Source organism: Aegilops tauschii, chromosome 4, assembly GCF_002575655.3.
Source record: "Aegilops tauschii subsp. strangulata cultivar AL8/78 chromosome 4, Aet v6.0, whole genome shotgun sequence".
Lineage (NCBI taxonomy): Eukaryota > Viridiplantae > Streptophyta > Magnoliopsida > Poales > Poaceae > Aegilops > Aegilops tauschii.
The window spans coordinates 206,587,080-206,659,168 of NC_053038.3; positions in this window are offsets into that span (position 1 = coordinate 206,587,080).

Below are 72,089 nucleotides of genomic sequence, written 5' to 3' on the forward strand. Positions count from 1 at the left end.
GTGGATTGATACCTTGGTTCTTAACTGAGGGAAATACTTATCTCTACTTTGCTGCATCACCCTTTCCTCTTCAAGGGAAAAACCAACGCAAGCTCAAGAAGTAGCAATGTACCTTGTGGATCCATGTGTTTGTTAGTCTAGTGGATGTGTGTTTGGACTTGTTCTTGAGTTTTTCTCTTCTGATTTCTCCCCGTTCTTCCCCGTGTTCTTCGTGTTCTTCGAGGAATCCCCTCCAATTCGTGAAAGATCGGCCATTAGGTTTCCACCCTACATCATCTTGGATCAGAGCTTAGGTTCATCATGAAATTGGAGTCCTCTCCTTTGTTTTCTAGCCTAATTGTGTTTGATTTCGTCCTAATTTGGAAAATCCCCACCAAAATTAGCCCCACAAAGTTTTTGTAATTTGTACGTTTGATGAGATTTTGTTGGTTTTGGTCTATGGATTCGAAGTGTTTCAAGTGGATCTAGATTTTCCCCATATTTCTCGCCATTTTCGTCCACGAAATTCGTCCAATTTTGCCTTTGTAATCATCTATTTCTGCCCCAAATCGAGTTTCGAAGTGCAAAACCCAATCTGGAATCGTCGGGTCGGACATCCGGGCGACCGGGTAGACATCCGGGCCATCGGGCCAGACATCTGGGTCCCCGGCCGGACATCCGGCTCCTGGAGTGCAAAAACGCACGGGTTTCTGGACATACATCCCTGAAAGTCCGGGCTCGCCCCGGACATCCAAGCCCTGTAGGGCTTGTCTCCCGTGTTTCACTAATTTGACCTTAACTTTCACATCCGGAGTCTGATTTTCACATTCTTTATCTCGTTGAGTAGCTATTGAAATCCCACATCCATCTAGATAGATTCCAACACCATTTGACTCCATCAAAAAATTTACATTTTGGCATCTTTTCCTAGGCTCTACACCAGATCACCTGCATTGCCACCATAGCTTTCTGCAACCTAACCCATTTTGATCCATATAGCATTTTGTCGTGGAATAACACGGCCACCTATGGGACCATCGGCCCCTTATGGTTCTATAGGGGGGAAGAGCACATTGCACAAAGAGCGGAGGGCATAGAGCAGCACGACAATGATCACACGAGCAGTTTTTACCCAGGTTCGGGCCGCCGCGAGGCTTAAAACCCTACTCCTACTTTGGTCGCTTGATGAAAGGACCGTGGTGGAGATGCAATACTCTAGCCCGGCAAGGTGGCCTCGGGACGAGAGTAGCTATGCGCGTATGAGTGTACAAGGGTCTGAATCCTTTCTAAGGTCACCACAGCCCTCCTTTTATAGGTCAAGGGGTCACCACAATGGCAAACCAGTCATTACGCACTGATTAGATAGCAAACAGTGTTATCATACCTAACTCTGCAGAAAGGACAAGGTGCATTAAATGCACCGCTTAGTGTCATATCGCTGGTGTAGCCCGACAAGCCCTGCCGTGCCGTCCAGCCACCTTCTCGCGTGCCTGTGTGACACATCCCTCGACGGGTGTCATTTGGAGGTGATTTCCTTCGGGAATGGCTACCACGTTTGATGAGGACATCAATACCATTGTTACACCCACTTCTACATATACTGGACCAATTACTAGAGCCCGCGCACGCCAATTAAATTATCAGGTACTTTAGTTTCTTGGTAATGATTCTAATTTCATCAGAATATAATCCTGCCTAAATTGGATACATTTGTTTGGCATGGATAAGGGGGATGAACACTAGAGCAAAACCAAGCATGGAGATGATGGCATGCGCAAGGGAACAAGAACGGAGTTACAAGTGATAATTTCAGGACTTTGAAGCCACCATAATGAGTGCACGAAGCTTTGGAAGAAATATACAAGATGCCACTTCATAAATTTCGTCCAGAGGCTATTCTAGGTGCTGCGTCACCTTATTATTGGGCCAGGCCCATGTAATTTCGAAATACTTAAGTATAGGCTGTTTTTAGAGTCCGTATGTGGGGAAACAAGAGTTAGGGTTGGTTTCGGACCCCTCCTCCAAGGGCCACGATATTCCCCCTCTTCCTACATATATACAACCCTTAGGGCGTCGTTTAGACTTTGGGTTTTCTTAGATTAAAAGTTCGCCATAGCTGCAACTTCGCGTACTTCGTTTGTGTTCAACGACCAGACCAAGACGTCACAGAACCCCACTTGATCAATAAAGCTTTCCTCTTTTATTCGCAATATCCAGATAGCAATTTTAGTTTCTTGCTTGTTCTTCGTTTGCTTGCAGGAAATAGACCCTCATGGTCAGGTTGATCATGCCCCGGCGTGGTCAATAACCTCTCGGAGTTGGTTGAGCGATTGCCAAGGCGCGACGTCCTCACACATTCGTAGTCGGATCATCAAAGTCTACTCCACCATAAACGATAGCCACCATCTCATCGAAAGACGGGACACCTGCGCCTCTATCAAGTGGTACCAGATTTCCCGGTTGCTCGGTGAGATTTAACAGTTTTTCATCGTTTAGATCGAGTCTGTTCTTCGTACCTACAGTCCACGAAAAAGCCAAAAAAATAGGGTTAGCTCATCATATCCAAACCAATCTGAGCCATTGCATAAGCTTTTCTGTATTTGCTTCGTTGAATTTCTGATTGCATCGTCGTATCAAGTTGCTGGTCTTAGCGTCTAGTTTCCCTTAGAGTTTCGAGTTCTATTCACAATTTGTCACGCCGCCGCCGCATCATCTTCATCGCTGCTGCCATATCCCACCACCGCTACCATATACCACCACCGTTGTCATATCCCACCAACGCTGCCATATACAACACTGCTGCCATATCCTACCACCATTGCCATATACCACCACCACTACCATATCCCACCAACGCTGCCATATACCACCACCACTGCCATATCCTACCACCAATCCGAGTTCTTTCCATATTAGGTTTGTTTTTGAGATCCATCTATTTTACGATTCGTGTTTCCTTGCCTGGGTAGGTTTAAAAAAATGAGTCTGGAGACCCCCAGGCAGTTTTTAGGCCAAAATTTCAGCGATCGAAAATATTTTTTCCTATCCTATTTTTAGGTCCCAGGGAGCGTTTTGAGACACTTGCCATCATAGTGATTTTTTGTCGCACTTTTTCGTCGTCGCTGCTCTGATTTCCAAAAAAATTAGTCAAATTTTTTTGTGCCTATCCTGTCAATTTGACTTGGGAAGAGTTTTGAGACACTCGCAATTATAGTGATTTTTCGCAAAAAAAACGAGGAGCGAAAAAAGAGCGCAAAAAAGGAAAAAAAGAGAGCGAAAAAATTCCCAGAGTGTGCTTTTCCCTTGTTTACGTGCCGCACCGTTATATTGTTAGTGTTCCAGCCTCGCGTCTCTAGTACGGTCTAGCCTAGTGTAACACCCCGGATGTAACTTTCCATATTTGTAACTCCAACTCTTACCATTTTCGGCTATGTGTTATGATATTCCCTACCTGGTCGGGTTTTGTTTTTCGTGTTGCATTTTTTTCATGTCATGCATCTCATATCATGTCATCATGTGCATCTCATTTGCATACGTGTTCGTCTCATGCATCCGAGCATTTTCCCAGTTGTCCGTTTTGCAATCCGACACTCCCACACGCACCGGCGCACCCCTCTTGTTTCTTTTCATGAGCGGGTGTTAAACGTTCTCGGAATGGACCGAGGTTTGCCAAGTGGCCTTGGTATACCACCGGTAGACCACCTGTCAAGTTTCGTTCCATTTGGAGGTCGTTTGATGCTCCAACGGTTAACCGGGTAACCGCAAAGGGCTTTTGTGTGTTGCAGCAAAACTCCCCTCCAAACAGCCCAATAACCCACCTAAGTCCCCTCCATGCTCTCGGTCGTTCGATCACGATCGTGTGGGCGAAAACCGCACTCCATTTGGAGTCTCCTAGCTCCCTATGCCTATATAAACACCTCCCCCTCCGAATTTTTCGGGCAAACCCTAGTCTTCCCCTTCCTCCGCGCGCCGGACACGTCCGCCCGTCGCCGGACGCATCCGCCCGACGCCGGACGCATCCGCCGCCGCACCCGTCCAACCAGAGAGCGCCACGTGGCCTCCCGGCAGCCCGCGCCGCCGCCGCCCCGCGAAGCCCATCGCGAGCCCGCGGGCCCGTTCACCGCCGTCCGCCCCGCGCGCTCCCCGTCGCCCCACGCCGCCTGCACTCCGCCTGGGCGCCGCGCCCCACGCCGCCGTTCCCGCCAGCGCCGCCGCCCGCCGTCCTCGCCCGTCTCCGCTCGCCTCCCTCCGCCGTTCGCCGCCTCCGGCCTCCTCCACTCCATTTCCGGCGAGCAGCCTCCGGCGACCCTCGATCCCCGCGCCAGATCCGATCTGGAGAGGTTGATCCCCCCCCCCCCCCCCCCCGAAATTCTCTGTCCCGAAGTATTTTCACATTATGTGCTCATGTTCATCGCATCATATCTCATTGCATACTGCTTCGTTTTGCGTGCATGATATATCGTAATGTTCATCACGAGATGCTCTTCATTTTGTTCCATTGTTCCATGCTCGTTTGAGTCCATCTTGATGCCCAAATCTCTGGTGCAAGAGTGCTATATGATGTTTACTCCTGTTACTTATCAGAACTTGATGTTTTGTTATTTTTTTGCATTTGATGTGTGCATCTTATGGGCATGAGCTCTACAGGTGTTTTGATCTATGCCATGCCATCCTTACAGAGGTGTATGCCATGTATTTTTGTGGTCTATGTGGTTACTAGCACAAGCATGCAAACTAGGCTTCGTGATGTTTCTGTTTTCAGGGACAGGATTTTGCTGTCTGTTACTGCTGTTATTTTGTTGCCATGTATCCATGTGGCTACAGTGAGATCCATGCTTCTTTTGAGCACGTTCAGTAAGGATGTTTTGTAGATATGGTTGTGCTCTATCCATCCATGCCCCTGTTTGCATTTATGGAGTGCCCTAGCATGTCTCAATCTTGCTCTACTTTTGCTATAAAATATTTCTGGTAGAATGTTAACATGATATTCAATTTTGCCGGTTGTTGTAGTTGATCCATACATGCTATGTATTTTCTCTTGCCATGGATAGCTTCATAAACATGCCATCTTGCTGTAGGTATGCTTGTTTTGTCATGCATTGCTTTGTGATGAGTGCATCAAGCTCACCAAGATGCCTTCATAATGCTGTGAATGCCATGTTCTGTTTTCTGCTAAGTTTGAAACCTGTTAACGAAACTTGCTATGTTTACATGGGTGCCATAATATTTTCTGGTCCTTTTTGGCTCATCGTCAGTAAGGGACTTTTGTTCTATGCATTTATTAGATTCATGCCTTGCCTTGTTTTGCTATGTTAAGTTCCTGTAGCATGTGTTTTTATTGCTCTGAACATTGCTACCTAATGCTGTTTATGCCATGTCCAGTAATTTCACCGTCTGTGAAACTGATATCTTTTGCACTTTTGCCATGCTTGTTTGAACCTGTTATGTTGTGATCTAGCCGTAGCTCAGTGTTCATATTTTGTCAAGCATCTCCTGTAGATTACTTCCATATGCTTTGTTGCTATGTTGGAGTGCTGTAGCATAGTTTCTTGATGCATTCTAAGTGCTATCATGTTGTTAATCGCAGAATCGTGTCATTCTTGTTTTGCTTGCCATTTGCAAACAGTGCATCCATTTCCGGTGATCTTTATATCAATTTCGACCGAAATCATCTCATCTTTCAAGTGGCATACTTGGTTTGCCAAGTTACTACCTTGTTCATCCTTTTTCTTCCGGAGCACGCATATGCATCGCATATCATATCTCGCATATCATGCATGTTTTGCATCATGTTGCTTGTGCATTTCCCGTGATTGATTGTGGTTCCGTTGCTTGTGTTCTTGCTGTGGGTAGAGCCGGGAGACGAGTTCATTAACGAGGAACCTGTTGAGTACGCTTACGAGGATCGAGCTTTCGACAACTCTGAGAACCTTGCAGGCAAGATGACCATACCCTCGAAATCACTTCTATCTTTGCTTGGCTAGTTGTTCGTTCTATTGCTATGCTGCGCTACCTAACACTTGCTATATCATGCCTCCCATATTTGCCATGTCAAGCCTCTAACCATCCTTTCCTAGCAAACCGTTGTTTGGCTGAGTTACCGCTTTTGCTCAGCCCTTCTTATAGCGTTGCTAGTTACAGGTGAAGTTGAAGTTGGTTCCATGTTGGAACATGGATATTTTGGCATATCACAATATATCTTATTTAATTAATGCATCTATATATTGGTAAAGGGTGGAAGGCTCGGCCTTATGCCTGGTGTTTTGTTCCACTCTTGCCGCCCTAGTTTCCGTCATACCGGTATTATGTTCCTTGAGTTTGCGTTCCTTACGCGGTTGGGTGATTTATGGGACCCCCTTGACAGTTCGCCTTGAATAAAACTCCTCCAGCAACGCCCAACCTTGGTTTTACTATTTGCCACCTAAGCCTTTTCCCTTGGGTTTTTGCGAGCCCGAGGGTCATCTTTATTTAACCCTCCCCCGGGCCAGTGCTGCTTCGAGTGTTGGTCCGAACCGAGCAGCCTGCGGGGCCACCTCGGGGAAACTCGAGGCCTGGTTTTACTCGTAGCTTGACTTATCCGGTGTGCCCTGAGAACGAGATATGTGCAGCTCCTATCGGGATTTGTTGGCGCATCGGGCGGCTTTGCTGGTCTTGTTTTACCATTGTCGAAATGTCTTGTAAACCGGGATTCCGAGACTGGTCGGGTCTTCCCGGGAGAAGGTTTATCCTTCGTTGACCGTGTGAGCTTATAATGGGCTAAGTTGGGACACCCCTGCAGGGTATTATCTTTCGAAAGCCGTGCCCGCGGTTATGTGGCAGATGGGAATTTGTTAATGTCCGGTTGTAGAGAACTTGTCACTTGACTTAATTAAAATACATCAACCGTGTGTGTAGCCGTGATGGTCTCTTCTCGGCGGAGTCCGGGAAGTGAACACGGTTGGAGTTATGCATGAACATAAGTAGTTTCAAGATCACTTCTTGATCATTTCTAGCTTCGCGACCGTTGCGTCGCTTCTCTTCTCGCTCTCTTTTGCGTATGTTAGCTACCATATATGCTTAGTGCCTGCTGCAGCTCCACCTCATTAAACCATCCTTTCCTATAAGCTTAAATAGTCTTGATCTCGCGGGTGTGAGATTGCTGAGTCCTCGTGACTCACAGATTCTACCAAAACAGTTGCAGGTGCCAACGATGCCAGTGCAGGTGACGCAACCGAGCTCAAGTGGGAGTTCGACGAGGAACGTGGTCGTTACTATGTTTCTTTTCCTCATGATCAGTAGTGGAGCCCAGTTGGGACGATCGGGGATCTAGCATTTGGGGTTATCTTATTTTCATTTGGATTTGACCGTAGTCGGTCTATGTGTGGATTTTGGTTGATGTATGAATTAATTTATGTATTGTGTGAAGTGGCGATTGTAAGCCAACTCTCGTTATCCCATTCTTGTTCATTACATGGGATTGTGTGAAGATGACCCTTCTTGCGACAATACCTACAATGCGGTTATGCCTCTAAGTCGTGCCTCGACACGTGGGAGATATAGCCGCATCATGGGCGTTACACCTAGGACCACCACATTACCGTCGTTGAGCATTTATTCAACTTTGCATCTCTGAATTGATTATTGCTCACATTTTTGCTACCATATTATAAGCCTTCACAGCTCCACATACATCTACGTCGTGCGTTTGGCTCTCCCTGGTAATCGCTCTACCCAAGCTTTGAGAGTCAATGATTGCCGATCACCACCTGCTGCTTGGTAAGAATTTGAGCTTTGCTTACGGATTTGTGACTTTCCACAACAGCACCGCCACTTCCTAGCAGTCTATAGGATCATATTCTTGTGTTTTTCTCTTGCTGCTAACCATGCCAGGATCACAAGCGGATGAGCTGGACTGGGAGAACGTGACAAACAAGGAGCTCCATGATAAATTCCAGGAAATGTTGGGTCAACAGGTGGAAGACGTGATGGCCAGTTTTGGCAAGGCATTAGCAAGGATTGATGACATTGAGAAGACAATTGACACCAAGTTTGATGCCAAGTTCGCTGAAGTGCTTGCGTGTCTACCTCCACCTCCTGCCTCTGCTACACCATTGCAACAACAACAACCACCTCCACTTCGCGAAATAGCTCTCCGCCAAGCGAGCCGTGTTCCTCTTGAGCCTGGCCCAGCTTCAGGTGCTGCTGCTACTGATGTTGATGCTTCTGTGGCTCCTGCTGCTGCTGCTGCGGAGGATCATTACGCGGGGGATTACGAGGATGAAGTTGATCAAAATCAGAACTACGTGCAACCACCACCACCAGGTCGTCCACATGCATATACTCGCAACGCTAGGGCTGCACCACCACCTCAGGTACGAGAGCCTGGCCATCTCCCTAAACTAAAACTGAATATTCCACCATTTGAGGGTAGACATGTTCCTGATATATATCTTACTTGGGAGTTAGAAACTGAACAACGTTTTACATGTTTACAATATCCCGAGGAGAGACGTGTTGCTGCTGCTCTTTGTGCTTTCACTAGTTTTGCTTGTGTGTGGTGGTTTGAGCATCGTAGATTATATCCTAATAATATTCCAACTACTTGGACTGCTTTGAAAGCTGCTATGTGTACTCGTTGGGTTCCACCATATTATCAACGTGAGTTACTACAAAAGTTGCAGCGTTTAAGACAAGGAAAAAATCGGTAGAAGAATATTATCAGGAATTACAAACTGGCATGATTAGATGTGGTATTGTTGAGGATAATGAAGCTATGCTTGCACGTTTTATAAGTGGATTAAATAGAGAGATTCAGACCATTCTAGAGTATAAGGAGTATAATAATATCACTCGTTTATTCTATCTTGCTTGTAAAGCTGAACGTGAAGTGCAGGATCGACAGGCATTGGCGCGAACTAACTTTTCTGCAGGTCGACCTTCATCATAGACACCGCGTGCATCCTCTATTTCCACACATTCTACTGCATCGGCACCTCCATTAGCTACCACCTCCAGCCGTGATACAAGAAAGCAGGCACAACCACCACTATCTACCAAGAGCACATCTGTCGTGCCTGCATAGAGCTCTTCTTCTTCCATGGCATCAACATGGCACACAAGTGATATTATTTGTCGTCATTGTAAGGGAAGAGGTCATAATGCAAGAGAATGCAAATCTTAGCATGTGATGATTGCTACTGAGGATGGTGGCTATGAGTCCGCTAGTGACTATGATGAGGAGATTTTGGCTCTTATTACACGTGAAGAACACGGTGGAGATAATTCTGAACATGAGACGCAATACATGGCTCCTGAAGATGCTGACGGGTATGAATATTTAGTTGCTCAACGTGTTTTGAGTGTGCAGGTCACACAAGCTGAGCAAAATCAGAGGCATAATTTGTTCCATACAAAGGGAGTTGTGAAGGAACATTCTGTTCGCATCATCATAGATGGAGGGAGATGCAATAACTTGGCTAGCATGGAGATGGTGGAGAAGCTATCTCTCACCACAAGACCACATCCACATCCTTACTATATCCGTGGTTCAATAACAGCGGCAAGGTTAAGGTAACACGTACTGTTCGTGTGCATTTTAGTATCTCTATATATGCTGATTATGTTGATTGCGATGTGGTACCCATGCAAGCATGTTCCTTATTACTTGGTAGACCATGGCAATTTGATAAAAATTCCGTACACCATGGTAGAAACAATCAATATACTCTTGTTCATAAAGATAAACATATTACTTTGCTTACTATGTCTCCTGATTCCATTTTGAAAGATGATATTAATAGAGCTAATAAAGCAAAACAGGAGAAAAATAAGAGTGAAAATCAGATTGTGGCAAAAGAATTTGAGCAACAAATGAAGCCTAATAATAAACCATCTAGTGTTGCTTCGGAAATTAAATTGAAAAGTGCATGTTTACTTGCCACCAAATCTGATATTGATGAGCTAGATTTTAGCAAATCTATCTGCTATGATTTTGTGTGCAAAGAGGCATTATTTTCATTCAAGGATGTGCCTTCCTCTTTGCCTCCGGTTGTTACTAACATTTTGCAGGAGTTCGCTAACGTCTTTCCTCAAGACGTGCCATCGGGATTACCACCTATTCGAGGGATTGAGCATCAGATTGACTTAATTCCTGGTGCATCGCTACCCAACCATGCACCATACCGTACCAATCCAGAGGAGACGAAGGAGATTATGCGTCAAGTCCAGGAGCTGCTCGACAAAGGTTATATACGTGAATCCCTTAGTCCTTGTGTTGTTCCTATTATTCTAGTGCTGAAAAAGGATGGTACATCACGTATGGTGTTTGATTGTAGAGGCATTAATAATATTAGTATTTGTTATCTTCATCCTATTCCTAGGCTAGATGATATGCTTGATGAATTGAGCGGCTCTACAATATTCTCCAAAGTTGATTTGCATAGTGGATACCATCAAATTCGTATGAAATTGAGGGATGAATGGAAAACAGCATTCAAAACTAAGTTTGGATTATATGAGTGGTTTGTCATGCCTATTGGGTTAACTAATGCACCTAGTACTTCATGAGATTAATGAACGAAGTTATACGTTCTTTCATTAGACGATTTGTGGTAGTCTATTTTGATGATATACTGATTTATAGCAGATCTTTGGAGGAATATTTGGAACATTTACGTGATGTTTTTATTGCTTTACGTGATATACGTTTGTTTGGTAACCTTGGGAAGTGCACCGTTTGCACCGACCAAGTATCTTTTCTTTGATATGTTATTACTCCACAGGGAATTGAAGTTGATAAAGCCAACATTGAAGCTATTAAGAGTTGACCGCAGCCCAAAGCGGTCACACAAGTGAGGAGTTTTCTTGGACTCACTGGTTTCTATAGGCATTTTGTGAGAGATTTCAGCACCATTGCTGCACCTCTCAATGAGCTTACAAAGAAGGATGTGCCTTTTGTTTGGGGTGCTGCACAGGAAGAAGCCTTCACGGTATTGAAAGATAAGTTGACACATGCTCCTTTACTCTAGCTTCCTGATTTTAATAAGTCTTTTGAGCTTGAATGTGAGCTAGTGGAATTGGATTAGGAGGTGTGTTATTCCAAGATGGCAAACATGTTGCATACTTTTCTGAAAAACTGAGTGGGCCTAGTCTGAACTATTCTACTTATGATAAAGAATTATATGCTCTTGTTCGGACCTTAGAAACCTGGCAACATTATTTATGGCCCAAAGAATTTGTTATACATTCTGATAACGAATCTTTGAAACACATTAAAAGTCAAGAAAAATTAAACCGTAGACATGCTAAATGGGTTGAATTCATTGAGACTTTCCCTTATGTCATTAAACACAAGAAGGGTAAAGAAAATGTTATTGCTGATGCATTGTCTCATCGTTATACTATGCTTTCACAACTTGACTTTAAAATATTTGGTTTGGAGACCATCAAAGATCAATATGTGCATGATGTTGAATTTAAACATGTATTGCGGAATTGTAAGGAAGGGAGAATGATGCGGAGCATCCCAAGGTCATCCCCATGGACATATCATCATCTCACCAAGTGCCTAGTGGACCCATGACACGAGCACGTGCAAGAGCTCTCGAAACCGAAATGACATATCTCCTCTCACAATTCCACTTCGATGCACATGAGACATGGCTACTACCTCAAACGGAGACATTGTGCATACTCAGGTACCAAGGAGTTAGCCATGGAGAAGCTAAGGAGCAAGGAGGATCGGAAGAGGAAGACGTGCGTGAAGATGGAGAAGAAATCAGCCAAGTCCTAGGCTGGCCGGACGAGGTCTCGGACGATCCGGACAGAGCCCTGATGATCCGGACCCCCGTCCGGACGATCCGACAAATCCACCCGAGAGCACCCGAAGCTGCACCCCAAAGCCGGACCATCCGGACGAGCCCCGGATCATCCGGACCCGAGCCGGACGTCCGGACCCCCCTCTGGACATCCGGGCCGCCGACGCCGCCGCCCGCCTCTTCGCCTCGACCGGACCCCCTCCCGGACCATCCGGGTCCCTGAAGCCCGGATCATCCAGACCACCACCTGCGTGTGCGTGTTGGGCCGAAGCCCATGTACCCCTTCGCCCCCTTTGCCTATATAAACGACCCCTCCATCACTTTTCTAGGGTTAGCATTGGTTTAGCTCATATGTGAGATAGAGCTTTGCTCATCCATACGGATCTACTCCTTGAGAGAGACCGTGGCCCCTCTTTGGAGAAGATCCACGTTGGATTCAAGACCCCCTCTTGGGTGGCCCCATCAAGACCTCCTCACGGAGAAGAACCGGTTACCCTATGTATCATCCTTGTTGGTTTTGGACCGTGTGATCTCTATGTGTACTCGGATCTAGCATATGTGTGACTATATCTTGTTGGTTTGAGAGATCCTCTTGTGATTTCCCACCTTTTCCCCTCATGTTCTTCGTGTTCTTAGTTGGGATCCGCTCCTTTCGTGAAAGATCGGCCATTTAGGGTTCCACCCTACATCATCTTGGTATCACGAGCCACGTTGATCACGATTTCGGAGCCTCCCCTCTTCGTTTTCTAGCTTGATTTTGTTATGTTCTTCCCTAATTCAAAAATTCCCCACAAAAAATAGCCCCCAATTTTTTTGTGATTTGTGAGTTTTGATGAAGTTTTGTTGGTTTTGATCCGTGAATTTGTTGTGTTGCAAGTGGATCCTACCTTTCCCCACCATCTCCACCTCACAATCCATCCAAAATATACGAAATCATTGAATTTGACCCCGAGTTCGAGTTCATCCCGAGCCATCCCCGTGTGCAGTTGACCCGCCCGGATCATCCGTCCTTTGACCCGGATCATCCGGCTCCTAGCCCGGATCATCCGGCTATCTCTGCCGAAACTGCATTTTCTGCAGTTTATAACATCCGCCACCTCCGCCTCCGCATACGAACTTCCACCTACACCACCTAACTTCCACCAACCCCTTCGATACACCAAGCCCTACCACCACAGTTTTTCCGCTACCACTTCCGTCACGATTTTTGACACATTTTTGTCTTTGTGAATTTGAGTTGCGGTTTCCGTGTCCTATTGTGTTTCGACTACCTAGGTACGGTTTGACATCGACATCACCATCGCTCATTTTCGCAATGGACTCGACATCAACGGTAACCTCATCTTGGTATCGTGATATCATCATACATTCTTGCCAATGCATTGATAACCCCATATCCTTACTTTTTGCGTAGCTTACCCATCGAGACTAGCCTCTGAGTATTGCCGGCAACGTGACTTGTGCGCATTAGTGACCATACTTCCCATAGCATACATACCATATCATCGTGGTGCATACCTTGGTATCATCTCTTGTGTCACAAAGTTGTCATCGCATACACTCAATTGCTATCTTGGTTCGTGAAGCATTGCATGAGAAAATAGCTCCAACGAGAATGAGTCAAACAAGCTTTTAAGCAAAAGGGAAAGATAAGAAAAGATCTTATAAGCAAGAACCATGGCATCATACAAAATTAAGATTGTCATACTCGATCATCTTGGATCATATCACCGGGATACCATACATATAGCATACTTAGGATAGAAGTCGTTGCATTTTTGCTAAGTAGGTTGTGCACAAGTTCGTATCCGCCTATTGTGCAATCGTGCTAGCGTCTCTCTAGTGTTGTGCAACAAGAGCATTTTCGTGGATTCCACATTTTGTCTCATTCCTTGGTTGCATGACCCCACTTATCTATTTGCGTGTGTGTTTCCGTGTACCATATCTTGCTATTGGTCTACTTGTTGCATTTGCAAATTTGTGAATCTTTTCCAACATTATTGAGTCTCACTTACAATTGCATCAAATTTTGTGCCACCATCCTAACTGAGCTTCAGCATAAGCTTTTACTTGTGTAGGTGTGAGAAACCGACAAGAATTGGTACCAATTGTGCTATTTCCTTGTTATACATTGGAGTGATCATTGATCCATCTTCAACATCGGTCAAGGTACATTTGGTATAAGTTCTTCTCTTTCTCTCACTCACATATTTGTTGCAATGATGGATAGGCCAAGTACCTCTACCAACCCACTCTTCCTTGAGCAAGACGAAGATCCGAACAACTACGTCACCAAGCTCCACCTATTTGGAACACAATGAGCCTTGCATGAAGAGCAACTAGCAATGAGCGACCTCATAGACAACCTCGCCACCGAATTGCGACTCTCCGAGCAACGTACAAGAGACTACTTCGACAACAAGCTCGACGAACACAAGCACGAGAATGACGCAAGAATGGACGAGATCCGTGCCTTGTTGGTCAATCGCTCTTCTACAACTTCGTCCTACTCAAGAAGGAGCCGCTCGAGTCGACACTCCGACGACACCATCTCCGGCTCAAGTACCCCGATTTCGAATACTCTTCATCGTGTCGCGCGTCAAGATCGTCAAGCCAACCGCAATCCTCTACACGACACCGACTCTCAAGAGCATCGACATCGTCAAAACCAAGCTACATTCGCGCAAGCACAAGAACGGCAACGTCAACGCCAACAAGAACAAGAGGAGCGAGCGCGCCAACACCAAGATGCACAAGATGCCGAGGCACAACGCCAAGAACAACAACTACGTGAAGCTCAAGCACTTGAGGCACAACGTGCCCTCCGAGATTCAAGTCGAGCCGTAGCCACGCGCAATCGACAAGCTCGTGAGCAACAAGAAGCGCTTCGCGATGAAGTCCTAGAAAGGATTTATCAATCACGTGTGCATCGTCAAGCTCCTCGTCAAGATCGACAAGCGCCTCCTCAAGCTAGACAACAACATCAAGTTCATCGAGAGCATGAAGACAATGGAAATCCTCCATGACAGGAGCAACATGAGGTCGACAACCCTCCTCACCAAGAGCAACATGAGTTTGCCAATGCTCAACGCCATGGGCGTCATGACCCTCGACCCCAACACAATGAAGAACAACATTACAGCAAGCTCAAGTTCACCATGCCCAAGTTCACCGGAAGCAATGACCCCGAAGAGTACATATCATGGGCATTGAAGGTTGACAAAATCTTCCGCTTGCACAACTATGAAGAAGAGAAGAAGATCGCGATGGCATCCCTTGAGTTCCAAGACTACGTCCTCATTTGGTGGGAACAAGTCATTGAGCGCCGAGAGGCAAAAGGTGAACCACCAATCACCACTTGGGCTCAAATGAAGGATGTCATGAGAGCACGCATCGTGCCAAACTACTACAATCACGACCTCTCAAAAAACTCCAACTACTCAAGCAAGGAACCAAGAGCGTTGAAGAGTACTACAAGGAAATGGAGATTGCCATGATACGAGCCAATGTCACGGAAGATGATGAGCAAACTATGGCACGTTTCTTGAATGGACTCAATCATCCTATCAAGAAGATCGCCAACTTCCAACCATACGCGAACCTCATTGAGCTAGTGCATCAAGCTACCAAAGCGGAACGCCAAGTGCAAGATGACTTCAAGTACACCAAGTTCTCATCAAAGTCCTATGGCCTCTCCAACAATCAAGCTTCAACGACTCCAACAACTTCTAGCTCAACCAAGCCATCTACTAGCAACGGCGACAAGTCAAGTTATAAGAAAACTTCGACAACCTCAAGTCGTCCTCCTACTACAAGCAACTCCAAGCTGAGAGCTTCATCATCATCTACCCCAACCGATGAGACCATCAAGACAAGTTCCTTCAAATGCTTCACATGCGGCGGCTGAGGCCACAAGTCCTTTGAATGTACAAACAAGCGCGCCATGATCCTCAACGACGACGGAACCTATGACTCCATGAGTGAAGGAGAAATGGAAGCCCTTGACCAAGTGGCCATACACCGGCAAGTGAATGACCACGAAGATGATCAAATCTTTTGTGACGAAGATTCAAGCCCCGCTCTTGTTGTCTCCAAAATCTTGACTCCTCAACATCAACAAGAAGAAGACCAAAGATGCCACATCTTCCACACCAAGGCCGGCATCAATGGAAGGTCCGTCAAGGTCATCATCGATGGAGGGAGTTACCATAACCTTGCAAGTGAAGAACTATGCTCCAAGCTCCAATTGGTCAAGATGAAGCACCCACACCCCTAAAAGGTTCAATGGCTAAGCGACAACGGCGCCATCCAAGTCGAGCATAGGGTACAAGTTTCTTTCAAGCTCGGAGCTTACGAAGACACTTTGGAGTGTGATGTCCTTCCGATGACCATTTGCCACCTCCTTCTTGGACGACCATGGCAATTTGACCGAGGTGTCATCCACAACAGGCGTACAAACCACTATAGCTTCAAGATGAAAGGAAAGGAATATGTGCTACGACCTATGTCTCCAAGCCAAGTGATCGCTGACAAGCAAGCCACCCATCGTGGAGAAAATAGTGAGAGAGCGAACCACCAAAAAGAGAGTGAGCGCCACAAGCCCAAATTGAGTGCCTCCACGATGAGCGACAAGAAGAACTTAGTCCTTTTTGCCACCAAACGTGAGATGAGAGAAGTGTATGAGAACCCATCAAGTGTCATGCACTATGTCCTTTTGTGGAAGGACGAGGCACCAAAAACTAACACTTCTCACAATCTACCTTTGGTATTATCTTCTCTATTGCAGGAATTCCAAGATGTTTTCCCCGACGAGCTACCTCCGGGTCTACCTCCACTACGAGGCATCGAGCACCGCATCGACCTCATACCCGGAGCACCTCTTCCAAACAAGGCCCCATATCGCGTCAACCCCGAAGAAACCAAAGAAATACAAAGGCAAGTAAAGCATCTCATAGACCATGGACATGTGCGTGAAAGTTTGAGTCCTTGTGTCGTACTGGTCATTCTTGTGCCAAAAAGTGACGGTAGCTTTCGCATGTGTTCCGATTGTAGACCTATCAATGCTATCACCGTTCGCTATAGGAACCCCATTCCACGCCTTGATGATATGCTAGATGAACTTAGCGGTGCCACTATTTTTTCCAAAATTGATCTTAAAAGTGGTTACTATCAAATACGCATACAAGAGGGTGATGAATGGAAAACCACTTTCAAAACAAAGTTTGGTTTGTATGAGTGGTTAGTCATGCCTATGGGTTTATCGGAAGCACCCGGTACTTTCGTGCGTCTTATGCATTATGTGTTTCGCCCTTACATTGGTGAGTTTGATGTGGTCTACTTCGACGATATCCTTGTTTTTAGCAAATCTCTCAAAGATCATGTCACCCACCTTCGAACCATGCTACAAACTCTTCAAAAAGAGCGACTTTATGCTAATATGGAAAAATGCCTTCTTGGGTTTTCTAGTATCTTCTAAGGGTGTTCATGTTGATGAATCTAAGATCAATGCTATTAAAACTTGGCCCCAACCAACCAATTTGCAACAAGTGCGTAGTTTCCTTGGTTTAGCCGGTTTCTACCGTAGATTTGTGAAGGATTTTAGCACCATTGCTTGACCTTTGCATGCTTTGAGTAAGAAAAAGGCACCGTTATTTTGGGGACCATCCCAAGACACCGCTTTCAATGAGCTTAAGAATTTGCTTACTCATGCTCCCGTGCTTACATTACCCAACTTTGACAAACCTTTTGAAATTCATTGCGATGCTAGTGGTAATGGCATAGGAGGTGTGTTAACGCAAGAGAAGCGCCCCATAGCATACTTTAGCGAAAAACTTTCTCGGGCGCAACTCAATTACCCCATCTATGACAAAGAGCTATATGCGTTAGTGCGAGTTTTGCGTCAATGGGAACATTACCTCCGCCCTCGTGAATTCATCATCCATACCGATCATGAAACACTTAAATACCTTAAGGGTCAAACTAAGTTGAACAAGCGTCATACTAAGTGGAGTGAATTTATAGAGTCATTTCCTTATGTCATCAAGTATATTAAAGGTAAGGAAAATGTTGTGGTGGATGCGCTTTCCCGTATATGCATGCTTGTTGCTCAACTTGAATTGAATGTCATTGGCTTTGAGAACATAAAAGACTTGTATGCGCATGACCCTACTTTTGTCGTTCCGTATGCAAAGTGCTTGACGCATCCATCTTGGGAACGCTATTACATCAAGGATGGTTATCTTATGAGAGCTAACAAACTTTGCATCCCTGAGTCTTCTCTTCGTTTGTTGCTTTTGCAAGAATCTCATGGAGGAGGACTAATGGGACACTTTGGACGCGACAAGACACTTGCTATGCTCTCCAAGCACTATTTTTTGCCCAAGATGTTCCGCGACGTCGACCGCTTCACCAACTGATGCTCTACATGTCGCAAAGCTAAGTCTAAAGCTCAATCTCGTGGCCTATATATGCCTCTTCCAAATCCGTACCAACCATGGGAAGATATTAGCATGGATTTTGTGCTTGGTTTACCTAGAACTAGAAATGGAAAGGATTCCGCGTTTGTTGTTGTGGACCGATTCTCTAAAATGGCACATTTTATACCATGCAACAAGATAGACGATGCTTCACATGTTGCAACTCTTTTTTGTAGGGAAATCTTGCGTCTACATGGAGTGCCAAAGACGATAGTCTCGGACCGCGACGTCAAGTTCTTGAGTTACTTTTGGAAGACCTTATGCGCCAAGCTCAGAATCAAGCTCTTGTTCTCTTCGGATACCATCCTCAAACCGACGGCCAAACGGAGGTGACGAACCGCACACTATCCACTCTCCTCTGCGTGTTGATCAAGAAGAACATCAAGGAGTGGGAGGAGTGCCTACCTATCGCCGAGTACGCCTACAACCACGCAAGACATTCAAGTACCTGCAAGTCCCCCTTCGAGGTCGTCTATGGCTTCAATCCGTTGTCCCCATTGGACATACTTCCTCTACCACTACAAGAGCGCACCAACATGGACGCGAGTGCCCAAGTGAACTACCTCAAGAAGATGCATGAAGATACATGGCACACCATCGAGCGCCAAGTACAACGACTCGCGACCAAGCTGAACGTCAACAAGCAACCCATGATATTCAACATCGGAGATCTTGTGTGGCTACACCTTCGCAAGGAACGCTTCCCCAACAAATGCAAGTCCAAACTTCTACCACGAGCCAATGGACCCTTCAAGGTGCTTGCACGCTACAACAACAACGCCTACAAGATCGACATCCCACGCGACAAGTACTCTGTGAGCGACATCTTCAACGTCAACGACCTATCTCCCTACCATGGTGATGAAGAATTCGATCTGAGGTCGGTTCTTTCCCAAGGGAGGAGAGATGATGCGGAGCATCCCAAGGTCATCCCCATGGACATATCATTGTCTCACCAAGTGCCTAGTGGAACCATGACACGAGCACGTGCAAGAGCTCTCGAAACCGAGGTGACATCTCTCCTCTCACAATTCCACTTCGATGCACATGAGACATGGCTACTACCTCCAACGGACACATTGTGCATACTCAGGTACCAAGGAGTTAGCCCTGGAGAAGTTAAGGAGCAAGGAGGATCGGAAGAGGAAGACTTGCGTGAAGACGGAGAGGAAATCAGCCAAGTCCCAGGCTGGCCGGACGATCCGGACGAGGTCCCGAACGATCCGGACAGAGCCCGGACAATCCGGACCCCCGTCCAGAGGATCCGGCAAATCCACCCGAGAGCACCTTAAGCTGCACCCCGAAGCCGGACCATCCGGACGATCCCCGGATCATCCGGACGTCCGGACCCCCCTCCGAACATCCAGGCCGCCGCCGACGCCGCCCGCCTCTTCGCCTCGACCGGACCCCCTTCCGGACCATCCGGGTCCCTGAAGCCCGGATCATCCGGGTGTCCGTCTAGATTATCCGAACCACCACCTGCGTGTGCGTGTTGGTCCGAAGCCCATGTACCCCTTTGCCCCCTTTGCCTATATAAACGACCCCTCCATCACTTTTCTAGGGTTAGCATTGGTTTAGCTCATATGTGAGATAGAGCTTTGCTCATCCATACGGATCTACTCCTTGAGAGAGACCGCGGCCCCTCTTCGGAGAAGATCCACGTTGGATTCAAGACCCCCTCTTTGGTGGCCCCATCAAGACCTCCTCACGGAGAAGAACCAGTTACCCTATGTATCGTCCCTTGTTGGTTTTGGACCATGTGATCTCTATGTGTACTCGGATCTAGCATATGTGTGACTATATCTTGTTGGTTTGAGAGATCCTCTTGTGTTTTCCCTCGTTTTCCCGTCGTGTTCTTCGTGTTCTTAGTTGGGATCCGCTCCTTTCGTGAAAGATCGGCCGTTTAGGGTTCCACCCTACATCAGAGAACATGGAACAAGTTTGTCGTTAACGATGGATTTATGTTTCATGCTAACAAGCTATGCATTCCAGGTAGCTCCGTTCATCTTTTGTTGTTGCAGGAGGCATATGGAGGAGGATTAATGGGAAACATTGGCATGAAGAAGACAGAGGATATACTTGATACACATTTCTTTTGGCCAAAGATGAGACAGGGTGTTGAGCGTTTTGTTGCTCGCTGCACTACATGTCCAAAAGCTAAGTCACGGCTCAATCCTCATGGTTTATATATGCCTTTGCCTGTACCTAGTGTTCCTTGGTAGGATATATCTATGGACTTTGTTTTAGGTTTACCTCAAACAAAGAAGGGGAGGGATAGCATATTTGTTGTCGTGGATGGATTCTCGAAAATGTCACACTTTATACCATGTCATAAAAGCGATGATTCTGTTAATGTTGTTGATTTGTTCTTTCATGAAATTATTCGCTTGCAAGGTGTGCCAAATACTATTGTTTTAGATCGTGATACTAAATTTCTTAGCCACTTTTGGAGATGTTTATGGGCTAAGTTGGGGACTAAACTGCTTTTTAGTACTGCATGTCACCCCAAACTGATGGACAAACTGAAGTAGTCAATAGAACATTGTCTACTATACTTAGGGCTGTTTGGAAGAATAACAAGAAAATGTGGTAAGAATGCTTGCCTCATATTGAATTTGCTTATAATCGTTCATTGCATTCTACTACTAAGATGTGCCCTTTTGAAATTGTGTATGGTTTCCTTCCTCGTGCACCTATTGATTTGTTGCCTCTTCCATCTTCGGAGAAGGTTAATTTTGATGCTAAACAACATGCTGAATTCATCTTAAAAATGCATGAGTTAACTAAGGAGAACATTGAGCGTATGAATGCTAAATATAAACTTGCTGGAAATAAGGGTAGAAAACGTGTTGTCTTTGCACCTAGAGATCTTGTTTGGTTACATTTGCGTATGAATAGATTTCCTGATTTGCGCAATTCAAAGCGAATGCCACGTGTTGATGGTCCTTTTAAGGTGTTAGAGAAAATAAATGATAATGCATATAAACTTGAGCTGCCTGTAGATTTTGGGGTTAGTCCCACTTTTAACATTGCAGATTTGAAGCTTATTTGGGTGAGGAAGATGAGCTTCCGTCGAGGAGGACTTCATTTCAAGAAGGGAAGATGATGAGGACATCAATACCATTGTTACACACACTGGTACATATACTGGAACAATTACTGGAGCTCATGCACGCCAATTAAATTATCAGGTACTCTCGTTTCTTGGTAATGATTCTAATGTTCATGAGAATATGATGCTGCTTAAATTGGATACATTTGTTTTGCTTACAAATGAAGGGCCTGGCATGTATAAGAGGGATGAACACTGGAGCAAGACCAAGCATGGAGATGATGGCATGCGCAAGGGGAACAAGTACGCATTTACAAGTGATGATTTCAGGACTTTGAAGCCACCATAATGAGTGCATGAAGCCTTGATCAAAATATACAAGATGCCACTTCATAAATTTTGTCCAGAGACTATTCTAGGTACTGCGTTACCTTATTATTGGGCTAGGCCCATGTAATTTCGAAATATTTAAGTATAGGTTGTTTTTAAAGTCCATATGTGTGGGGAAACAAGAGTTAGGGTTGGTTTCGGACCCCTCCTCCAAGGGCCACGAAATTCCCCCCTCTTCCTCCATATATACAACCCTTAGGGCGTCGTTTAGACTTTGGATTTTGTTTAGATTAAAAGTTTGCCATAGCTGCAATTTCACGTACTTCGTTTGTGTTCAACGACCAGACCAAGACGTCATAGAACCCCACTTGATCAATAAAGCTTTCCTCTTTTATTCGCAATATCCAGATTGCAATTTCAGCTTCTTGCTTGTTCTTCATTTGCTTGCAGGAAATAGACCCACGTGGTCAGGTTGATCATGCTCCAGCATGGTCAATAACCTCTCGGAGTTGTTTAGCGATTGCTAAGGCGCGACGTCCTCGCACGTTCATAGTTGGATCGTCAAAGTCTACTCCACCATAAATGATAGCCACCATCTTATCAAAAGACGGGACACCTTGCCTCTATCAACGTGCCAAATAATAGCCACTTAATCACTTGGGGGCTCGACACCGCACCGATAGGTGACTTGCGTTGCTGTGAGGTGGAGTGGGGGAGCCTTGGCGGGGTAATCCGCCCTCGGCCGTCCCCGGCAAGCTTGCCGGGATGGTCTTGAGACTTGTCTTTGGGATAACCTCGACCTCGCCAGGCTCGCCTGCCCGGCAATGGAGGTTTCTCCTTAGTGATATCCTGCTCATTTGGCTTGACTTCGTCTTCTTGATCCACTCTTTGATTTCTCATAGAGCTATCTCTTTTTCTTGGCCTTGCCTTGGAAGCTGCAACCTTGCTCTTGAGTCTATGTACAGTCCGGGCAACACACACCTGGGGTTTGTTGCACCGACAGGAGCCCCCAGGCCTGGCCTGAACGCGCTGCCAAGCATCGTTAGGGTAGGCCCTGTATAGTACACAGGCGAGGAAGTTGCGGTATCTCACTCTTTGAGATCTTCTTTGCTTCTTCATTAAGCTATGCTTGAGTCAGTTTCCGGTTTCCCCGTGCGTCGTGTAACGCAAATTGTAGTGGGGCCATCTCTGTAATGGCCCGTGAATGACTTTTACGCATGGGGGAGTAAGTGCCAATTCACTCATGGCAGCACGCCCTTATCCTTTGCCACGTATGCCGCATGCATTGAGTGGGGCAGGTAACGGAGGCGCTTGGTGCGGGAGAGAGCGTCATGGCAGGGGCCCGGTCTTCTTGGATTGGTGGAAGGGGATGACAATTAGATCCGGTCGTCGGTGGTGGTTTAGACGGGTCGGATCAGAAAGAACCCTTCTGGGTTGGGGGTGAAGGATCAGCCCCCAGCCCCAGCCTGCCTATAAAAAGGGGGCGAGGAGGGGCGGAAGTGCTCATCCACGCACCTCTCATCTTTCATTTCTTGCCTTCTTCTTTCTTATGTTGAGGGGGAGAGACTGGGGCCAGGCTCCGGGCTCTAGCGCGGAGTCGATGATGCAAAACGCTTGTGTCGACGCTCGGGGAGTGGGGCTGGTCCGGGGCCATAGGAGACGCGGTGGTCGAAGACGCGGGCGCCGAGTCGTCCGCAATATGGGAAGCGTTATGCTTCTCAAGAACAGTGAAACGCCCCCCACATGAGCCGGCCATTTGGTAGTGAGTGCTTGTCCTCGCCGCAAGTCGCCGAGGCCCGTCATCCTGATAGTGAGGCTCCTGGGGCCTACGGCGCCTGCCTGGGGTGCAGTGCCCGGGGTCCTTGGTTATCCCAGCACTGCTCCTTCCAGCAGAGCCGGGGTTAACGTTGAAGACGGTTGCGCCTTCCTGCCCGCCAAGGTCGGGATTGGTGCTCCTCACGCGCCTTGGACATCACCTTCCGTTTCTCCGGTGGAGGCGATGGGCCGAGGGTCCGGCGTCTTCCTAGAGCGGTGGTGATGAGGAAGAAACGAGGGAAGACGGAGAAGGCAGGTGGCAGGGCGTCAGGTCGGAGTATGATGGCACCGCCGCCTTCGTCTCGTATTGCCAGCCTACTGCCTCGGCTTTCCGCTCTTGCCCTCCTTCCCGGCACCATCATCACCAGCCCCTTTAGGACGGTTGCCGGGGAGCGGGTCGCTCTCTTGGTGCCTTCGCATCCTCCAGCGGTCTTCCAGCTGAGCTCTGGTGGCCGTTCCCGCCGGAGCTTGCGCTGGGGCTTCTTGCTGGCCTTGGGGGTGGTGATCAGGGCGCCGCCGAGCTACTCCCTCTGTCCTTGTCCTTCGTAGCCTCGCCACTCCCGATCTTGTCAGGCTGCGCCCGACAGGTCCTGACGGGATCGGGCTGGTTTCTGCGCAGGCACTCCTTTTGCCTCTTCACCTCCCACCACAGCGCCTAGGAGGAGAGGGACAAGAAAGGGACTACGGGGCACTTATCTTTTTTCAGTCTAAAATGTGTAGGAATTTGCCAAACTTTAGTCCAAATTATGTAATCTTCTTTATCCATGTTTGTGTTATGTAAGATCTTTACTTGTTTATCAGCATATTAACGAAAAATACAAGCCTTGCCAGGTACTTGTGAATATATCATGTCCATGCAGAGGCGAGATGCCTCTATACATTTAAGTAAACAAGTTTTCTCTGGCAAGCTATCCAGCCGGTGCCCTTAGTTTGCTACCGCGAGGCTAGGCCTGCTGGGCACAAAACAATAAAAAGGGACCAGCCCCTGGTCGAACCTTCTCCGTCAAAGGCCACTGCGACCACCTTGACCGAAGCAACATTCGGATCAAAGGATGGGAGCAACCATGTTTCGAAGGTGACGAGGTTTTCACATGCACAAGTTTTCACCTTACAGAACATGTATGGATAAGAAGGAACTTATCTGTTTGGCTTGCCGGGGACCGCTATGTAGGCTCGTCTCCATTTCTTCTCTTCGAGACCAAGTCCGCAGCAAGAATCCTGCAGCTTAGTGCAGATGAAAATAGAGGTACATGTGATCTTATCTACATGATCATGCTATACTCATGATATGCTTATGCATGCATGCAAGTTTCCTTGGGGCCCCCAGCCCTTTGTTTCTTTATCTGTTGCTCAGGGTCTGTGCCTGGCTTTGTACAAAGGGTTACATGCAACATCGGCAAGGCTTGTACAAAAGGGTGGCTGCCTAGCAGGGCCTGACAGTCGCGCCTTATGGGTAGAACTTACGGAGATGCTCAATGTTCCATGAGTTTTGCAATTGAATGTCATCTCCGGTCTCTAGACGGACTGCGTCGGGTCTGGTGACTCGTACTACCCCGTAAGGGCCTTCCCACTTTGGCGTCAACTTGTTTGCACCCTTGGCAGACTGAACACGCCTAAGGACAAGGTCGCCTTCCTCAAGGCTCCAGGCATGGACCCTGCGGCTGTGATAGCGACGCAAGGCTTGCTGGTAGCGTGCAGCACACGTAGCAGCCCGGAGACGGTTCTCATCAAGTAGCACAACATTGTCTCGCCGGTGCTGTTCTTGCCCTACTTCATCGTAGGCAAGTACTCGAGGTGATCCGTACATGAGTTCCATGCGGATCACTGCTTCTGCCCCATAGACTAGGGAGAAGGGAGTCTAGCCAGTAGCTCGATTTGGTGTCGTACGGAGGGACCAAAGAACAACCGGCAGCTCGTCGATCCATTGCCTGCCACACTTCTACAGCCTATCAAATGTTCTTGTCTTGAGTCCTCGCAGCACTTCAGCGTCTGCCCTCTCAGCTTGTCTGTTGCTTCTGGTATGGGCAACAGAGGCAAATGAGACCTTGCTTCTGAGGGCATGAACGTATTGCATGAAGGCGTGGCTTGTGAATTGGGTGCCATTGTCAATGATGACTCTGGCGGGTACTCCGAAACGGCACACCTATCCTTTCAAGAACTTGATAGCTGATTATGCGGTCACCTTCCTCACGGGCTCCACTTCCGGCCACTTTGTAAACTTGTCGATTGCAATGTACAAGAATTCAAAGCCCCCGGTAGCACGGGGGAAGGGGCCCAAGATGTCGAGCCACCCGACCGAAAATGGCCATGACAAAGGGATTGTTTGGAGAGCTTGAGCAGGCTGATGGATATTCTTGGAGTGGAACTGGCAAGCTTCACACTTGGTGACTAGCTCGATTGCATGTTGGAGTGCCATGGGCCAGTAGAAACCTTGCCGGAAAGCTTTTCCAACAAAGGCCCTTGATCAAATATGGGAACCACAATACCCTTGTGTATTTCTGTCGGCAGTTCCTTTCCTTCTTCCCGGAAAATGCACTTCAATTTCACACCGTTGGGACTTCTTCTCTATAGTATGTTGTCAATGAACTGATACATACTGGCCCTCCGGGCTACTCTTTCAGCTTATTCTTGCTCTTCAGGAACTTCTCCTATTTGGAGGAAATGGACTATGTGTCGCACCCAAGTTGGAGCCTAAGGCTCGACAACAAGGACCAGCGGCACCTCCTCGTTCATGGGAGCGCATGCCTCAACCACAAAGACTCGTAGTTTGGCGGGATGGTGCAGCTCACCGATCGAAGGGGAGTTGTTCCCGCCAAGCTCTCTGTCGGGGGCTTTGGGAAGCTCTGCCGGGAGAGGCTTGCCGGAATCCAGTTTCCTCCTCTTTCTGGCCATTGTTGTCGGGGATACGGAGGATTGAGTCAGATGGAGAACAAAAGTCCCGTGTTCCATAGGGAGTTTTTGTGCAGCGCACTTTGACATATGACCAGCAATGCTATTTTCCGCACGTGGCACGTGCACTATTTGTAATCCATCAAAGTGCTTCTCCAACTTTCTTAGTTCCTCAATGTATGCCTCCATCAATGGACTTGATAATCCTTGTTTACTTGCCTCACCAGAAGTTGCGAATCTCCAGGAATGATCAACTTCTTGATTCCCAGTTCTGTTGCGATCCAGTGCCCGGCAAGGTGTCCTTCATACTGTGCAGTATTGTTGGTAGCCTTTTCCCTGGGGAAATGCATTTGAACCACGTACTTGAGGTGTTCCCCAATGGGAGTAATGAGAAGCACGCCAGCTCCTGCACCTTGCACTTGCCTCACCACAAGTTGCGAATCTCCACGAATGATCAACTTCTTGATTCCCATTTTTTTTGCGATCTGGAGCCCGGAAAGGAGTCCTTCATACTGTGCAGTATTGTTGGTAGCCTTTTCCCGGGGGAAATGCATTTGAACCACGTACTTGAGGTGTTCCCCAGTGGGAGCAATGAGAAGCACGCCAGCTCCTGCACCTTGCAGGGAGAAGTTACCGTCAAAGTACATGACCCATTCTTGGGGTGCTTCCTTGTCGGGGATAACTGTCTCCAGCACTTCTTCGTCAGGGGTAGGTGTCCACTTCGTAGTGAACTCCGCTAGTGCTCTGCTCTGAATAGTTGACGTGCTCTCAAACTTCAAACCAAAGCTGGATAACTGATAAGGGCATTACTACCTTGGATACGACCAAAAATATTGCATACATGTATATTTGTGAGGTGATTTCTAATGCAAACTATGCAATAATTTATTTATGTCATCCAGGACAAAAATACTTCGTAGACTTTTGTGTCGTGTCTAATTGCAGGTGTATGGGACATTTGTACAATCCACATATGAAGATAAGGGAAAAAGAGAAGTTTATGTGCTGTTCAAAAAGTCCTCTCACGTCACTTTTGGGCCAAGAGAAGATAGAGTCCAAGTCTCCCACATTCTGGATTCAGATTTGGACTGCACAGACATACCTGACTCAAAACGCTAACAACTCTTTCATACGGACTCCGAATTGAGTGATTATTTTTTTGTTGGAAAGTAGATTTTGTGCACTTTCCAACAAAATTAGATTCACCTTCAAATTCGTCGAGAGCATTGAGTTATGGATGAAACAATCTGACGTTGCAGCAGAATCCGAGTCAAACTACAAGTCCAAAGGTGTTGCATCACCTCCACTTGGGTCCATGAGCCTTGTACGACCTAGAGTTGGTTTTAGGCTGCCTTGGGACGTCCTCCCACCTCCTTGGCCGCCACCCCTTTCTCCTATATAAGTAGATCCATCTAGTAGCTTTTTCCTTGGGTTTTGTTTAGATTAAAAGTTCATCATAGCTGCAACTTCACGTACTTCGTTTGTGTTCAACGACCAGACCAAGACGTCACAGAACCCCACCTTGATCAATAAAGTTTTTCTCTTATAATCACAATATCCTGATTGCAATCTTAGTTTCTTGCTTGTTCTTTGTTTTGCTTGCAGGAAATAGACCCTCGTGGTCAGGTTGATCGTGCTCCGGTGTGGTCAATAACCTCTCGGAGTTGGTTTAGCGATTCCTAAGGCGCGACGTCCTCGCACGTTCGTAGTCGGATCGTCAAAGTCTACTCCGTCAAAAACGATAGCCACCATCTCATCGAAAGACGGGACACCTTTGCCTCTATCAATAACTCCAAAGCCCATTCCACTATTCTACCAGTGGCCTCGAGGTTTCTCAGTATGCGTTGCAAGGGGAAGCGGGTGACAACCGTGATCTCTTGCTAGTGAAACTCTCCGGCAAGTCACCAATAGACGCAGCGCACTCTGAAGAGGCACGCTTCCCGGATTCTTTGCTGGCATCCTTGCTAGCTTTCTTCCCTTTCTTGCTTTCCTTGGCGGGAGCGGTAGCTTCTGCGGCCTCTGCAGCGAGTGCTTCTCGGTACATCTTATCTACGCATATGATTGCGTCCTTCTTGTCCGATGGAATGGAAATGACGCCAATTGGCCCTGTCATCTTCAGCGTGTTGTAAATGGGATGCCGCCATGAATTTTGCCAAGGCTGGGCGACCAAGGATTCCATTGTATGGCAGCGGGAGGTCAACCACATCAAACACGATCTTCTCAATCCGGTAGTTTAACTCCCCCCGACCGTTACCGGCAGTGTGATCTTCCCCTTTGGACAACTCCTGCCGGGTTGATCCCTTGGAAAGTACCAGTAACCTTGAGCTCTTCATCTGCTATATGTAGTTTGCTGATGACCTTGGGAGAAATCAGATTCAACCCGGCCCCGCCGTCAACCAACATCTTTGTGACCTTGAGGTTGCGGATCGTTGGTGAAACCAACAATGGCAAACACCCTACCACGGTGGTGCGGTCAGGGTGATCCTCTTCATCAAATATGATGGGCGTGCGGGACCACTTGAGTGGCTTTCGAGAATCTACCGCTGGCTCCACGGCATTGACCTCACGCGCCCACTGTTTTAAGTTGGCGGTGAGAGGAGTTCAAGGACGCACCTCCGTCAATGCTTAGGGAGTCAGTGGCTTTCTGGAACTCCTGCTTGCTGGTTTCCTCGTCATCTCCTTCATCACTCTCGTCATCGCATTCCTTCTTCTCACAGCCTCTGGCAGTTTCCCTTGATACTGAGGGGCCTTGCCGGGACAACCCCTTCTGCCACCTCGGCCCTTCTCACCAACGCCATCTTGGTCTCTCTCTTTGTCACACTTCTCGTAATCAGCCTTCTACTGCTTGACGAGTTGCCCAACCTGATGACACTCTTGAAGATCATGGCCCTTGGTCCAATGGATCTTGCAGTACGGCCCGTCAGCCTTCCCAGCTTTCTCGACAGCCGCGGCTTCCTGGCAATCAGTGCATGCGGCAAGTTCCTTGCCGGGAGCCTTGGTCTTGGCCTTCTTGCCGGTACTAGGAGTGCTCGATCCTTCAATAGCCAGCACTGCTTTATCCTTGTGCTTCTTGTTGCATTTCTTGTTCTTCTTCTGACTGCTGGCGTCGTTGTCGTCCTCTGAGTCAATGTTGATGCCATCTTCTTCATCGGGGAGTCGCCTCCCCTCCTCTATTCAGGCACACTTATCCACCAGTGTACAACTCATTCACAGCCTTGGGAAACCGGACGTTCATCTTGGAACGTATCATGTGGTTGCGCGTGTTGGACTGGAATGCAGCTATCACAGCTGTCGAGTGGATGTCTGGAATGTTCCTGTGCACCCGGCTGAACCTCTGCATGTACTTCTGCAAACTCTCCTTCCTTTTGCGGGAGGAGCTGCAAGTTGCTAGGTCGCCCTGGTTCTTGATGGCCACCTGTGAATGTGCCATTAAACTCATGGCACATGTCGGCCCAGGTCGAGATGGAGTTCTTCGGCAAGTGCATCAGCCACGACCTCACGTTCGTCTTTTTTGCCAAAGGGAAGTAGTTGGCGAATACCTTCTCATCTCTTCCTCCAGCAGCTTGAACAACAATGGTGTAGATGCTCAAAAACTCTACCGGGTTCAATCTTCCATCGTACGTTTCTCGTATCTCAGGCTTGAACGTGCGGGCAGATGGCCAACGGACTTGCCGCAACTCGCGAGTGCAGGTGGGACACCCAACCTCGAAAGGCAGGTATCCGTCTCCACCGGGCATGGGCTCGTCGACATCGGGGCCATTGCACCTATCAGACTGGCGGTGGGTTTTGCGGCGTCGTCTGATGGAGACACGCACGTCTTCCCTCCGCCTGTCTTCCAGGACTCATCGCTGGTCTCGACGTGCCCGAGGGTTGGATGAAGCCATCGATACGTCATCGGGTTCTTGGTCGAGTGGCTCTGGCTGCGGCCCCTGCGCTGGCCACCGCGGAGGGGATTGCACTGTGGGGGTGGCCCCTTCGATACGGCTGTCGGTGTCAAAACCGGCGGATCTCGGGTAGGGGTCCCGAATTGTGCGTCTAGGATTGATGGTAACAGGAGCGGGGGACACGATGTTTACCCAGGTTCGGGCCCTCTCTATGGAGGTAATACCCTACCTCCTGCTTGATTGATCTTGATGAATATGAGTGTTACAACAGTTGATCTACCACGAGATCGTAATGGCTAAACCCTAGAAGTCTAGCCTATGTGAATATCGTAATGAATATCCGCTTATCCGGACTATGCTCTCCGGTTTATATAGACACCGGAGAGATCTAGGGTTACATGGGGTCGGTTACATAAGAAGGAATCTTCACAGTTGGTCGCCTAGCTTGCCTTGCACGCCAAGGAAAATCCAATCCGGACACAGGTATAGTCTTCGGCCTTCATATCTTCATAGCCCATAAGTCCGGCCCAATGAATAACAGACCGTACGCCCGAGGACCCCTTAGTCCAGGACTCCCTCAGTAGCCCCTGAACCTGGCTTCAATGACGAGGAGTCCGGCGCGCAGATTGTCTTCGGCATTGCAAGGCAGGTTCCCCTTTTTTCGAACTCCAAGATAGTCTTTGGATGCGATGATTGTATCCGGACCTGTTACACACACCATGCACAATCGCAAAGAGAATATATATTTTTACATGAGTTCCATCCGCTGACAACTTTGCAGCACGACATTACGTCCGACCGGTCATAATTCCAAACCGTTTTTATGTTCGACGCCCCACGTCCTGAGACGCAGTTGCCATGGGCACGTCTGATCAAAGCAGAGATCGTGTCCCCTTATCGCGGGATTCTCATCAATGCGGGCATGGGTAACCCAACCGTGCCGTTTATACAGCCCTTGGGAATAGGCGATTCTTAAGGCGAGTGAGGAGGCGTTTAATATTTGTTGCCTTTATATGGGGATAAGGCTTCCCTCTTCCTCTTCCACGTTCTCTCTCTGTCTTTGCCTTTTTGATCTTGAGCTCCAGCGCCCAAGTTCTCATCTCCTTTCCACTCAAGCAACCATGTCCGGATCCGGTGGTCAGGGCAAGTGGATGGTCTCCTCCGTCAAGGAGGAGGACATTACCGAGCTTCAGGCGGCCGGATATTTGGCGAAGGAGATCGACCACCGACTGTCAGCCAAGGGACAAGTCGTCCCCACGCCGAAGCCCACCGAGAGGGTAGTGTTCATCCCCCATTTCTTCCGCGGGCTAGGGTTTCCGCTCCACCCTTTCGTCCGTGGGCTAATGTATTATTATGGGATATATTTCCACGATCTGTCCCCGAATTCCTTCCTCAACATCTTGACGTTTATCATCGTGTGCGAGGCCTTCCTCCGCATCCAACTCCACTTCGGGCTGTGGCTCAAAGTCTTCAACGTGAAGCCGAAGGTGGTGGATGGCCAGCATGCGGCGTGCGGAGGAGCCATGGTGAGCAAGCTGTCCAACGTCTCCTGGCCCAAGGGCACTTTTGTGGACACAGTAAAGGAATGGCAAAAGCAATGGTTCTATATCACTGAACCTCGCGGCACTACCTGGTCCGTAGCTGTCGAATTCCGCTCCGGCGCTCCTATGCGACTCACCTCCTGGGTCGAGAAGAGTCCGGACTGGTGTTCACCTGACGAGCTGATAGCGCTGCAGACGCGCGTTCAAAGCATGGTGACCAAGAATGTCAAGCTCGTCGATGTAATCCAGGTGATGTTAATTCGCCGGATTCTTCCGTGCCAGCGCCGAAGCCGCCCTCTGTGGGAGTTCAATTCGAAGAAGCACCAGACCTTGGTAAGGCTCTTCGAGACTACTCACGAAGGCGCCTGGAAGTTGCTTTTTAAGGGCAACGAGAAGCCACCGGCCACGGATTCAGACCGTGGTCACGATTGCAAGCACCCCGCCAGCGAGGTATGTTATTTTTGATGTACTCCCAACTTAATTGTTTCGAGGAAGACGTGTGAGCTTTTATTACTGCTTTTTCAGGACTAGATGGAGAGGGCGAAGCGGATCCAGTGTCCGGCTCCGCTGCCTGAAGAACCAGTCATCCCATGTCTAGCGAAGATGCTGGTGCTGGCGCCATATAAGGCGCCGGAGAAGAAGGCCAAGAAGAAGGCAAAGGGGGCCAAGAGTGGCCTCCGTCGCAAGGGCACTTCGGACGTGACGTCCGAAGACGACGAAGCTCATTCCTCTATCCCTGAGGACAATGACGAGGAAGAGGAGGAGGAGGAAGAGAACAATCCTCCCCCTGAGGAGAGGAAGAAGAAGAGGGCGGCTTTGACGCATCTGGAGGCGGAAACCCCCAAGAAGGGGAAGGGCGTCCTAGCGGTCAACACCGCGTGGGATGTTGATAGCAGTCCGGAACGACGCCCCCGCACCAAGCCCCCGGCCGCATCGTAAGTGACACGGATCACTCGTGCGCACATCCGGCCCTTTGTCTCCGTTATCTTGACATAGTTAACTATACTATTGCAGTCTGGCCCGCGACCTACTCCAACGATCCTCGTCTGGAGGTTCTTTGGCTCCGTCGGAGATGGCGAGCATGTCGCCAGCGCCTGCTTATTCCCCCGGGGCGCGGGATGACACCGAAGTGTTGTCCCGGAGGGCCGCTCCAAACCAGGGAGGAGCCCAGGACGCTGTCCGGGAGGCGCCACGAGGCGAAGCCTCCACTGCCGGACACGTGGGGGAGAGGATCCCCATGGAGACTGGCGAAGAGGGCCGCATCCAGTTTGGCCCTCAGCCGAATATGATTTCGGAGACCCATATGGCTCCGGAGTCGGGCGAGTAGCCCCCAAGGAGGGGGGTGCGCTGCTTCCGCCGGTGGTCCCTGTCCATCCAAGGACACCGGATAACCTGATGGAGGCGCTACGAGGCACCTCCATTATGGACGAGCACCGTGTCCTTATGGGCGCGGTGATCGAGAAGGTTCAATCCGCCAAGAGTTGACTAAACGAAGCCTACAGCAACCTGTTGACAGGTTTCGAGGTAAGTGACATAGGAAGAGAAAAACCCCATGTAGTCAGTAGCCCCTGAGACACTATCCAGTGTTCGGCCAGAAGAACTGGATAGAGGATCAATCTTCTATTGTAGGAGACTAACGTAATATGTATGCATAAGCAGGCATCGCTGTTGGCCGCAACCTCGCATGCTGCCGAAGTCTCTGAATTGAGGCAGAGGCTGGAGCGGACCGAGAACGAGCTCGGCGAGGTTAAGGTTCGGCTCCAGGAAAAGCAAGGTGAGTAACGACTTGCTGTGTGTTCGGAAAGCATAGGCGCTGTGTATTGACTGTAGTGTCGTAATATGTGCAGGAGCGCGACCGAGGTCGAGGCCCTGAGGAAGGCCCTGGGCGAGGCTGAGCTGAAGGCTGTCCAGCAGCAAGCCGCTCGTAAGAAGCTCAAGGCCCAGGTCAAAGAGGTCCGGCAAGAGCTCCAGGATGCTGTGAAGAAATGTGAGGCCTTGGAGCATGATGCGTCGGTCAAGGGACCGAACTCGCCAAGGCTCGTCAGAGCGCGGAGGCCGCATGAAATGAGGCCCAGGCCGCCGTCCGGGAAATCCAGGAGGCCCAGAAGATCGCGGCGGGTAAGGCATTTAAGATGCAAAGCAAGTATGTGGAGAAGCGGTACCTTTTACTAACCCGGGTTTGGAGTTCCCCAGGGGCTTTTGCGGATTTACCCCGCAGTGCATCGGATGCCGTGGAGTTCTATGGAGCCGAAGGAGGGGGTTCGACGGAAAAGCTATTCTGGTCGCAATATGCGGTGCCGGAACTTCCCGTGTCCTTCACCGATCAGCTAAAACAGCTGATGGAGCTGCATAGGGTGGCCGAACTAGCCATGAAGGATTTGATAATCCGGCTATGGTCAGTCGAAGCTATGCCTGGCAGCTACTTCGGACTCATGAGGCGGATGGTGAACGCCCGTCCTCGGTTGGACGTCGTCAAGTGCTCTGCCTGTATTAAAGGTGCCCGCATGGCCTTCGCCCGTTGCAAGATGTGGTGGGCAAAGGTGAACGCCGTTGAAGTGGCCAGAGGGCCGCCGGAGGGCAAGGAGCACCGCACACCCGAGCGGTATTTTGCGGATGTCATAGAAGGGTCTCGACTTGCAGCGGCTGAGTGTGAGCAGGACATTATTTTCGAATGAAAACATTTGTGTAGTCTTTGCCTTGTATTATGAAAACAAAGCCTATGTTTTAATGTAATTTAGTTATGCTTTAATTTTTTCCTCCTGTGCAGCCGTGTTGTATGCAATCTGAGGGTTGGCCAGTCGTCGGCTTCTTCCCTCGCGTAGGTAGTACGGAGGTGTTCGGGATGGAATCTAAACAATCTTGATCCAATTATATGGTCCTTGAAGGAGTTGTTTAGCGCAACGAACAAGGCAATCAGACTATACGGCTTAAACGCCCTCACTTAGCCATAGGAGTTTTATAATAAAGCATGGGCGCAGCCCCTGGTCCAAGCCAGGGTGCTGTGAGCATCTGATCGGGAAGTGTCGATCCTTCGCATAACACGGAAAAAATCTCCAATGATTTTTGTAACCCTCGAATAGCTGACCGGCTCTCGCCGTATCATGACAGTCAGTTTTTGGCTTTCTCTACTGAGGTGCTCATCCGGTCAAGGCCAGGGCACAATCGCAGTAGTTCTCCCTTTACTACCCTAGCCGATAGAACGGAACGTAGGGTAGCAAGCACAGGAGCCGGGCAACCCAACTATTGACCAAAGACATGATTCGGAGCCAATGCATATAGTGCTAAATTCGGGGTGCCGAACTTATCTATAAGAAGTGTTCGGACCTTGCTGCCGCATTGTGGGGCGATGAGTTGCCCCTGGCGAATGTGAAACGTACAAAAGAGTACCGATGCAGCCGATAAGCAGATCGAAATAAAATGAAGTAAGAAGCGAAAACCACAGAAACTGGGCCGCAAACCATTTTCATTATAACTGGATGGATATGTCAAGGCGTATCTTGTACAAATAGTGCGATAAGCATCCGGGCTATTTAACATGTCGCGATCAAGAAGGCGCAGCATGCGGGTCCTGAGAAATAAGTATAAATACCGTCAAGAAGAACGTATAGAGGTTACCCTACCCACCTGTGCTGCTTGCCTCCGTTGTATGACAATCCTTTGAAGGGACTGGTGATCAGGCCCGCGGAAAAAGAACCTGAAACAAGAAGAAAAATTGAAAGTATGTGGCTCCGGGATCGGTCTAGCCGAACTGTGGATCCCGGGTTAGCGTGTGCCTCCGTCGATGTCCATGGAATTTTGAGTGCGTAATTATGTACGCGTGGTATGAATGCCACTACTTCATCGGGACTGGGACGGAGGCCGAATTGCTAATCGAGCTCTTGATGAGCCGCGCTGTCCTGTTGCAGTGTAGTCCGGAACCTCTTAATGATGTCCAGGGGCTCGACAGCCGTACTATGGTGCTGCTTGAGAAGGCCAATCTGTACTTCTGTTGCTAGGGCGGCGGTGTGCTCCTCTGTTCGGAGGGAGCGTTCCGTATTGCCATTGACTGTTATGACGCCGCGTGGACCGGGCATCTTGAGCTTGAGATAAGCATAGTGTGGTACTGCGTTGAATCTAGTGAATGCGGTTCGTCCGAGCAGTGCGTGATAGCCGCTGCAGAAGGGGACGATATCGAAGATTAACTCTTCGCTTTGGAAGTTGTCCGGGGAACCGAAGACCACCTCCAGCGTGATTGAGCCCGTGCAGCGGGCCTCTACGCCTGGTATGACTCCTTTAAAGGTAGTCTTTGTTGGTTTGATTCGTGAGGGGTTAATGCCCATCTTCCACACTGTGTCCTGATAAAGGAGGTTGAGGCTGCTACCACCGTCCATCAAGACTCGTGTTAGGTGAAACCCGTCAATAATTGGGTCAAGGACTAGTGCGGCTGAACCGCCATGGTGGATACTAGTTGGGTGATCTTGACGATCAAAGGTGATCGGGAATGAAGACCACGGATTGAATTTGGGGGCGACTGGCTCGACCGCGTAGACGTCCCTAAGTGCTCGCTTGCGCTCCTTTTTGGGGATGTGCGTGGCGTATATCATGTTCACCGTTTTGACTTGAGGGGGAAATTTCTTCTGCCCCCCGGTGTTCGGCTACCGGGGCTCTTCGTCCTCGTCCTCACTTTGTGATCCCTTTTCTTTGTTTTCGGCGTTTACCTTGCCAGCTTGTTTGAAGACCCAACAATCTCTGTTGGTGTGATTGGCTTGTTTGTCTGGGGTGCCGTGTATCTGGCACGGACGGTCGAGTATGCGGTCCAGGCTGGAAGGTCCCTCATTGTTTCTTTTGTAGGGCTTCTTCCGTTGGCCAGACTTGGACCCACTGAATCCGGCATTAACTGTGGTGTCATCGGTGTTGTCGCCATTGCTTCGGCGTTTGTGTCTATTGCGCCGGAGCTTGCCTCATTGCCTGTGTTTTTGCTTCGGGCCAGCCAGCTGTCCTCACCCGCGCAAAAGCGGGTCATGAGTTCTGTGAGGGCCGCCATGGATTTCGGCTTTTCTTGGCCGAGGTGGCGTGCTAGCCATTCGTCACGGATGCTGTGTTTAAAGGCCGCTAGGGCTTCAGCATCCGGACAGTCAACGATCTGGTTCTTATTGGTTAGGAACCTAGTCCAGAATTTTCTGGCTGATTCTCCAGATTGTTGGACTATGTGGCTGAAGTCATCGGCATCGGGTGGCCGGACATATGTACCTTGGAAGTTGTCGAGGAAGGCTTCTTCCAAGTCCTCCCAGCTGCCGATGGAATTCTCAGGCAGGCTATTTAACCAGTGTCGAGCTGGTCCTTTGAGCTTTAATGGGAGGTATTTGATGGCGTGGAGGTCATCTCCTCGAGCCATATGGATATGGAGAATAAAATCCTCGATCCATACTGCAGGATCGGTTGTGCTGTCGTATGATTCAATGTTGACACGCTTGAACCCTTCGGGGAATTCGTGATCCAGCACCTCGTCTGTGAAGCAGAGAGGGTGTGCAGTGCCTCTATAGCGGGCCGCATCGCGGCCTAGCTCTGATGGAGTCCGTCTGCGGCATTCGGCCCGGGCGTGGTTAGGTTTGTCATGTCCGAATAGGTAGCCGTCGTCGTTGTGCCTCGAGGCACTTCCTCGCGATCCGTAGATCGATCTTGTATGTCCTGCTCTACTGTCTAGGGTCTTCCGGAGAGAGTATGTGTGACCCCGAACTCTTCCGTCTCTATTTTTATGGGGCGGTGGGACAGGCTGCTGTTCGGCCTGAGTTGCCGCTTTGTCCCGACCGCCGGGTGGCCGATCGGCCGCCCTGTCTCAACCACGCAGTGGTGCTACCTCTTGAGCACTACGTTGGTTTTCCCTTGAAGAGAAAAGGGTGATGCAGTAAAGCAGCGTAAGTATTTCCCTCAGTTTTTGAGAACCAAGGTATCAATCCAGTAGGAGGCCACACACGAGTCCCTCGCAACTACACAAACAAATAAAATCCTCGCAACCAACGCAATAAAGGGGTTGTCAATCCCTTCACGGTCACTTACGAAAGTGAGATCTGATAGATATGATAAGATAATATTTTTGGTATTTTTATGATAAAGATGCAAAGTAAAGAAAGCAAAATAAAAACGATGCCAGAAATAGCTAAGTGTTGGAAGATTAATATGATGGAAAATAGACCCGGGGGCCATAGGTTTCACTAGTGGCTTCTCTCGAGAGCATAAGTATTACGGTGGGTAAACAAATTACTGTTGAGCAATTGACAGAATTGAGCATAATAATGAGAATATATAGGTATGATCATGTATATAGGCATCACGTCCGAGACAAGTAGACCGACTCCTGCCTGCATCTACTACTATTACTCCACACATCGACCGCTATCCAGCATGCATCTAGAGTATTAAGTTCAAAAGGACAGAGTAACGCTTTAAGTAAGATGACATGATGTAGAGGGATAAACTCATGAAATATGATATAAACCCCATCTTGTTATCCTCGATGGCAACAATACAATACGTGCCTTGCTGCCCCTACTGTCACTGGGAAAGGACACCGCAAGATTGAACCCAAAGCTAAGCACTTCTCCCATTGCAAGAAAGATCAATCTAGTAGGCCAAACCAAACTGATAATTCTAAGAGACTTGCAAAGATAACCAACTATACTTAAAAGAATTCAGAGAAGATTCAAATATTGTTCATAGATAAACTTGATCATAAACTCATAATTCATCGGTATCAACAAACACACCGCAAAAGAAGATCACATCGAATAGATCTCCACAAGAGAGGGGGAGAACATTGTATTGAGATCCAAAAAGAGAGAAGAAGCCATCTAGCTAATAACTATGGACCCGAAGGTCTGAGATAAACTACTCACACATCATCGGAGAGGCTATGGTGTTGATGTAGAAGCCCTCCGTGATCGATGCCCCCTCCGGCGGAGCTCTGGAAAAGGCCCCAAGATGGGATCTCACGGGTACAGAAGGTTGCGGCGGTGGAATTAGGTTTTTGGCTGCGTGTCTGGTAGTTTGGGGGTACGTAGGTATATATAGGAGGAAGAAGTACGTCGGTGGAGCAACGTGGGGCCCATGAGGGTGGAGGCCGTGCCTGGGTGGTAGGCGCCCCCCCTACCTCGTGCCTTCCTGGTTGATGTCTTGACGTAGTGTCCAAGTCCTCTGGATCACGTTCGTTCAGAAAATCACGTTCCCGAAGGTTTCATTCCGTTTGGACTCCGTTTGATATTCTTTTTCTACGAAACTCTGAAATAGGCAAAAAACATCAATTCTGGGCTGGGCCTCCGGTTAATAGGTTAGTCCCAAAAATAATATAAAAGTGTATAATAAAGCCCAATAATGTCCAAAACAGAATATAATATAGCATGGAACAATCAAAAATTATAGATACGTTGGAGACGTATCAAGCATCCCCAAGCTTAATTCCTGCTCGTCCTCGAGTAGGTCAATGATAAAAATAGAATTTTTGATGTGGAATGCTAGTTGGCATAATTTCAATGTAATTCTCTTAATTGTGGTATGAATATTCAGATCTGAATGATTCAAGACAAAAGTTTAATATTGACATAAAAATAATAATACTTCAAGCATACTAACTAAGCAATTATGTCTTCTCAAAATAACATGGCCAAAGAAAGTTATCCCTACAAAATCATATAGTCTGGCTATGCTCTATCTTCACCACACAAAGTATTTAAATCATGCACAACTCCGATGACAAGCCAAGCAATTGTTTCATACTTTTGATGTTCTCAAACTTTTTCAATCTTCACGCAATACATGAGCGTGAGCCATGGACATAGCACTATATGTGGAATAGAATGGTGGTTGTGGAGAAGACAAAAAAGGAGAAGATAGTCTCACATCAACTAGGCGTATCAACAGGCTATGGATATGCCCATTAATAGATATCAATGTGAGTGAGTAGGGATTGCCATGCAACGGATGCACTAGAGCTATAAGTATATGAAAGCTCAACAAAAGAAACTAAGTGGGTGTGCATCCAACTCGCTTGCTCATGAAGACCTAGGGCATTTTGAGGAAGCCCATCATTGGAATATACAAGCCAAGTTCTATAATTAAAAATTCCCCACTAGTATATGAAAGTGATATCATAGGAGACTCTCTATCATAAAGATCATGGTGCTACTTTGAAGCACAAGTGTGGTAAAAGGATAGTAACATTGTCCCTTCTCTCTTTTTCTCTCATTTTTTGGGGCCTTTTCCCTTTTTTTATGGCCTTTCTCTTTTTTTAGTCCGGAGTCTCATCCCGACTTGTGGGGGAATCATAGTCTCCATCATCCTTTCCTCACTTGGGACAATGCTCTAGAAAATGATGATCATCACACTTTTATTTACTTACAAGTCAACAATTACAACTCAATACTTAGAACAAAATATGACTCTATGTGAATGCCTCCGGCGGTGTACCGGGATATGCAATGAATCAAGAGTGACATGTATGCAAGAATTATGAACGGTGGCTTTGCCACAAATACAATGTCAACTACATGATCATGCAAAGGAATATGACAATGATGGAGCGTGTCATAATAAACGGAATGGTGGTAAGTTGCATGGCAATATATCTCGGAATTTCTATGGAAATGCCATGATAGGTAGGTATGGTGGCTGTTTTGAGGAAGGTATATGGTGGGTGTATGATACCGGCGAAAAGTGCGCGGTATTAGAGAGGCTAGCAATGGTGGAAGGAAGAAAGTGCGTATAATCCATGGACTCAACATTAGTCATAAAGAACTCATATAATTATTGCAAAAATCTACAAGTTATCGAAGCAAAGTATTACGCGCATGCTCCTAGGGGGATAGATTGGTAGGAAAAGACCATCGCTCGTCCCTGACCGCCACTCATAAGGAAGACAATCAATAAATAAATCATGCTCCGACTTCATCACATAACGGTTCACCATACGTGCATGCTACGGGAATCACAAACTTTAACACAAGTATTTCTCAAATTCAAAACTACTCAACTAGCATGACTCTAATATCACCATCTCCATATCTCAAAACAATTATCAAGCAGCAAAATTCTCATAGTATTCAACACACTCATAAGAATTTTTTTACTAATCTTGAATGCCTATCATAATTAAAGCAAATTACCACGCTGTTTTGTAGGACTCTCAAAATAATCTAAGTGAAGCATGAGTGAACAATAGTTTCTATAAAACAAATCCACCACCGTGCTCTAAAAGATATAAGTGAAGCACTAGAGCAAAAACTATATAACTCAAAAGATATAAGTGAAGCACATAGAGTATTCTAACAATTTCCGAATCAAGTGTGTCTCTCTCAAAAGGTGTGTATAGCAAGGATGATTGTGGAAAACTAACAAATAAAGACTCAAATAATACAAGACGCTCCAAGCAAAACACATATCATGTGGTGAATAAAAATATAGCTCCAAGTAAAGTTACCGATGGAAGTAGACGAAAGAGGGGATGCCTTCCGGGGCATCCCCAAGCTTTGGCTTTTAGGTGTCCTTAGATTATCTTGGGGTGCCATGGCATCCCCAAGCTTAGGCTCTTGCCACTCCTTGTTCCATAATCCATCAAATCTTTTACCCAAAACTTGAAAACTTCACAACACAAAACTTAACAGAAAATATCGTGAGCTCCGTTAGCGAAAGAAAACAAAACACCACTTCAAGGTACTGTAATGAACTCATTCTTTATTTATATTGGTGTTAAACCTACTGTACTCCAACTTCTCTATGGTTTATAAACTATTTTACTAGCCATAGATTCATCAAAATAAGCAAACAACACACGAAAAACAGAACAGTCTGTAGTAATCTGTAACTAACGCAAACTTATGGAACTCCAAAAATTCAGCCAAAATAGGAAGACCTAGACAATTTTTTTATTGATCAGCATCAATTGGAATCAATATTTTACCACATTCTGGTTATTTGTAACAATTATTTTCGTGAACAGAAAGTTTCTGGAATTTTCAGCAAGATCAAATAACTATCATCCAAGAAGATCCTATAGGTTTAACTTGGCACAAACACTAATTAAAACATAAAAACACATATAACCAGAGGCTAGATCAAAGATTTATTTCTAAACACAAGCAAAAAGCAAAAAAAACTAAAAATAAAATTGGGTTGCCTCCCAACAAGCGATATCGTTTAACGCCCCTAGCTAGGCATAATAGCAAGGATAGATCTTGGTACTGCCATCTTTGGTAGGCAATCCATAAGTGGCTCTCATAATAGATTCATAAGGTAATTTTATTTTCTTTCTAGGGAAGTGTTACATGCCTTTCCTTAACGGAAATTGGAATCTAATATGTCCTTCCTTCATATCAATAATTGCACCAATCGTTCTAAGGAAAGGTCTACCAAGAATAATAGGACATGAAGGATTGCAATCTATATCAAGAACAATAAAATCTACGGGCACATAATTCCTATTTTCAACAATAAGAACATCATTAATTCTTCCCATATGTTTCTTAATGGTGGAATCCGCAAGGTGCAAGTTTAAAGAGCAATCATCAAAATCACGGAAACCTAGCGAATCACACAAAGTCTTTGGAATCGTGGAAACACTAGCACCCAAATCACACAAAGCATAGCATTCATGATCTTTAATTTTAATTTTAATAGTAGGTTCCCACTCGTCATAAAGTTTCTAGGGATAGAAACTTCCAACTCAAGTTTTTCTTCATAAGATTGCATCAAAGCATCAACGGTATGTTTGGTAAAGGCTTTATTTTGACTATAAGCATGTGGAGAATTTAGCACGGATTGCAACAAGGAAATACAATCTATCAAAGAGCAATTATCATAATTAAATTCCTTGAAATCCAAAATAGTGGGTTCATTAATATCTAGAGTTTTGATCTCTTCAATCCCAATTTTTGCATCAAGATCTAAAAACTCCGAATTTTTGGAACGCCTTCTAGGTAAAGGTGGATCATATTCAATCCCATCATTATCAAGATTCATATTGCAAAACAAAGATTTAATAGGGGACACATCAATAACTTTTAGATCTTCACCTTTATTTTCATAGAAACTAGAAGAACACGCTTTCACAAAACAATCTTTCTTAGCACGCATCCTAGAGGTTCTTTCTTTGCACTCATCAATGGAAATTCTCATGGCTTTGAGAGACTCATTGATATCATGCTTAGGTGAAATAGATCTAAGTTTCAAAGAATCAATATCAAGAGAAATTCTATCAACGTTCCTAGCCAATTCATCAACCTTGAGCAATTTTTCTTCAAGAAAGCATTGAAATTCTTTTGCGAATTCATAAATTATTTAACACTATTCTCAAATTCAGAGGGCATCTTATTAAAATTTCCATAAGAGTTGTTGTAGGAATTAGCATAATTATTAGAGGAATTACAAGGATACGGCCTAGGATTAAAGTTTCCTCTATACGCGTTGTTACCAAAATTATTCCTACCAACAAAATTCACATCCATAGATTCATTATTATTCTCAATCAAAGTGGACAAAGGCATATCATTAGGATCAGAAGAAACACTTTTATTAGCAAATAATTTCATAAGTTCATCCATCTTTCCACTCAAAACATTAATTTCTTCTATCGCATGCACTTTTTTATTAGTGGATCTTTCGGTGTGCCATTGAGAATAATTAACCATAATATTATCTAGGAGTTTAGTAGATTCTCCTAAAGTGATTTCCATAAAAGTGCCTCCCGCGGCCGAATCTAAAAGATTTCTAGAAGCAAAATTCAATCCGGCATAAATTTTTTGTATAATCATCCACAAATTCAAACCATGTGTAGGGAAATTACGCATCATTAATTTCATCCTCTCCCAAGCTTGTGCAACATGTTCATGATCAAGTTGCTTAAAATTCATAATACCGTTTCTAAGAGAGATGATCTTAGCGGGAGGAAAATACTTAGAGATAAAAGCATCTTTGCACTTATTCCAAGAATTAATACTATTTTTAGGCAATGACGAAAACCAAGCTTTAGCACGATCTCTAAGCGAAAAAGGAAATAGCTTCAATTTAACAATATCATTGTCCACATATTTCTTCTTTTGCATATCACACAAATCAATGAAGCTATTTAGATGGGTAGCGGCATCTTCACTAGGAAGGCCGGCGAATTGATCTTTCATGACAAGATTCAACAAAGTGGCATTAATTTCGCAAGATTCAGTATCGGTAAGAGGAGCAATCGGAGTGCTAAGAAAATCATTGTTGTTGGTATTGGTAAAGTCACACAATTTATTATTGTCTTGAGCCATCATGACAAGCAAGCAATCCAACACACGAGCAAACAAGAAGCGAGCAAAAAAGAGGTGAACGGAAAAGAGAGGGCGAATAAAACGGCAAGGGTGAAGTGGGGGAGAGGAAAACGAGAGGCAAATGGCAAATAATGTAATGCGGGAGATAAGGGTTTGTGATGGGTACTTGGTATGTTGACTTTTGCGTAGACTCCCCGGCAACGACGCCAGAAATCCTTCTTGCTACCTCTTGAGCACTACGTTGGTTTTCCCTTGAAGAGGAAAGGGTGATGCAGTAAAGCAGCGTAAGTATTTCCCTCAGTATTTGAGAACCAAGGTATCAATCCAGTAGGAGGCCACGCACGAGTCCCTCGCACCTACACAAACAAATAAAATCCTCGCAACCAACGCAATAAAGGGGTTGTCAATCCCTTCACGGTCACTTACGAAAGTGAGATCTGATAGATATGATAAGATAATATTTTTGGTATTTTTATGATAAAGATGCAAAGTAAAGAAAGCAAAATAAAAACGGTGCCAGAAATAGCTAAGTGTTGGAAGATTAATATGATGGAAAATAGACCCGGGGGCCATAGGTTTTACTAGTGGCTTCTCTCGAGAGCATAAGTATTACTGTGGGTAAACAAATTACTGTTGAGCAATTGACATAATTGAGCATAATTATGAGAATAATATAGGTATGATCATGTATATAGGCATCATGTCCGAGACAAGTAGACCGACTCCTGCCTGCATCTACTACTATTACTCCACACATCGACCGCTATCCAGCATGCATCTAGAGTATTAAGTTCAAAAGGACAGAGTAACGCTTTAAGTAAGATGACATGATGTAGAGGGATAAACTCATGCAATATGATATAAACCCCATCTTGTTATCCTCGATGGCAACAATACAATACATGCCTTGCTACCCCTACTGTCACTGGGCAAGGACACCGCAAGATTGAACCCAAAGCTAAGCACTTCTCCCATTGCAAGAAAGATCAATCTAGTAGGCCAAACCAAACTGATAATTCTAAGAGACTTGCAAAGATAACCAATCATACATAAAAGAATTCTGAGAAGATTCAAATATTGTTCATAGATAAACTTGATCATAAACCCACAATTCATCGGTCTCAACAAACACACCGCAAAAGAAGATTACATCGAATAGATCTCCACAAGAGAGGGGGAGAACATTGTATTGAGATCCAAAAAGAGAGAAGAAGCTATCTAGCTAATAACTATGGACCCGAAGGTCTGAGGTAAACTACTCACACATCATCGGAGAGGCTATGGTGTTGATGTAGAAGCCCTCCGTGATTGATGCCCCCTCCGGCGGAGCTCCGAAAAAGGCCCCAAGATGGGATCTCACGGGTACAAAAGGTTGCGGCGGTGGAATTAGGTTTTTGGCTCCGTGTCTGGTAGTTTGGGGGTACGTAGGTATATATAGGAGGAAGAAGTACGTCGGTGGAGCAACGTGGGGCCCATGAGGGTGGAGGGCGCACCTGGGGGGGGGGTAGGCGTGCCCCCTACCTCGTGCCTTCTTGGTTGATGTCTTGACGTAGGGTCCAAGTCCTCTGGATCACATTTGTTCCCGAAGGTTTCATTCCGTTTGGACTCCGTTTGATATTCTTTTTCTACGAAACTCTGAAATAGGCAAAAAAAACAGCAATTCTGGGCTGGGCCTCCGGTTAATAGGTTAGTCCCAAAAATAATATAAAAGTGTATAATAAAGCCCAATAATGTCCAAAACAGAATATAATATAGCATGGAACAATCAAAAATTATAGATACGTTGGAGACGTATTAGGTGGTCGTTCCGCATTATGCGAGCGAGATGTGTGCTCTGGCGCCTCCTCATCGAATTGAGGTAGCAGTCTGCGTTTTGGGTAGCTCTTGGCTGGGCGCTTGAGGCCGTATTCTTTGGCTGTCAGGACATCAGTCCATCTGTTGACGAGCAGATCTTGTTCAGCTTGAAGCTACTGTTGTTTCTTTTTCAGGCTCCTTGCAGTGGCTATGAGCTGAAGCTTAAAGCGCTCCTGCTCCAGAGGATCCTCAGGCACGATGAAGTCTTTGTTGCCGAGGCTTGTCTCCTCGTCGGAGGGTGGATGGTAACTATCGTCCTCTGAGTCATCTTCTATGGCCTGTTCATCAGGGTTGTCTTGCCCGTTGTCATGTTCCTCCTATTCGGATGTAGCTCCGACAGGGTCTTCGTTGTTTTCGGCGTCGCCCGGAGTACTATTTTCTCCGGCGCCTGTGTTGCTATGTTTTGAGCGACGAGGCTTAGAGCGGCATTTGGGGCGCCGGCGCTTGGACTGCGTCTCAGAGGGTTTATTCGCGTCTGGCTCTTCTTTGTCGTCGCCAAATCCTTTAGGTGTATCAACCATGTACACGTCGTACGAAGAGGTGGCCATCCAACATCCAGTAAATGGCGGGTCTTGGCCTTGCCCCTTGTCAGCGTCGTCGTCTATATCATCGATGTCTTCGGATCCATAGTCAAGCACGTCGGTTAAGTCATCGACAGTGGGTATGAAGTGGGTGGCGGGTGGGAAGCAAAATTCCTTGTCATCCGCCTCTAGCTCGAACCGAACATAGTTCGGCTGTGAGTCCTCCTCCAAGGACAAGTTCTTTAAAGATTTTAGCACGTCACCCAAAGGCGAGTGCTGGAAGATGTCTGCGGCGCTAAATTCAAAAATCGATGACCGATCCAGCTCGGTGTCCGCAGGCGCACCTGGTCCGGAACGTATAGCCGGAGACGACTCCGGAGTTCCATTGACGGAAGCATTGCAGGATGTCGAGTCCGTGTGTGGCTCCAATGCCGCGGACTTTGTGGCCTCGGAGGGCACGATCTGCTTCGGTTCTGAGGCCGTTGCAGCAACAGGATCCAACTCCTGGATGTGATCCGATGACAGATTTAAGTCATGTTCATCGGAGAGAGGGGGAGCGATCGCCGCGGTCTCAAATCCATCGAAGATCAAGTCTCCACGAATATCCGCGACGTAGTTCAAGCTTCCAAAACTGACCTGATAGCCAGGGGCATAGCTATCGACCTGCTCCAGATGACCAAGCGAGTTGGCCCGCAGTACGAAGTCGCCGAACACAAAAATCTGTCCAGGGAGGAAGATTCCTCCTTGGACGATGTTATTATCGAAGATTGAAGGGGCCATCAAAACCTTTTGTCGACGGCACAGTGGAACTCTCAATGAAAGCACCAATGTCGGTGTCAAAACCGGCGGATCTCGGGTAGGGGGTCCCGAACTGTGCGTCTAGGATCGATGGTAACAGGAGACGGGGGACACGATGTTTACCAGGTTCGGGCCCTCTCTATGGAGGTAATACCCTACTTCCTGCTTGATTGATCTTGATGAATATGAGTGTTACAAGAGTTGATCTACCACGAGATCGTAATGGCTAAACCCTAGAAGTCTAGCCTATGTGAATATGGTAATGAATATCCGCCTATCCGGACTATGCTCTCCGGTTTATATAGACACCGGAGAGATCTAGGGTTACATGGGGTTGGTCACATAAGAAGGAATCTTCACAGTTGTTCGCCTAGCTTGCCTTCCATGCCAAGGAAAGTCCAATCCAGACACGGGTATAGTCTTCGGCCTTCATATCTTCACAGCCCATCAGTCCGGCCTAATGAATAACAGGTCGGACGCCCGAGGTCCCCTTAGTGCAGGATTCCCTCAACGGCCAGCGGCTCGGGCCATTGTCGCCGCCTGTGGAGGCCGTGGTGGACCTGCTCGCTGTGATCCTCCCGCTTCGGTGGAACTGATCAAGCTCTGAATGGTGGCTCTCCACTCATCCATCTGATCTGCCGACGGCGGGAATCTCAACAGGAGTTGGGCCCTCACCATGGCCTCCTAAGCGGTGCTCGGCTTAGATGACGACGTAGATCGCGACGTCGCCTGGCTTCTGACGGTGCCGGTAGTGACGGCGCCACGCTCTCATCGCCGTGAGCCGGTCGCTAGGGTGGCATGGTGACGAGGTGGATGCACTTGGGGATTGGTGACCCCATTTGGCGCATCGTCTTGGCTAGCTCATCCTAGGGGTGGCGCGTGCCTTGTAGCCGCACCTGTAGAGGGGGCGGCCAGAGGGTTGCGGTTCGCCCCAGAATGAGCGCCATCGCTGTGGCTGCGCCTTCGGTGGGGTGGAGAGGCGGAGACGGAATAATGTCTCCACCCGCATCTTATGGAGCGTGGCTGCTGGGATGCTGTTGGCGCTATCCTTCTCTGGTGCCTCCCGCTCCCGTTTCAGCCACAGGGGGAATGACGATGCCGCCTACGCCAGCCACATCCCCTGCAGCGTCCACATTCCCGTGCGTCCCCATAGCCCCCACGTCATCGGTGGCCGCATGCGAAGGGGCCTTCGAGGTGGATGGGTGAGCTGTAGCATCCGAATTCTTCTTGAGCGCCATGGATGATGAAGTCGTTGATGAAGAAAACAATGATGAAGATGGCCCACTGCTTACACCCTCGGGTTCGCGCAAGCGCTTCCCCCTACCTGGCGCACCAAAGATGTCGTGGAATAACACGGCCACCTATGGGACCATCGGCCCCTTATAGTTCGGCAGGGGGAAGAGCACATTGCACAAAGAGCAAAGAGCATAGAGCAGCACGGCAGTGATGACACGAGCAGTTCTTACCCAGGTTCGGGCCACCGCCAGGCATAAAACCCTACTCCTACTTTGGTGGATTGATGAAAGGACCATGGTGGAGACGCAGTACTCTAGCCCGGCAAGGTGGCCTCGAGACGAGAGTAGCTACGCGCGTATGAGTGTACAAGGGTTTGAATCCTTTCTAAGGTCGCCACGGCCCTCCTTTTATAGGTCAAGGGGCCGCCACAATGGCAAATCAGTCATTACACACTGATTAGATAGCAAACAGTGATGTCATACCTAACTCTATAGATGGGACAAGGTGCATTAAATGCACCGCTTAGTGTCACATCGCTGGTGTAGCCCGACAAGCCTTGTCGTGCTGTTTAGCCACCTTCTCGCCTGCCTGCGTGACACGTCCCTGGACGGGTGTCATTTGGAGGTGATTTTATTCGGAAATTGTTGCGACATGCCAAATAACAACCACTTAATCACTTGGGGGCTCAACACCACACCGGTAGGTGACTTGCGTTGTTGTGAGGTGGAGCGGTGGAGCCTTGGCGGGGTAATCCGCCCTCGGTGTCCCCGACAAGCTTGCCGGGGTGGTCTTGGGACTTGTCTTTGGGGTAACCTCGACCTCGCCAGGCTCACGTGCCCGGCAAGGGAGGTTTCTCCTAAGTGATATCCTGCTCATTTGGTTTGACTTGGTCTTCTTGATCCGCCCTTTCATTTCTCAAAGAGCTATCTCTTTTGCTTGGCCTTGCCTTGGATGTTGCAACCTTGCTCTTGAGCCTGTGTACAGTTCGGGCAACACATGCCTGGGGTTTGTTGCACCGACACATTTGTGGTTGCTTGAGTTGTGATATGAGTCTCCTAGGGTGTTTTGACTGGTTAGGGACAGTTGCTTCTTCATCGACCAACACCACCACTTCCGCGTTGCCAACTCCAAAACCGCCACCGCTTTTCCGCTACCACCATTTGACATTTGACGTCTGAGATTTTGAGTTCGCGGTTTTTCTGTTTCCTAAGGTGTTTCGGATAATTAGGAACGGTTCGACACCGACATCATCGCCACGGATTCGACATCGACAATGATCAAACATCATTTTGACATGACCAACCATAACCATCGATGGTAACCTCGACGACATCATTGTACATTCTACCTTGCCATTGCATTCTTAACCCTGAGCCATCTTTGTGTTACTTTCCTATCGATACTAGCCATTTGAGTATTGCCGGGAAATGCTACTTGTGCACTTTAGTGATATTTCGATCCGCACCTTCCGTTGCATGCATATAGCATCGTATCATCTCTTGTGTCATAAGATTGTTCCCGCGTATACATGATTGCTATTTTGGTATGAGCATTTCACATAGTGGCGATATAAAAAAAGCTTTTAAGCAAAGAGAAAAACAAAGAGCTTGTAAGCAAGAGCCATAGGATCATACCACATTGCATATCATATAACATCATTGATCATCTTGGATCACCGTGAGTACGACACCGGGAACCATACATACATAGCATACTTGGGAACCATACATACATACATAAGAGTCGATACATTTTGTCTCTCATAGGTTGTTCACAAGTGTCGTATCTCTCCTATTGAGCAATCGTGCTAGCGTATCTCTAGAGTTGTGCAACAAGAGTATTTTTCGTGGATTCCACATTTTGAGCTTGTTCCTTGGTTGCACGACCCCATTTATCTATCCGTGTGTGTGTTTCCCTGTGCCACATATTGCTTTGGTCTACTTGTTTCACTTGTGAATTTGTGAATCTCTTTCAACATTATTGACTCTTACTAACATTGCGTGAATTTTGTGCCACTTGTCCTAACCAAGCCACTCGATAAGCTTTACTTTGTAGGTGTGAGTGAACAAGTCCGGTATCAATTCCACTATTCTTTTATTTCACATTGAGTGAAACGGGATACATCCTCAACTTTGGGGAAAAGGTATCTTTGTATTGTCTATCCTATTTCCTACTCACCTTTGCTCGAGTCTTGTGATGGATACGCAAAACACATCTACTTCGGTCTACAACAACAACGACGAGTTTGATGCCACGAAAAACTTCATCGACGCAAAGATGGATGCTCTAAAGGAGGAGCTCAAAGCCCTCATCAAGACCGGCAAGAGGTCTTCCTCATCATCGAGAAGACACTCAAGTGCACATGCTTCCGAGCTACCATCACCGGCAAGGTCACATCAGCATCGACACCATCACCGACAAGAACGTGAAGGTCAAGAGCTCAACACCAACCACTGCTCTACGACTTCACCATCTGCCTTGGCATCTTTGCCAAGCGACTTTAAGCCATCTTCGCCAACAACCACCTCAAGACTGCGCTCAAGAGAAGCTCCCCAAGCTCATGTCTGCGACTTCCACGAGCTACTATGCCCTCGACACCGACCACGAGATTCCTTTCTACGGAACTGAATACCCTGAGGAGTATCTTAAGTGGGAGTGCAACATGGACACCTACCTCAAACTACTTCAAGTCCCTTCCGAAGATCAAGTGAAGTGCGCCACAAGTAACTTCCACGACGACGCGTCGACATGGTGGCTTCACACACCTTCTGAGGAGTATCTCGATAAAGAAAGCTACGCGGCGAGAGTTTTTGCCTTCCACCTACATGGAATGAATTCAACACCAATTGGAGAACACCATACAAGGATCCAAGTTCGTTGATGAGTACTTCAAGGAGATGAAGAAAGCCTTGCGACGAGTCGGCGTGGACGACCCCATTTGGATGAAGTTCCACTTAATGATGGGATTGAACAACGACATCTCCAACACTATCTTCCTCGAGAACTACAAGTCCCTTGACGAGAACTACATTGGTGCTATCAAGGCGCAACAAGAACTCATGAAGGCCAAGGCTTCTCCACCCCAAGCACACTTCACGATGACCAAGCTCCATGACAACGAGCCTGAGGATAGTACCACCAAGATGTCCAAGCCCGGCGAGCTCCAAGACGACTCTTCCAAGTTTGACTTCACCACCATTCCTGTTTGTGCCATTGACGATGCCGAGTCTACCATGACTCTTTTTGAAGACGGCGCGACGGCGACTACAACTACGGAGTCCCTCAAGGAACATGCTTTGGAGGTGAGCGACATGCTGACGAGCAAGGACGATCCTTCCATCTTTGGAGGCAAGAGTGATGATGTGCTATCTTCGCCTTCATCCACGGCGACGGTGACAACATGGTTGAGCATGAGATTTTCCCTTCGATCACAGGCGTATGATGATGAGTTGGGTGACTTGTGCCACCATATTGAGTGTAAGAGTGACTTCACCACTAGCCCCATATATGATGAGTTGCCCCAATTCCCATATGAGGAGAGCCACAACCCCCACCACTAGAGTGAGATGAGTGCCTTCACTATATGTGAGTTTCAGTGCACCTATTTTGAGGGAGTGAGTGAGCCACCACAAGAGTTGAGAGAGGAAGTTGATAGGTCTTGTGAGGCTTTTTTTGAACTCTAACGACTTAACCTCTAGCTCTATTGTGTCCTCTCATTTGGTGCTAGGTCCCATATATGATGACGCGCCGACCCTCAACGACTTCATCTTCCTTTGGGCGAGACGATGGCCATGGTGGAATATGATGCACCCGCCACATGGTTCCATCAAGTTGACGATGATGACCACGATTTGGTCTTTACCACCTCACCTACACCACTTGAGTGGAATGAGAAAGGTAACATAGGTGAAGATGATGCTCTTGTCCCATTATTGGACATTGATTGGTTGCATGATGTTGATTCACCTATTACCATGCTTCATGCTAGTATGATTTCCCCATGCGACGATTTACCACTTTATGATGAGTTTGATGATTGCCATGTGGACTCTATTAGTTGTGATGCCATGTTGCATAGGATATCTTGTGATGATTCTCTAGATCACATCATGTTTGACATTCCGCTTGACTCGTCATATGCTATGCATGAGATCAGCCATATGTCATATTTGCAATCTCATCATAGTAACTATGCATATGCCATTGAAATAAACCCAATTTGCACATATAGCATAGATGACAAGCCCATGGTTATTGGCATTTCTTTTTCTTGTGATGATATTGATATGCTCCATTTGCATCGTTTATCTCATATGCCATGCCATGACCACCTAGCTTCGGATGTGCATTGCTTTGGATGTTGTTCATATTCTCCATATGATGTTTCTGATATTGCTCATGAGGATACCCCTATAGTTTCCTCATACATGTTAGGAGATTTTGATCAATCTCGATACTTGTGTGCACAATATGCTTCCCATGAATGGAAATAATATTGATGTGCCATATACTTGTATGCTCAATTTGTGTCCCCATGGTGTCATACATATCAACTATTCTTTCATGATGGATGACATGTTCATATACCATGCTTCAAATTTCTTAGAGCGATGCTTATCTTGTGCTAACTTTCACGTGCACATACACATCATGATGGATGATGTGTACATTTACCACACACACACTTTCTTTCATTTGTGTCTCTTTTGTGTAGGTACCCATGAATACTTGTCAACTCACAATCCCATGAGTTGACGAAATGAGCTCTAGAGAGCAAGGATGACTTGGGAGATCCTGTGGATAGTTTTTCACACCGTTTCCATTGTGCAAGAACTTCACGCGTTTCTTATACATGGCCCTCACATGGTTATGGGTTATTGAATATGCAACTAATCCTCGGGTGGTTTTGGTAATTCATAACAACATATAGCTCATTGAACTAATATCCATTCAAGATAAATATTTTAGGAGGTTCAATGATTGGCATGGCATGGACTAGAGATGTGGACCCCTCAAAATGAAGGACAAGGATGGCAAAAGCTCAATACTTCATTTCTATTTAAGTGATCCAATATTACATTGAGTCCATAGGAAAGCCAATACTATTAAAAGGGGGTGAGGTGTTGCTTAATGGTATACTTGCTCAAGTGCTTAGTGATATTGCTCCAAAACCCTCACCCACTTTCTCCATCCAAATATGACCAAACCCTAATTCCAAACTGGGCCCCACCGATTCTTTCTACCCGGAGCCACCAAGTTCATTTGACATAGCCACTGCCAGAAACCATAACAATTCGGTTACACCGATACGGATCTCGGTCTCACCGAGATGGCCTTGCCAACTCTCTGTTATCTGTTGCAATCCTTTCGGTCTCACCGAGAATTGCAATCGGTCTCACCGATATGGCTTGTCCAACTCTCTGTTGCCTTATTGGTTCACTTTGGTCCCACCGACTTGATGCAATCGGAGCCATCGAGATGAGGTTTGCCCTAATCCCTAGCACATCGGTCCCACCGAGTTGTTCCAGTTAGTCCCACCGAGATTCCTAACGTTCACATTTTTGAACTGATCGGTGCCACCCAATTTAACTAATCGATGCCACCGAGATGAGTCAAATGTGTGTAACGGTTGGATTTTCTGTGGAGGCTATATATACCCCTCCACCCCTTTCTCCATTTGTGAGAGAGCCATCAGAATGTTCCTACACTTCCACCATAAATTTTCTGAGAGAGAACCAGCTACTCATGTGTTGAGATCAAGATATTCCATTCCAACCTTTTGAACCATGATTTCTAGCCTTCCCCAAGTTGCTTTCCACTCAAATCCCTCTTCCACCATAGCCAAATCTGAGAGAGAGATAGTTGAGTGTCGGCGAGACTATCATTTGAAGCATAAGAGCAAGGAGTTCATCATCAACACACCATCTATTACCTTTTGGAGAGTGGTGTCTCCTAGATTAGTTAGGTGTCGCTTCAGAGCCTCTGTCATGATGTGGAGTTGAACCAAGAAGTTTGTAAGGGCAAGGAGATCGTCTACTTCGTGAAGATCTACCCGAGTGAGGCAAGTCCTTCGTGGGTGATGGCCATGGTGGGATAGACAAGGTTGCTTATTCGTGGACCCTTCGTGGGTGGAGCCATCCGTGGACTCGCATAGCCGTTACCCTTCGTTGTTTGAAGTCTCCATCAACGTGGACGTACGATAGCACCACCTATCGGAACCATGCCAAAAATCTTCGTGCCTCCATTGCATTTGCCTTCTCCAAACCCTTCCCTTTACCTTCATATGCAATGTTTTACATTCCACTGCTATACTCTTAGAATTGGATGTGTAGGTTGATTGCTTGACTTGTGCTAATGTCTAAAGTCTGCCCACAACTAAAATTGGGAAAATAATAGATTTTATTTGGTCAAGTAGTCTAATCACCCCCCCCATACATAATTTTGATTCTACAAGTGGTATCAGAGCTTTGGTCTCCATTAGCCTTGATTTGCATAGCTTTGGGGATCATAGCCTTGGTTTCACAACCTAGGAGAGTATGGCATCTAGTGAGGGTAACTATCACCATAGAAGTCCTTATTTTGATGGTACAAATTTTGCTAGTTGGAAGCTTAAGATGAAAATGCATATTATTGGTCATAACCCCGCCGTTTATGTTGTTGTGCGTATTGGCTTGCAAGGTGAATTTTTCAAAGATGGTAAAGAACCGGATCGTGAAGCGACCGCAGAAGAATTGAAGATGTTGCAATACAATGCTCAAGCTTGCGATATTCGCTTAAATGGATTGTGCCCCGAATAATTCAACAAAATCAGCCGCCCTAAGGATGCAAAGGAAATTTGGGATACTTTGGTTGATATGCATGAAGGTACCGAGTCCGTCAAGGAATCCAAGTTGGATGTGCTTCAAAGTCAACTTGACAAGTTCAAGATGAAGGATGGTGAAAGAGTCGCCTAAATGTACTCTAGGCTTGCTCTCATCACAAATGAGATTGCCGGCTTAGGAAGTGAAGAGATGACCGACAAATTCATCATCAAGAAGATCCTTAGAGCCTTGGATGGAAAGTATGATACCGTGTGCACATTGGTACAAATGAAGCCCAACTACAAAGATCTCAAGCCCACGGAAGTCATTGGTAGAATTGTTGCTCATGAGATGTCACTCAAGGATAAGGAAGAGCTCACAACAAGTCAAGTGGTGCTTACAAAGCTTCAAGTGATGCCCCTACAACATCAAGCGAAAAGCAAGTCTCAAATGAAGAATTGAGCTTAATGGTGAAGAACTTCAAATTCTACTAGAGTAGAAGCAAAGAGAGAAGCTCGAAGTCAAGGTCCTACAATGACAAAAGATCTTCTAGTCATGAACGTAATTTCTACAATTGTGGAAGACCTGGACAATACTCCAATGAGTGTACGGATCCCTACAAGAAAAGAGAAGACCCACCAAAAACAAGAAGTAGAAGGGACGAATCACCTCCAAGAGAGAGAAGGAGTAGAGATGATCGTTATGGACAAAGACCTTCTCGAAGAAGAAAAGATTCCAAAAGGAAGGACAAGTCATCAAAGTGCTACACAGACGAAGACATCAAGCTCACGTTGGTGAATGGGTGTCCGGTTCCAACTGCGACAACTACTCTGAGGGAAGCTATCACTCTGACTCCGACTATACACAAGATGAAGGTGTTGCCGGTCTGGCATTAGTGTCATCAAAATCCTACGACATATTTGACTCACCAAATGAAGGAATTGGAAGATGCTTCATGGCTAAAGGCCCCAAGGTATCACACCCCGAAAATCTTGATTTTGATAGTGTGGGAGACGATTTTCTAGGTGATGATGATTTACTGGTTGACAAAACTAGTGATGAAAATTGTGATGAACTTGCTAGTAATCATGCTAATCAAGATGAAATGAATGGCAATGATAAGAAGGAGATTAAGCATCTAACTAAAGAACTAAACACTCTTAAGTTAGCTCATGAAAAAACTCAAGAGGATCATTGAGAGCTCCTAAGGACTCATGAGAAGCTACGCTTCGACAAGCTAAATTTAGAGCAAGAGCAAGAGCATGAGTTCCTAAAAGCTATCAATGATGATCTTCGAAAGAAGAGTTCTTACATTGCCAAACATCTTCTCTTGTCAACTTATATGCCACAAGTGAAATCTAGCAACAAGAGCAAGAAAGATTCTTCGTCTAGTAGTAACAATAATCATGCTAAATCCAATATTTTTGCTTCTAGTTGTTCTCTTGATTCCACTAATGATTCTCTTAGCCAAGTTACCCTTGAGCAAGAAAATTGCTTATTGAAGGGAATTATAGAGAAACGTGTTTACAAGAGCCTCGGGGGAGTAAGCAATTTGAGGAAATTGTACGCAAGAAAGGAAGGCATCAAAAGAATCAAGGTGTTGGTTTTGAACGAAAGTTCAATGCCAATGGAGTTGAACGGGAAGAAGATCAATACCCCAAGACGAAGTTTGTTCCTCAACAAGAGAAGTATAACCCCACTTCTTTTGAAGGAACACAAGCTCAAGATGATCTTCGACCACAAGACATGTTAGGACCGAGAGTATATGGACCAAAGGGGGGTGAACCGGAGATTCAAAAATTCTTGTGAATGTTTTGAATTGATCCCAAACACAGTAGCGGAATTAAGGTTCGATAGAAAAGAACTTAATCAATCATGATGTTGAGGAACATATCTATCGATGTAGGAAGAAATTATTGTATGAGCATAGGAAATAACAGTTCATAGTTTGACAATAACGATGGTTATGCAACATGCAAATAGATGCAGTAGCATGATAGAAAACAAGATAAGAACTACGAGGGGAAACACAAGAAAGAACAATGATGAAGTGAATGAAAAAGACACAGGGAAGTCACTCCAGTCTTAATAAGATAAATACAAAGTGAAATTTATACGACTGGATGACTAAACTGAATGATGAGAATGCAACAGGGTGAGCAACAAACTTAAACTCAAGGGAACGACAGAGATGACAGATGTGAAAGATATGTAGCAGTCAATGATTGATGAGATAAACCATTGTCATAGAGCATGAATGTAAACTGCTAAATGTAATACAGTAAAGTAAATTTAACCAGTGGTGCTCGATGGAGATGGATGGATTTGGTAGACCAGTTCGCGATTCTGCCGAAGGACTACGTCTGGTTGGAGGGGTTGTGATTTAACACAGAAGATAAACTCTCTTCGCCCTATTCTCCTGCAACTCAAAGTTGATCAGACTTCAGTTGATTTCACTTGTTTTAGGTACTTCTCGGCAATCTCCAAACCTTTGACGGACCTCTTCGCAAACCACAATGACTCTTTGTTGCTAAATATCTTGCTTGGTGAAGACAATGACTCTTCAACAATCGAGCCGACACCTACCATCTAGAGAGTGCGCAGCTCTCAAGAGTAATAGGTATAAGAACTCTAACTCGGAACTACTATGATGCTCAACCACCGTCTAAGTTCTGGGCTCTTGATTTTTCCCTGGGTGGATCTTAAACTCAATCACTCGGAGAGGTGATGCTCAATCAATCTTCTCAGAAATCTTAAGCGGAGCAGCCAACGGGCAATGTTGGAGCGGGGTGGCTATTTATAGCCATAGCCTTCTCATACGTCTTCGTCGTATCTACTTTTCCTTTTGACTCTAATTTGCATGATTTGGATGAAACTAACCCGGACTTTTTCATTCTATTATCATGCTAGATTTATTTCCTCGCTTTCTTCTTATGTGTTTGAAAAACTTTGAGAAAATCCAAAAATATTTCTTACTTCTTTTCGGTTTTTCTTTCTCGTTTAATTAGTTGTAAAATTAAAAGAAAACCCAAAAAGATTTCTCAATTCTTCTTTTTCTTGTTGGGAGCTTTCCCGTGTAAATAGTTTTTCTCGTTTTTAGTTTTCCTTCTTTAATTTGCTTTCTTCAAGAAAAACTAAAAACTCCAAAATTATTTCGGTGTGTTCCTCTGAATTTGTTTTCTTTTTATTGAGTTGTATCAAGGAGAAGAACACAATGAAAATGTTGAGTGGCTCTTATATGCATTACTATTGATTTAACAAAGAGCCCATATTACCTTGTCTTCTCCTTGTGGAATAAAATGCTTGCAGATTCTAGCTTAGTCCACAACACTCTTGCACTATTATTATTTTCATATCATTCAGTCATGCAAGTGAAAGGAAATAATGATGATATTTGATGAAGTGATTGTGGCAGAGAGAAGCGGGTATGAACTCAAGTTGTTCTTGTTTTTGTAAATATGATTAACTCAGTATCCATGATTTGGCATATTATGATCAAATATGTTTGCAATGATAATTAGAGATTATAGTTTCTCATGCCATGCTTAAGTAGCTAGGAGTGGATAATGATTTATCTTGGATGTCATCATGCATTAAAATGATTGTGATGTAGTATGATGATATGGTATCCTCCTCTGAATGTTTCAAGTGGCTTGACTTGGCACATGTTCATGCATGTAGTTGAATCAAAACCAACATAGCCTCTACAATATTTATGCTCATGGTGTCCACATCCTACTGATGCTAGTATTCAATGTTGATTATGCATAACGCATGTTCATGACCATTTTCTCTCTCTAGCTGGCCTCTTCTCAATCTATTTGCTAGCCTTCGCCTGTACTAAGCGAAAATACTGCTTGTGCATCAAAATCCTTAAATCGAAGTTATTCTAGATGAGTCCACTATATCTACGTATATGCGGTATTACCCTGTTGTTCCAAGTAAATTTGCATGTGCCACCTCTAAAATTTCAAATGAACATTTGTTTTGTGTGCCTGGACCGCTCATGGAGCAACACGGGGTAGTCAATATCTTCCATGGAAAGCGGGTTATTCTCATGATGAGTGTTTATTCAATCGTCCTTGCACGAGAGGGGCCGGTAATAGGGATGCCTAGTCCCGAAATCATAAATTGCAAATAATTAACCAAAACTCCCCAGGATTGTTGTTGGTATGGACGGTACCCGTGGATCCGGCTAACTGTGGAGTGTGCTTGTTGGTGGAGGGGGAGTAAACTTTACTTTTATCACTTGGGAGCCGCCGCTAATTTGTTTAGCATGGAAGATATTGATAACTCTTGGTCGTAACATTGATAGGAAGGGTGCACCTCCTAAAATTATATTTATCTCTCTTTTAAGCTTTGAGCTCTGGCATCTCTGCAAATCCCTGCTTCCCTCTGCGTAGGGACTATGTTGAGTCATCACCTTCTTAAACAAGCGCAAGACCTGAGAGCACTATTGTCATCCTCATGCATTGTGTATAGTTAATGTTGAATGCATCATGACTGGATCTTTTCTACCATGAATTACAATGTTTAGTCGCTGCTTGAACTTTGGAGGTGCTCTACATTTATGTTTGCGGTCTCAGAAAGGGCTAGCGAGATACCAATGTTGTCATATTATATCATGATCATTTTGATAAAGTGTTGGCATTTGATATATCTTATTATTGCTCGCTAGTTGATTATGCCATTGATATGAGTTAATATATTTTTTATGAGTTATTGTTGACATGGTTAGTCATGATCTTTGCTGAAAACCTGGGTGCTACTTAAGCATATCGTAAACAAGAACAAAAGAGTCCGTAAAAGTTTTTATGTATCACTTTCAGTTTGTCAACTGAATTGCTTGAGGACAGGCAATGGTTTAAGCTTGGGGGAGTTGATACATCTCCGTCGTATCTACTTTTCCTAGCGCTTTTGCTCTTGTTTTGGACTCTAATTTGCATGATTTGTATGAAACTAACCCGAATTGACATTGTTTTCAGCAAAACTACCATGGTGTTGTTTTTGTGCAGAAATAAAAGTTCTTAGAATTGGACGAAACTTTTTGGTTTCAGAATAAATAAAAAATACTGGAACCAAGAACCACCAGAGGGGGGCCTAGCTGCCCACAAGACACCAGGGCGCGCCACCCCCTCCAAGCGCGCACTGGTGAGTTGTGGGGCCCTCGGGGCTCCGCCGACCCTAATTCCAGCACTATAAATTCCTATTTTTGGAGAGAAAAAATAGGAGAGTAAGTTTCATCGCGTTTCACGATACTGAACCACCGCCACATCCCGTTCTTCATCGGGAGGCCAGATTTGGAGCCCGTTCGGGGCTCTGGAGACGGGAATGTTCAGTCTTCGTCATCACCAACCCTCCATCATAACCAATTCCATGATGCTCCCCACCGGGAGTGAGTAATTCCTTCGTAGGCTCACTGGTCGGTGAGGAGTTGGATGAGATTCATCATGTAATCGAGTTAGTTTTGTTAGGGCTTGATCCCTAGTATCCACTATGTTCTGAGATTGATGTTGCTATGACTTTGATATGCTTAATGCTTGTCACTAGGGCCCGAGTGCCATGATTTCAGATATAAACCATTTATGTTTTCACCATTATATCTATGTTCTAGATCCGATCTTGCAAGTCATATGCCCCTATTACGTGTTATGATCTGTAAACCCCAGTGTGACAATAATTGGGATACTTTCCGGTGATGACCATAGTTTGAGGAGTTCATGTATTCACTGTGTGTTAATGCTTTATCTGGTTCTCTACTAAAAGGAGGCCTTAATATCTTGTAGTTTCCTTATGGACCCCACTACCACGGAAGGGTAGGACAAAAGATGTCATGCAAGTTCTTTTCCATAAGCACGTATGACTATTTACGAAATACATGCCTACATTATATTTATGATCTGGAGCTAGTTCTGTGTCGCCCTAGGTTATGACTGTTATATGACGAATATCATCCAACGAATGCACTGATCCAATAATTACGAGTTTTCCACATATTGTTCTTGCTAAGTTACTATTACTATTGCTACTATTACAACTGCTACAAAATCATTACTGTTGTCACCGTTACCACTTTTACTGTTACCACTGCTATCAAACTATCATATTACTGCCCTCTCTTTCCAATGGTGATGAAGATCACGATCCGTCGACGGATCTCTCCCAAGGGGGGGGAGATGATGCGGAGCATCCTTCGAGCATCCCCATGGGCGCTCCATCTCCATCGCAAGTACTAAGGGGACCAATGAAGGGAGCTCGCGCACGTACCATTAAAACCGAGGTTAACTCTTTCCTCTTCGAACTTCATTCGGATTCACATGAGAGTTGGGTCCTACCTCAAATGGAAACATTGTACCTTGTTAGGTACCAAGGAGTTGATCATGAAGAAGCTAGGACGGAGATACAAGCGACCATGGATATGGAAGTGAATGGAAGACGCGAGAAGCACGAAGCAATGGAGGTCCCAGACCACTCCGGGTGCCCGGCCACCTGCAACCCCAGGTGCCCGAACCCCAACCGCCGGATGGCCAAGTCTCTGGCCACCCCGGGTGCCCGGCCCCTCCAATCGCCGAGGCCGCGGCCTCCCTGGCTGGCCCGAGTGCCCGGCCCCTGGCACGGCTCCCCTGTTTGGTCCGGGTGCTCGGCCCCTCCTCTTGGCGCGACCCCGGGTGCCCGGACTTCACCCCCGGGTGCTCGGACCCCCTCCTCCCAGTGACCCCCGGGTGCCCGGACCCCTCCACCGTGCCTGCGTGCATTTCGGGGCAAAAGACCCCTGTACCCCCGTTTCTTCCCCAATTTCGTCCCTAGCTTATATATACTCATCACCTAGCTTGTTGGGTGGATAGCAAAGTATTACATAGACAAAGAGAGAGCTTTGCTCGTCTTCCTCCTCTAGGAGATCTAGACCTCCTCTTGGAAAAGATCCTCTTGGAGATCAAGCCATCCTCTTGGAGAAGATCCTCTTGGATATCAAGACCTCACCTAGTGGGAAGAACTTACCCTAGTGCTATTTTCCTTGAATTGTTCATGTATGCTTGGGGATCTCTTGTATGTTACTCTAGTGGATGTGTTATTTGGGTTTGTTAGAGTGATTTCCTCCTTGTGATCTTGTGTGTTCTTGCTCTTTCCCCCTCCAAGTGTGAAAAGATCCCCTCTAGGGTCTCACCCTACAACAGTTATGCTATGGATGAGGAGATAACTAGAGATTTTCTTGCTTGTAATGATAGAGACGGTCTTAAGAAATTATTAAGCAAACTAAAAGAAAAATCTTTGAATGCTAAAATGAAATGTATCCTAAGTTTGCTACTTCACCTATCTTCGTTACTGATAAGGATTATGGATTCTCTGTCGACCCAGAGTTAATTACTTTGGTTGAATCTGATCCTTTCCCTGGCTATGAAACTGAAACTGTAGTGGCACATCTTACTAAATTAAATGATATAGCCACCCTATTTGCTCATGATGAGAAAAATCGCTTTTACTATATCCTCAAATTATTTCCGTTCTCATTAAAGGGTGATGCTAAGATATGGTACAATACTCTTGCTCCTGGTTGTGTGCGTAGCCCCCAGGATATGATTTATTACTTCTCTGAAAAATATTTTTCTGCTCATAAGAAATAAGCTGCCTTGCAGGAAATATTTAACTTCGTGCAAATTGAAGAAGAGAGTCACCCACAAGCTTGGGGGAGGCTTCTCCAATTGCTTAATGCTTTGTCTGATCATCCTCTTAAGAAAAATGAAATACTTGATATATTGTATAATGGACTAACCGATGCTTCTAGGGACTTCCTAGATAGTTGTGCTGATTGTGCTTTCAGGGAACAAACTGTTGAACAAGCTGAGGAATTATTGAATAATATATTAAAGAATCATGATGATTGGACACTTCCTGAACCACCTCCTAAACCCACTCCGAAGAAGAGGGGTATCTTATTTCTCAGTCCTGAAGATATGCAAGAGGCAAAGAAATGTATGAAGGAAAAATGTATTGAACCGAGGATGTTAAGAATTTACCCCCTATTGAAGAAATGCATGGTCTTGACACACCACATCCACAGGTGGTCGAGGTAAATTCTTTATTAAAGTTTGATGAAGGTGACATCCCTTACAATAAACATCCTAGTCAATGCCTTTATGAATTTGATAATTACATTAGAAAACAAGATCACTTCAATGCAAATGTTATGAAACAATTGAAATACAACTCTGATATGATTGCTCGCTTGAGTGACTTGTTATTTAGAACCACTAATGGTGTTAGAGGTGTCGGAAAACATGCCTCTATGGTTCAAACCTAGTTAGAACAAGTTTCTAAATCTCAAAGAGAATAGCTTACTGAAATGAATAATAATACGAATGATTTTGTTGTTAGAGTAGCAACTAGAGGCAAAATGATTCATGAACCACTTTACCTGAGGGACACTCTACAAGAATTGAACAAGACTCTCAAATAATTAACACTGATGCATCTAGTCCTTCTAAAAAGAAGAAGAAAAAGAAAAATGATAGGACTTTGCATATCTCTAGCGAACCTGAAATAGAAAAACCTCCTGAGAATACTAATGATGTCTCTATTTCTGATGCCGAAACTCAATCTGGTAATGAAAATTCGCCTAGTGATAATGAAAATGAGAATGATGATGTTCATGAAGACACCCAACCAGACACTGATAAAGAACCAGATAATAATGTTGAATTAGAACCTGCTGTTGATCTTGATAACACACAGCCTAAAAATAAACGTTATGATAAAAGAGACTTTGTTGCTAGAAAACATGGTAAAGAAAGAGAACCATGGGTTCAGAAACCCATGCCCTTTCCACCTAAACCATCTAAGAAAAAAGATGATGAAGAATCAGAACACTTTGCTGGAATGCTTAGGCCAGTCTTTTTGCGTACCCGCTTGACTGATATTTTAAAGATGGCCCTTATGCAAAATACATGAAAGACATCATCACTAATAAGAGAAAGATACCTTAAGCTGAAATCTCCACCATGCTTGCTAATTATACTTTTAAGGATGGAGAACATAAAAAACTTGGAGATCCAGGAATACCAACTATACCTTGCTCCATCAAAAGAAATTATGTCAAAACTGCTTCGTGTGATTTAGGAGCTAGTATTAGTGTTATGCCTTTCTCTTTATATAAAAAACTTGATTTGAATAAACTCACACATACTGAAATATCTTTGCAAATGGATGATAAATCAACTGCCATACCTATCGGTATTTGTGAGGATGTGCCCTTTGTTGTTGCAAATGTTACTATCTTAACAGACTTTGTTATACTTGAGATGCCCGAGGAGGACAACATGTCGATTATCCTTAGTAGACCCTTTTTGAATACCGCACGGGTTGTTATTGATTGCAATAAAGCAAAGTCACTTTTCATATCAATGGAAATGAGCATACGGTGCATTTCCAAAGAAACAATTCCAAGTCAATGGTATTAATGTTATTGAAAAATCTCCGACACTCACTATTGGAAGTTAGAACTACCTCTACCTAGTGCCAAAAAGAAATATGACATACTTGTTGTTGGGGATATGAATATCCCCATTGAGGTAATGATGCGGAGCATCCCAAGGTCATCCCCACGGACCTATCTACATCTCCCATGACACCACTTTGACCAATGACAAGAGCTCGTGTGAGAGCTATCGAAAACGAGGTTAACTCAACATTGGACTCCCCTTTGACCCACTTGAGACATGGCTACTACCTCAAACGGAGATGCTTTGTGTGCTTAGGTACCAAGGAACCAACCAAGGAGAAGTTATGGTGCAAGATGGACATCAAGAGCATGAAGAGGGTCCGCCCAGTCCGGAACGGGCGGTACTACCGCCCACCAGGCGGTACTACCGCTAAAGGCCCACAAGCTGTACTACCGTCCAACATCCACCCTACTACCACAAATTCCGTGCGAGCTCCTGTGATGAAGCGGCACAAGTCCGGTACTACCGCCCAGTCCAAGCGGTACTACCGCTAAAGCTCCACAAGTGGTACTAGCGCTAGAGGGGCCGGTACTACCGCCCTGCCTGTGCGCAGCAAAAGGGCATTTACCCCGTGTATCCCCCACTTACCCCTTGGACTATATATACTCATCTCTTAGCTCCGTACTAGGGTCAGCAAAGGATTAGCTCATATTAGAGATAGAGCTTTGCTCATCCACTTGGTTACTTCTCCATCGGAGTCCACGGCCTCTTAGGAGAAGATCGCCCAAGCGGATTCAAGACCCCTCACGGGAAGAACCTCAAGACCTCCTCACGGAGAAGAACTCGCTACTTGTATCGTCCTTAGTTGATCGTGGATCGTGTATCTGTTCGTGTTCCGAGGATCTAGCACATGTGTGATCAAATCTTGTTGGTTTGAGTGATTCTCTCGTGTTTCCCCCTCGTGTTCTTCGTGGGATTCGCTCCAATCATGAAAGATCGGCCACCTAGGGTTCTACCCTACATCATCTTGGATCAGAGCAAGGTTTATCACGAATTTGGAGCCCCTATCCCCCTTGTTTTCTAGCCTAATTTTGTTGTGTTCTTCCCTAATTTCGAAAATCCCCACCAAAAATAGCCCCAATTTTTTTTTGTTATTTGTTGGTGTGATGAAGTTTTGTTGGATTTGATCCGTGGATTTGCTGTGTTGCAAGTAGATCTATCCTCCCCACAAGTTTCCCAACCTTCCTTCCACGAAATCCGTCCAATTTTGACCCCGAAATCATCCTTTTCCGCCCCAAATTCAGCCCGATCCAGATTTGCGAATATCCCCGACACAAGCGGTACTACCGCCCACCCCAAGCGGTACTACCGCTAAACCACCCCAAGCGGTACTACCTCTAAGCACCTCGAGCGGCACTACCGCCCCTACCAGTTTCAGCCATAGCTGATTGACGGTTTTGCCTAGGTCCTCCACCATATCATCCACATTACTACCACCACTTCCGCATTGCCAGCTTCGATATGACCATTTGACTTTGGTTTTGAGAATTTGAGTTGTGGTTCATCATTTCCTAGGGTGTTTCGTCTAACTAGGAATGGTTCGACATCGACATCACTGCCGCTCATCTTCGCCAAGGACTCGACACCGACCACATCATCATCATCCGTCCTTGTTTACAAATGACTAACCGTGACGGTAACCTCGGTGACATCTTGATCTACTCCTTGCCATTGCATTGATAACCCAATATACCATTTTGCATAACTTACCCTTCGAGACTAGCCTTTGAGTATTGCCGGCAACGTTACTTGTGCACATTAGTGATCATACTTCCCATAGCATTCATACCATACCATCGTGGTGCATGTCTTGGTATCATCTCTTGTGTCCCAAGGTTCTCTTAAGCATACACAATTGCTATCTTGGTTCGTGAACTTTTGCATGAGAAAAGAGCTCAAAAGAGAAAGAGCCATCCAAGCTTTTAAGCAAAGAGGAAAGATAAGCAACGAGCTCATAAGCAAGAACCACAGCATCATACTACACTAAGATTGTCATACTCGATCATCTTGGATCATATCATCGGAATACCATACATGGGATAGAAGTCGTTGCATTTTTGCTTAGTAGGTTGTGAACAACTTTCGTATCCGCCTATTTGTGCAATCGTGCTAGCCTCTCTCTAGTGTTGTGCAACAAGAGCATTTTCGTGGATTCCACATTTTGGCTCATTCCTTGGTTGCACGACGCCATTTATCTATGTGCGTGTGTGTTTCCGTGTACCCATATCTTGCTATTGGTCTACTTGTTGCATTTGCAAATTTGTGAATCTTTTCCAACATTAGTGAGGCTCACTAACAATTGCATCAAATTTCGAGCCACAATCCTAACCAAGTACCACCATAAGCTTTTACTTGTGTAGGTGTGAGAACTGACAAGAATTGGTACCAATTGTGCTATTTCCTTGTTACACTATTGAGTGATCATTGATCCATATTCAACTTCGGTCAAGGTACATTTGGTATAGTTCTTCTCTTTCTCCCACTCACATATTTGCTTGGAATGATGGATAGGCCAAGTTCTTCTACCAACCCACTCTTCATCAAGCAAGACGACGACATGACCTCCTACGTCACCAAGAACCACCTCTTCGGTGCACAACGAGCTTTGCATCAAGAGCAACAAGCAATGAGCGACCGCATCGACAACCTCGCCACCGACTTGCGACTCTCCGAGCAACGTACAAGAGACTACTTAGACAACAAGCTCGACGAACAAAAGCAAGAGAGCAATGCAAGAATGGACGAGATTCGTGCCTTGTTGGTCAACCGCTCTTCTACCTCTTCATCCTACTCAAGACGGAGCCGCTCGAGTCGACACTCCGACGACACCATCTCCGGCTCAAGCACTCCAACATCAAACACTCATCGACGAGCCGCGCGCCAAGACCAGCAAGCAAACCACAATCATCTTCACGACACCCAGTCTCAAGAACACCGACATCGCCAAAATCAAGCTACCCTTACGCAAGCACAAGAACGACAACGTCTACGACATCAAGCGGAAGAGAGAGCGCGTCAACATCAACAAGAGCAAGATGCCGAGGCGCAACGTCAAGCACAAAAACGGCATGAAGCACAAGCACTTGAGGCTCAACGTGCCCTCCATGACACAAGTCGTGCCATTGCCGCACGTAACCGCCATAGGCATGGACAAGAAGCGCTTCGCGAAGAAGTTCAAGAGAGGAACTATCAAGCTCAAGTGCATCATCAAGTTCCCCAAGCTCCTCGACAAGAACCCCAAGTTCGCCAAGAGCAAAATGAGGTTGACAACCCTCCATGCCAAGAGCAACATGAGGTTGACAATCCTCCACGTCAAGGGCGTCATCATCCCCGACCCCAACACAATGAAGAGCAATGCTATGGCAAGCTAAAGTTCCCCATGTCCAAGTTTTCCGGAAGCAATGATCCCGAAGAGTACCTTTCATGGGCATTGAAGGTCAACAAGATCTTTCGTTTGCACAACTATGAGGAAGACAAGAAGATCGCTATGGCATCCCTTGAGTTCCAAGATTACGTCCTCTTTTGGTGGGAACAAGTCATTGAGCGCCGAGAGGCCAGAGGTGAACCACCTATCACCACTTGGTATCAAATGAAGGATGTCATGAGAGCACGTTTTGTGCCAACCTACTACAACCGCGACCTTTTCAAGAAACTCCAACTCCTCAAGGAAGGAACCAAGAGCATCGAAGAATACTACAAGGAAATGGAGATTGCCATGATAAGAGCCAATCTCACGGAAGATGATGAGCAAACTATGGCACGTTTCTTGAATGGACTCAATCATCCTATCAGGAAGATCGCCGACTTCCAACCTTACTCCAACCTCATCGAGCTAGTGCATCAAGCAACCAAGGTGGAACGGCAAGTGCAAGATGACTTCAAGTATGCCAAGTACTCTTCCAAGAGCTACGGCTTCTCCAACACCCAAGCTTCAACGACTCCAACAACTTCTGCCTCAACCAAGCCGTCTACAAGTAATGGCGACAACTCAAGTTACAAGAAAACTTTGACAACCTCAAGTCGTCCTCCTACTACAAGCAACTTCAAGCCGAGAAATTCATCATCATCTACTCCTACCGATGAGACCATCAAGACAAGTTCCTTCAAATGCTTCACATGCAGCGGCCGAGGCCACAAGTCCTTTGAGTGTACCAACAAGCGCACCATGATCCTCAACGATGACGGAACCTATGACTCCATGAGTGAAGAGGAAATGGAAGCCCTTGAGCAAGTGGCCATGCACCGACACGTGAAGGAAGATGAAGATAATCAAATCTTTTGTGACGAAGATTCGAGCCCCGCTCTTGTTGTCTCTATGGTCTTGACACTTCAACATCAATAAGACGAAGACCAAAGATGCCATATCTTACACACCAAGGCTTGCATCAATGGAAGGTCCGTGAAGGTCATCATCGATGGAGGGAGTTGCCATAACTTAGAAAGCGAAGAACTATGCTCCAAGATCCAATTGGACAAGATGAAGGACCCACATCCCTACAGGTTTCAATGGCTAAGTGACTCCGGCACTATCCAAGTTGAGCATATGGTACAAGTTTCCTTCAAGATCGGAGCTTACGAAGACATTTTGGAGTGTGATGTCGTTCCGATGTCCGTTTGCCACCTCCTTCTTGGACGGCCATGGCAATTTGACCGAGGCGTCATCCACAACGGGCGAACGGATCACTATAGCTTCAAGATGAAGGGAAAGGAGTACGTGCTACGCCCTATGTCTCCTAGTTAAGTGATCACCGACAAGCAAGCCACCCATCACGGAGAGAAAAGTGAGAGAGTGAACCACCCAAAAGAGAGCGGGTGCCACAAGCCCAAATTGAATGCCTCCACGATGAGAGACAACAAGAACTTAGTCCTTTTTGCCACCAAAAGTGAGATAAGAGAAGTGTGTGAGAACCCATCAGGTTTCATGCACTATGTCCTTTTGTGCAAGGACGAGGCACCAAAAGCTAACACCTCTCACAATCTACCTTTAGTGTTATCTTCTCTATTGCAGGAATTCCAAGATGTATTCCCCGACGAGCTACCTCCGGGTCTACCTCCACTACGAGGCATCGAACACCGAATCAACCTCATCCCCGGAGCACCCCTTCCCAACAAGGCTCCCTACCGCGTCAACCTCGAGGAAAGAAAGGAGATCTAACGACAAGTACAACAACTCATCGACAACGACCATGTACAAGAAAGCTTGACCCTTGTGCCGTCCCGGTAATCCTTGTTCCCAAGAAAGATGGTACATTTCGCATGTGTTCTGATTGTCGTCCTATCAATGCTATTGCCGTGCGTTATCGTTACCCCATTCCACGCCTAGATGATATGCCAGATGAGCTTAGCGGAGCCGTAATTTTCTCTAAAATTGATCTTAAAAGTGGCTACTATCAAATACGCATCCAAGAAGGTGACGAATGGAAAACCGCATTTAAGACCAAATTTGGCTTATATGAATGGCTTGTTATGCCAATGGGATTATCCGAAGCACCCAGTACTTTCATGCGAGTCATGCAGTTCTTCGCCCCTACATTGGAGTATTTGTTGTGGTCTATTTTGACAATATTCTCGTGTTTAGAAAATCTCTCAAAGATCATGTCTCCCATCTTAGAACTGTGTTACAGACTATGCTAATATGGACAAATGCATTTTTTTGTGTTGATAAGCTTGTTTTCTTGGGTTTCGTTGTGTCTTCTAAGGGTGTTCGTGTTGATAAGCTTTTTTGTGTAGATGAAGTTTTCTTGGCCTAGCCGGTTTTTATCGTCGATTCGTGAAGGATTTTAGCACCATTGCTTCACCTTTGCATGCTTTGAGTAAGAAAAATGCACCATTTGTTTGGGGACCATCCCAAGATACCGCATTTAATGAACTTAAGAATTTGCTTACTCATGATCCCGTGCTTGCATTACCCAACTTTGGCAAACCTTTTGAAATTCATTGCAATGCTAGTGGTATAATGGCATAGGAGGTGTGTTAAAACAAGAGAAGCGCCCCATCGCATACTTTAGTGAGAAACTTTCTGGAGCGCAGCTCAATTATCCAATCTATGACAAAGAGCTATATGCTTTAGTGTGAGTTTTGTGTGAATGGGAACATTACCTTCGCCCTCATGAATTTATCGTTCATACCGATCATGAAACACTCAAGTATCTTAAGGGACAAACTAAGTTGAACAAGCGTCATGCTAAATGGAGTGAATTCATTGAGTCATTTCCTTATGTCATCAAGTATATCAAAGGAAAGGAAAATGTTGTGGCAGATGCGCTTTTCCGCATATGCATGCTTGTTACTAAACTTGAATTGCATGTCATTGGCTTTGAGCACATAAAAGACTTGTATGTGCATGATCCTACTTTTGCTATTCCTTATGCCAAATGTTTGATGCATACATCTTGGGAATGCTATTACATCAAAGATGACTATCTTATGAGAGCTAAGAAACTTTGCATCCCTGAGTCTTCCCTTCGTTTGTTACTTTTGCAAGAATCTCAAGGATGAGGACTAATGGGGCACTTTGGACGCGACAAGACATTTCCTATGCTCTCTAAGAACTATTTTTGGCCCAAGATGTTCCGCGATGTCTCACGCTTCACCAACCGATGTTCGACATGTCGCAAAGCTAAGTCCAAAGCTCAATCTCATGGTCTTTATACACACCTTCCAATTCCGTATCACCCATGGGAAGATATTAGCATGGATTTTGTGCTTGGTTTGCCTAGGACTAGAAATGGAAAGGATTCTGTGTTTGTTGTTGTGGACCGTTTCTCTAAAATGGCTCATTTCATTCCTTGCAACAAGATAGACGATGCTTCACATGTTGCAAATCTTTTTTGCAGAGAAATCTTGCGCCTACATGGAGTGCCAAAGACGATTGTCTCAGACCGCGACGTCAAGTTCTTGAGTTACTTTTGGAAGACCTTATGCGCCAAGCTCGGAATCAAGCTACTATTCTCCACGGCATACCATCCACAAACCAACGGCCTAATGGAAGTGACAAACCGAACGCTCTCCACTCTACTACGCATGTTGATCAAAAGGAACATGAAGGAGTGGGAGGAGTGCCTACCCATCGCCGAGTACGCCTACAACTGCGCAAGACATTCGACTACCGGCAAATCCCCCTTCGAGGTCGTCTATGGATTCAACCCATTATCCCCATAGGACATTCTTCCTCTACCACTTCAAGAGTGCATCAACATGGACGTGAGTGCACGAGTGAACTATCTCAAGAAGATGCATGAAGATACAAGGCACAGCATCGAGTGCCAAGTACAACGACTCACGACCAAGCTCAACTTCAACAAGCAACCCATGATACTCAACATTGGTGATCTCGTGTGGCTACACCTT